Consider the following 72,089-nt stretch of genomic DNA (forward strand, 5'->3'; position numbering starts at 1 on the left):
AGAACTTCTACGGTGGGATCCACTCTGGCTGATAATTATGCGTTCCCTGCTCTTCTGGGCACTAGTTCTGCGTTGTTTCTCCCTTGTCTGCAAACCAAGGTGTCTGATCCTATGGCGCTGCTGCTTACCGTGGGGGTGGGACTTGGGGTGCGTGTGTTGAGGTGCGTTCTATTTCCAGTCGTGTCTTTGTTTTCTAGTCATTTTCATCTGGTTCTGTGGTGAAGAACCAGGTTGTAAGTAATGTTCAGAATTTTAGGTGATTCTTCGTATTGTGTATTTCTTTCGGGAGAGTGTTCCAAGTTTTTGCTGCCAAGTGGGAGAATGAGGATCCTCCAAGTTTATTTCTTGTGTATGGTTTTGGTTCTAGGCGATTGTTGTGTCTTGATCTGAGTACTCTTGTCGGTAGGTACATAGTTGTTTTCTTTTGTAGGACTTCTGCTCCTTGGCCATGCATTGCTCTGTGCAATGTCAATGATGAAGAAAAGGGATGTGAGGGTTATGTAATGGTTTACAAAGGTGGAAGGTGGCAGTAATGTGATACATTTCTAATTGGTTACTAGAATGTATTAGGTTACTGATGGGGTACAGGGTCTGGGAAAATGGAAACAGGTTCATATAATAGATTACTAGTTGTGTGCTGAGATTAGGAAGAGCAAGTCATCAGTAATGTAATGGTGACTCAGATGAGAAAGAGAGAGAAAGGGCTCAGGTAATGGTTTACTAATAGGGTGCCAGTAAGTGGAAGATGGAGGAGGGGGGCATGTAATTTATTACTGATGGGGTACTGTACAAGGAATATGGAGGTGGGGGTAATGTAAAGGATTACAACAGCGGTAGCAGGAGGGGGCAAAAAGTGGCAGATGTAATGTAATGGATTACGACAGGAATGAGAAAGGATGAGGTGAAGGTCATACAATTGATTGCAATTGGGGTACCATGACGAGGAATAATGAAGTGGGGTATTGTAATGGATTACTAATGGAGAAATGGGACGAGGACAAAAGAAATGGGGTAATGTCATGGATTAAGAATGGGTTGCCAGGTTGAGTAAGAGAGAGACTTGGATAATGTAATGGATTTGTAATTGAGTACCAGCACAATAAAGTGGGAGGTGGGGTAAATTGATTACTAATAAGGTACTGGTACAAGTATTAGGTAGGTGGTTATAATATAAAGGAATAATAAGTCAGATTTGGACACGGAATAAGTTGGCAGATAATGTAATGGATTATTATAGAAACTAGAGTGATGCAGGTAGGATAATGGATCACCAAAGGGGGAAATGGGATAAGGAAGAGCTAAGCAAGAGTAGTGTAATACCTTACTAATTGGGAACTGTTACAACAAAGAGGGAGGCAGAGTTTACTTTATTCATTATTAATGTAGTATGTGGAGGAGGAAGAGGGAGGTGGGAGTATTGCAATAGATTACTAATGCTTTACCAGGGCAAGGAAGAGGTAGGTTGGGGTGATGCAAAGGATTATTGATGAAGGACTGGGATAAGAACGAGCAGGCAGGGATAAGTAATAGATTACTAAGAAAGTATCAGTATGCTTTAAAGGGAAGAGGTAATGTCATGGATTACAAATAGGGTTCTGAGTTGAAGAAGAGTGAGCCATGAGAAACTAAATGGAGTGACTACATGGGCACAGATGGATTATTACAGGGATGGGGAAGAGGGAGGTTACATTAATGTAATGGATTACTAATGGTGTACCATGACAAGGAAGATAGGTGGGCATTTAATGTAATGGATGGTTTCTGGAGAAATTGGATGAGAATTAGTATGATGCATGCTTTAATGGAGTACACATGGGCTACAGGGATAAGGAAGAAGGAGTTGTGGGTAATGTAATGTATTTGTAATTGAGTACCTGAAAGAGGAGGTAGAAGTTGGGGGCAAATTAACAGATTACTAAAGGGAAACCAGGACGAGGAAGATGGACCCTATGGTAATGTAAGGAATACTAATGAGGTACCAGGATCAGGAAGAAGGCTGTGGGGTAAAGTAATGGATACTTTTTGGGTTCCAGGATGAGGAAAGGGGAGGTGAGAGCATTGGAATAGATTACTAATGGGGAACTACGACGAAGAGGGTGGAGCTGGAGGTAATGTTATTGATTATTAATGGCTTACGAAGACAAGGAAGGGGGGGTGAAAGGGTGATGTAATGAACTACTAATGAAGTAGCCTTTTGGTTGACCATTATGTAATGTATTCATAAGCAAGTACCATGATGATAAAAAGGGAGGTGGTAAATCAATTAATTACTAATAAGGCACCATGATAAGAAAGGGGGCGGGGGTATTGATCGCATAGAGGTGGGAGAAATGAAATGGACATCCAAAGGGGTAGAGATATGAGGATGAGAGAGGAGTGACTAATGGGATAGTGGGAAGAGGTAACGGGAGGTGGTGGGAATGTCATAGATTTCCAATTACGTACAAAGATGAGGAAAAAAGAGTCATCTGTAATGCAATCGATTGCCAATAGGTTACCAGGACTAGGAAGAGGGAAGTGAGAATAAAGTAATAGGTTACTAGTTGTGTACTGAGATTAGGAACGGCAAGGCATTAGTAATGCAGTGCATCACTAAAGGGGTTCTGGAATGAGGAAGAGTGCAACATGATTAATAAAATGAATTACTAATGGCGTACTGGGACATGGAAGCTGGAGGTAAGGAAAATGTAATATTATAAATAATGGGGTGTTGGGACGAGGAAGAAGGCAGAAGGCATGATATACTGATTTACTTCAAGGATGAGGAAGAGAGAGGTGAAGGTTATATATATATATATATTCAGTGAAAAAACTTTGTTTAAGGGACGTTATGGTTCCAAGTAAAACCGAAAAACCTCTGAAATTCGACAGTTATGGTAAGTTAAGCAACCATAACTTGCGCCACCACCGTGCACTGCTAAGACTAACACCCATGACATCAAAGATGACATCACAAATGTCATTGATGACATCACTGATGACATCACATATGCATTTACTTTTCATGAAATGTCTGTACAAGGGATTCATATTATAATGTTGAGAAAAAAAGTGTCAAAGATCATTGGAAGAAATATCAAGAGCTAATTATGATATGATATGATGTGATATGGCATTTGTAATGCGCCTATACACAAGTGTTTCAAGGCGCGACGAGGCGGGGGGAACAAGGGGAGACAGACAACGATCCTACTAGGTCAGGTGTCATTCAGATCGCGCAACTGCAAGGGTAGGGGGACTGGGAAAAAGTGCAGGGGAAGGGGAGAGGGGAAAGTGCAGTACATAGTTAGTAGAATACAAGATGAAATAATAGGGCCAGCTGGTGCAAGTGCAAGGAGAGTGCAGTACATGGTTAGTAGAATACAAGATAAATAATAGGGCCAGCTGGTGGCAAGTGCAAGGTAAGTGCCGGGAGAAGGGGCTGTAAGATACAGAGACAGTCCCTTAGTGCAGGTAGGCTGGGCCAAGGACTGAGATCGGTGAGTGGCCCAGTTGCAGATTCAGTGCAGGTTCAGTGATTTTGTGCATTAAGCAATGCATTGATATAAATAGCATTCTATTATGAAGTTCTATGCAGTATACTAAGCTACTCATGCAGAAACATAGGCATTGTGTGCAGCATATATAATAAAAGTATAATATTCGTAATGTTGATATGTTGAATAATGAAATGATAATTGTTTTCTTATTAGAATTTTCTGTACTGTGAAATATGTAATAAATAGCTAATACAACCCATGTATTATATAATTGTATTACTACGAACAAAACACAAAGAGACAAGAACACATACAAATATGGGTATATACAGGGAAAGTGATGTTAGTAAAAAAGCCGAAGTAGTAGCAGAAATAATTCATAACCTAACTGATTATTTTCATGCAAATAAATGATTGCTCTATTTCAAAGCTGCTATTTACAATATGTATATGTTTCACATGATGTGATTGGACCCTAAGGAAAGTAGTGTGAGTACAATGTATACAACTATGACCATATACAGGGAAAGAGAAAAAAACAACAGGACTATCAGAAAGTGCTGATAACTCTATTGATTATCTTTATGCACAAGAATGATTGCTGTCTTTCACGTTTGTGTCTTCCCCTATGTATATGTTTCATATGATGAGACTGGACTCTAAGAGAATTACTGTAAGAACCTACTTGAAGGATACGTCTACAAATAAAATACAATTTTTAGTTTCTGACTGTTTCTGAAGAAAACTGTGTGCCCTAGATTTGTCAGTAAAGGAAAAAAGAGTGAGCCAGACATGTGATGTCATCAGTGATGTCATCAATGACATATGTGATGTCATCTTTGATGTCGTGGGTATTAGTCTTAGCAGTGCACGGTGGTGGCACGAGTTATGGTTGCTTAGCTTACCATAACTGTTGAATTTCTGGGGTTTGTCAGTTTTACTTGGAACCATAACGTCCCTTTAACAACATTTTTTCACTGAATTTCATAGGTTTTTAGTAGCGCAACTTAATCATAACGTCCCTTATCAAAGTTTTTTCACTGAATTTCATAGGTTTTTAGTAGTGCAACTTAACCATAACGTCCCTTTAACAATGTTTTTTTACTGAATTTCATAGGTTTTATTAGTGCAACTTTACCATAACGTCCCTTTAACAAAGTTTTTTCATTGAATTTCATAGGTTTTTACTAGCGCAACTTAACCAAAACGTGCCTTTAACAAAGTTTTTTTCACTAAATTTCATAGGTTTTTAGTAGCACAATTTAATAATAATAACTCTGATTTTATGTACATGTAAGATTGAACATACTGAACCTTCTCTACTGAGTTTGATGTCCGCGAACTCGTTTAATGTCCGCGGACATGTTCGGACAATAGCATCACTACCTAAAAACTCTGGGGGGGTATGTTTAATTGGTATATCATAACATATGAAAATTTTACAAATTCACAAACCAGCACACATACCCATTATATGTAGTAATGCATAAGAAGTGTAAGCCATATATATAACACATTAACCATTCATTTAAATACAATATGTTCTAAAATGGAATATACCAAAAGAAGATATATAGGCTTCCAACATAATTACCTCACAGACACTCCACAACCAAGAACAACAGCAGATCTATTGAACACTCAGAACACACCTTACCTGAAATAGTAAGTTTACTGCATTTTACTCATATATTTGTAAACTTTCTGTATTAGATTAAAAAAAATATTATGTTTTTTTACATTTCACAGAAATGTCTAGTACTCTGGAGTGGCTAAAGGAGCATTTCCCATATGAGGAAATGTCAGAAGATAGTGAATCAAATGGTAGACACTTTACAATATAACCATTTAATTATTATTTTATATATATTTAACATATATTTTTTTTTGTACAGAGCATACCAATGTAGAAAGTACTACAGAAAAAGCTGTTATGGATAAGACTCTTCACAGCACACAAGAAAAAATTGATCTATTGTTGGCTGATTTTAATAATTTAAAAATCTTTGTGGAAGATCATTTTAAACAGAAAACCACGTACCATTTTCCCACATGTACCTGTTCCCCCTCACCATATCCAAGTCAATTATCCCCAAACCCTCTCCATGAACTAAAACGTTTTGATGAGACTTCCATCCCTTCTTCACCTCATACAAATCCTGTTGAAACCCCTAATTCTCCTGTTTTTGTTTCAGTTTCTGCCTCAACTTCTCTGTCATAAATTAATCATACATGTTAAATAAAGTTACATTTTTATATTGTCTTCTAATTCATTTCATGGTTTTTTTTAAAAAAGCAATTTAGGTGTCCGCAGACAGCACGGGTGTCCGGAATGTCCGTAAAGAAACGAAAATGGAGGTGTCATGAATAACACTATACCTGTCCGTATTGTTCGCTAGCAAGTTGAAACTGTTCTAAGAACACACGTCGTGTCCTGAAATGTTCTTAAATAAACAAAATAGGGGTGTCCTGAAGAACACTATATCTGTCCGTATTGTTCGTTCGTAAGTTGAAACTGTTCTAAGAACACAAGCTGTCTCCTGAAATTTTGGTCAATGGACGAAATTGGGGTTTCCTGATGACGCTGTCCGTATTGTTCGTCGACAAAATGAAAGTGTTCTTGGAACATATTATGTATCCTGAAATGTTCGTAAATATACAAAATAGGGCTGTCCTGAGGACGCTAGGCCTGTCCGTATTGTTCGCAACCAAATTGAAACTATTCTAAGAACACATGTTGTGTCCTAAAATCTTCATAACTAAACAAAATGGGGGTGTCCGGAGGATGCCATGTCTGTCCGTATTGTTCGCAAGCAAGTTGAAACTGTTCTAAGAACAAACGCCTGTCCGTAACTGTTCGTTTGACGTGTGACGCACTTTTAATTTCTTCAGGACATGAGCAGTGTCCGTAGAACATCAAAGCGCATGCGCAAACCATTGTCGGTGCATTTGGTGTTCTGCGGATAGCCGCTCTCTTCGCGGACATGTTCGCGAAGCAATCATGTGACCGCACCCACGCTGATTGTGTGTTCTGAATGCGGACACTGTTCGTGTCCCCGAACAATTTAAAAGTACATTTTCAAGTAATTCACAATATTTTTCCAGAAAAACTCACCATGGCACAAGTCCCACATAGTAATCCTGAGTTTCTACATACTTTTTGAAATTTTTTGTTTGAACCCTTTTTTGTGTTTGATCTGTCCGCGGACAGCTCGCATGTCTGCGAACCGCGTACAAGCACCCCTATAAAAGACTATGCTCTAGAGGTTATTCTCATTGTGTTTCTGGCTATTTTACAGAGCACAGCAATTTTTCATGCCAACTACAGATTTCCATCAAGAACCTGATGGCATCCATGTCTGCACTGCTGCCACCTGGTGCTGCATCTGCATCAGCACCACCCCCACCCCCTCCACCACCACCACCTTCCCAAGGGCCTGAAGAGGGGAACAGGAGTGAGGATGCAGAGGAGGAAGAAGAGGATGACGAGGATGAGGTAGTTGAACTCCCTACTACCTGCACTCAGCGTGAGTCTTGGGTGTGGTGGTTATTTACCATTAGTGGGAATGGTCCTAAGGCTCATGCCAACCAAGTCACCTTCAACAAGTGCAAAATGGTACTCATTCACGGAAGGCCTGGTTCGTACAGTTTTGGGACCACTACCATGAAGCAACACCTGAAGTATTTCCACACTGGGGCCGTTCACAAGGTTGTACAATGCGAGGACAGTAGCAGGTTGACTTCCTCTACTACATCCTCCATTTCTGATCCTGTCACCACAAGGAACACTCCTGTGGGACAGCGTATTCCTCAAGCTGCCTCACAGGCCATACATAATGCTGATGACCCTTACCTTTGGAGGGTCACAGTTGTGTGTATGTACTGCGACACAGTACTCTGCAGGGTGGAGCAACTATTGTCTCAAAGCACGAGAAGATCTGCTCACTACCCAAATAAAACTCACTCTACATCTTCCTCTCTCAGCTCACCCTTTCTTATCCCCGTGGTTGGTGTCCCCCCTTTACCCTCCTTTCCCCTCCAATCCTAGTGTGTCTTGTATAAAAAACCAAAAAAAACATAAAACAACAAAAATCAAAAAAATAAGGCTCTTTTCAGAGTTGCCTTTCACAGTTAAAAAAATAGAAGGGAAAATAAATGAAGCAGGGCCCTGGGTATTTTTTAGAAGCTGCCCCGTCACAACCATTGCAATTTTATCTGGGAGGAAGTGGTGGCTCTGAAAAGACCCTTTTGGTGGTGGTTGTGTTTGAAAATTTAGAAATTATCAACACCCACTACAAAATGGATGCTGTAATTCTAAAAAAGGTTGCAATGCATTTTGTACATTTCTCTGAAAAATCGGATTGCCAGCATAAGTAAGACAGACTCCATCTCTGCGAAAAAATGTATGTACTACGAAAAATAATATTTTCATTGAGGACATGCCAAAATCTCTTAGAAAAGCACAAACAACCTTATTGACATTGTGCCTTGCTTTCTCCATTTGTGGACCAAATGAAGAAGAACAAAGCCACATGCGCAATCCGTGAAAACATTACTTGAGAATTTGGAAACATGTACATGACCTTCCGAAGTGTTTCTTTCATTGCAAATTGCAAAGAAATTCCAGACACATGTCCTAAACTGTTCCCTCCACAATGAATTATAATTATATCTGGATGTTGCTCTGTCTCCAAAGTAGCACAAAGAGGTAGCAAGTCGAACTACTTCACTCCACATACTCCATGCCAGTGTACTTCCACGTGTGGAAATCCAAGATCTAGAGCTACTCCACAGGTTTCTGCATGCACATTCAACCAATGTATCCACGAGTCTCCCAAAATCCAAACAATTTGTTTTCTGAAACACACAGTCATAGCTATCTGTTCTTCTGTCAGCAAAAAAAGTATCTGAGAAACTCTCTACTGGCACAACACACCCACTACACTTTCCTTACCAATACCTTTGTATGCCCATTATCATTTGCATGGCTTCCCAACCCAAAAATCCCCGGATGTAACACCCGATGTCCGCGAACTACCACCATGTCCGCGGACATATCGTAACATGGACAGCCCTTCTACCATTTCCACTTCACTCTCTGTGCCATTACTTCATTGGATGTAGCTAAGAAGTCACATGACCATCCACCAATCACATAGAACACCTCTACATCTAACTGCATCATCATAGATCAGCACTGCCAGTGTACTGTTGATCTCTCTGAGTGCGAGTGTCATTTCATTGGAAAGTACCTTCTACAAGAAATTCTATACAAGTCTCCAAGATTTCTACTTGCAGCTCCATGCATATCCATATGCATGAACACAAACTACAGGTATGCATATTTTCTGTAAAGTACATGTACAAATCTTCTAGTTTCATATAAACAGATTAACTGACTTTTAGCTTGTACAATCTGTAAAATGAATTTACTGTCTTTTTTTCCCATCTCCTAAAATCAACTATCACTTACAAACCTTTATACTATTTAATTTCTTTTTACACACACATATTCAAATCATGTTGAACTAACATTTTTTAAATAAAATATATAGTCTAACAAAATTGCAAACACACACTATGTTAAAATATTAAACAACAATACTTGTACAATAACATAAACATGTATTGATTTATTTATTTACTTACTTGTATTTATATAGCGAAAGCAGTCCATGACATTGAAGCGCATTGAAGCTTAGTTACAGGATAGTGGTATTCAGTGGTACATTATGAATTTCACAAGGCATAGTAAAGATATTTTTTTGCTACAGTTAGTCATTGCAATACAGTTTAGTCATTAAGAACATATGATATGTATTCAACTGGTGCGACGTATCTTATGTGAATAAGATAGTTTTAATGGTTTTGAGGAAGGCGCTGAGGATGTTAATTAAAAAAATCAATGTCTAAATTAAAAACAGTGTTATATACAAACAAAATTACTAATTGGTTTCTTTTACTATTGGAGTGAAGACCATTCTCCTGAAAAGCAGCAGCCGAATTTGAAGTACAAAGAACAACTAAGAAGTAACCTGCTCATTTCAGAAAAAAAGTAAGTTGAATACCACCATAATATTTGTATTATTACTCAAACACACTGTAAGGTTAATTCATGCTATTTCTGTGCCTAAAAATAGAGATCATGCACCATTCTGTCAAAAAATCCCCATTTCTTAAACAACGATTTACAGCCAGAATGTCCCACAAATTCCTATTTTTAGACACACAAATTACGCAACCCAGCCACTAGAATTTTGATGTTATTGAACAAACAACTGTTTTAATTGTATAGCATTAGATTTACTATGTGTACTTCTCCACACCAATAGCTTACTTTTTTCTGTCATCTGAACCCCAGTTTAGTAGCACATTAATTCAAGAATACCCATCCCTACTAGTTGTAGTTGCCCAATGCACAATCACACACCATTACATACATATTTATCATCTTACTCAAACACTCATGCACACAGCACACATACATTGCAGAACACCTCAACCCACACCTTCTTTATTTTTTTCAACAGACCATGAAGAATGCCAACCAAAAATCAAGTCTGTAGAAAGTAATGAAGAAGTAGAGCAAATGAAAATAAAAGTGTCCAACATAAGCATCCATCTCTAGCAGAATTTGTAAAAAAAAAGTTGAAACAGCTAATACAGTCATTTAGTGAAACAAAAGAAGTTTCAAGTACAAAAACTTTGCCTTCTCTATCAAAATGTAAAACAAACTAGAAAACAATTAACAAAAAATCAGCTATCACTACAGATAAAACTGCTTCTATAAATCTTGATATAGTGCAAAGTAAGCATACCAAAAAAAGTATTTTAGCCAAAATGTTCCATTAAAGATTCTTTCAAAATCTTATTAAAAAAAACAGGAGAGAAACCAGGTTCAACCCTTAAAACCTAGCGTAGGAAATTAATCTTAGAAGCATTGATAGACAGTGCAATTCTTCTCAAAGGAAAGTTATTTATTTTAGTGTTAAACAAAATGAAACCACTAACAAAACTAATGACTAAATTACAAAAAAGACTTCTCATTAAACAAAATGTCAACAGAAAGAACTTCTTAAATATCTGCGGAGGTGAATGAAGTCACACTACAAGCACAGAACCATACTTTAATGAAGAAGCATACAAACAAAAGCAAACAAATACAATTGCCATACATAGCAGTGGTCGGGGTTATGAAAAAGTTAATAATGACATAATGGAACAAGAAGTACTGCTTACAAAAATATGCCCTGAAAGTTTAGAATTACCTCTCCATTCAACTGAATCAGAACGTCTAGTGTACAAATGGCCATGCACGTCAATGGGTAACATTCCCCAAAAAATGTTCAAGTCTTTACGCCAATTCCTCAATCAATATGTGAAAGGCAAAGACAAAATCAAAATTAAACTACTGCAAAATATGGCTACCTGTCCAGTGCGCAAGTACACAGGACTACAAGGACATTCATTGGCCTGCATTACAAGACCTACTTGCAAAACCACCTTCCATGATATCAAAAGGATATCAACACATCATTCAACTACAACAAATCTAGTGTATAAACTGTACTATGCTAAAAGTCCTGCTTTAGCACTAGCCAATTTAAATAACATTCTTCTACATGCTACAACAAAAGACCTACTTGAGGAAATCGACTATAAAGTGAAAGCCACTTACAGAATGAAATAGCTTTAAACCCAATTAGCAACAATTCTACGCATGGCAACCTTTTACTACAGACATACAAAAAAGAAATACTAAAATTTAAAAGTACATCAGCTGAAGTACAAAACCATGTGTGTGTATGTTGCCGCAGAACTTTTTATAAAATTAACACAAAAACTGTAGACCTATCATACAAAATAGAAGACAATGAAGATTCTAAATGGTTTGAATTAGCTCTCTACCTTATAGCAGAAAACAAACACGAAATAACTGACCCCTTAATACTTTGCAGTTACTGCACTACAAAAGTTGACAACAACCAAACTCCTTCACGTGCTATCACAAATAATTTGGAATTATATCCACTACCAAAACCCCTACAACAACTTAATTTATATGAGAGCATCATAATTCAAACAGTGCACCCATTTCAAGCAATAATACGCCTTCAACCAAAAACAGCAAAATTACCTCCTATGAATTAGTGAAAGGTATTTGTGGAAAAGTAGTGCATTTACCATTAGATCTAAACGAAAATGTGCACACTCTAGGAGTGCAACTTCCAATGCAGCAATCTTTAATTATCTTAGTAAATGGAGTACCTACAAAAGACAAAAAAAATATGACAACAGCTGGTAGATTTACATAAGGTTAGACAAGCCTTGCAATATCTTAAAGAGAATAATGAATACTACAAAGAAATTAATATTGAAAAAAACTTGAAGGATACAACTGAAATAATTCAAGAGACACAAGAAGCTGGTCAATTTGAGCTCCTAGATCCTGTTACAATATCAAATACTTTAGACCATTATACAATTCATCCATTGAACTCTAATGACACCATAGAAGATGCACTAGAAACGTACCAAATGCGACACACAAAAGGATCACCAATCAGCATATGGGCAAAAAGTATAGAAGCATGTCCTTTTCCTCTACTCTTTCCTACTGGCAAAGGAGGAAGGTACGATGATAGACCTATTCAAATATAGCATCAGAATACCGCTCATTACAGACGTTTTCTGAAGATCCCAGATTTAGACAAAATGTGGAATACATATTCCACCTACTCTTTGATAGTGTACTAGCAACTTTATGTTACGGAGTTGCACACACATTAAAATCAGGAGGATCTCACTTTCAAAATATGTCAGCTACACAATTATTACAAAAAGTGCAACAAAAGGATGAGGTTTTACAATCAAATATTACAAATCTATAGCATATATGCGTGGTACTAAAGAGTACTGGTTTCAACGTCATGGAGACGTACGTTGTATGATCAGAAACCTTGGCCCACCCACTTGGTTTGTTACATTAAGTTGTGCGGAATATGCACGGGAAGACATGCATGATTTCCTACGCATATCAAACAAAAACAAAACAAACATAGATATACTAACACCTGGAGAACTTTGTTATTTGGATCCTGTTAATGTTTCAAGATATTTTCACCATTGCTTCATTGCTATGCTACATTTTATTTGTAATACAACTGTTCCTCCCCTTGGAGAAGTGCATCACTTCTTTTGGAGAAAAGAATAACAAGCAAGAGGAGCACCACATATCCACATGCTTTTATGTATTAAAGATGCTCCTAAATTTGGTCAATACAGTGATGCCACTGTTTTACAGTTTATTGAAAAATATGTCACTTGTGAAATTCCATCAGGAGCCACAAATAGTGATCTTCATGCACAAATTGTACAATTTCAAAGACACAAATGTGTCACGATGCCCGCTCCTGGGGAGCCGGCTCAGGCCCTGCGTCCCCGAAAGCAGACATCAAGTCCCCGGGGAAGGTCCCAGCAACCCGTTATAGGGGCCCTTTGGACAGTGTCCTGGAGCCTATGGCGCCAGGCTCATAGAAAACGTCAGTCCTGGCGCCATAGGCGCCAGGCTCATTATGAAAGTGTTTGGGTGCACTTACCTGATGCAGACCATGCTGCAGAACCCCGGCCTCTTTGAGGCCTGAAAGGAACTACTTTACCTGTGGGACTCATTTACCACCCGGGTGTGGTCGGGGAAGGATACATACCTGATTGGAGGAAGGACACATTCTAGGAACTTCTTCCAAGGCTATTTAAACCACACCCGATCAGCCACACATGCTTCGCGTTGTTCTGCATCTAGCAGCTGGACGCTCACCGTGTCTGCTCCTGCATCCTGACTTCTGCCACGCCTGCCAGCATCCTGAATCACCTGCAAAGGAAGGGAACAAGAGAACAGAACAGAAGAAGGAAAAGGCATTTCGCCGACGATCCTGAAAAGGAAGACATTTTTTTTTAAAAGCACATCACATCGATCGCTGCAGCGCCTCATTCTACTCATTTTACAGGGCGCTTCCATGTTCTGCAGCGACCATCCGGATTCACAGTCGCGCCCCAGCGCCTAGGGAGAAAAAGACAATAACGAAGGTGAGAGAAAGAAGGGAAAAGGGAAGCTAAATCTCCATGTTAAGACTTACCTGCTGGGTCATTCCCTTTTCGTTTCGGGTCCACGCCGCATCCAGGCATTTTCAGACCCCAGCCCCTAAGGGGGAAAAGACATCAGCGTTAATGAGCAAATGAAAAGACATCACCACGACACTCATTAAAGACTTACCTGATTTCCACAAGGATTTCACCTCTCATCTCGGGTCGGTGCCTGTTCCCCGGCCTTCCGTACCCCGGCGCCTATTGGGAAAAAGACACTAGCATTAGAACATTAATTCATGGACACAAGGGGAACCACTTTTCAAAAACTTACCTGGAAGCCAAGCAAGTTTGGTTCTCACCAATCCGAAAATCCAGTGAAGTAACTGGATACCAACGCGTCCCTGCATCAGAAGCAGGATGGAGAGCTCGTCCTTCCAGACCCTAAGGTGAGACGCTACGGGGAAGCACAGAAGGGTTTTGAGGAGGGTGAGAGGGGTAAGTGGGAGGCCGATTGCATTACCCCGCAGACAGTTAACCCCCTATTTTCACCTACAGAAGAATACTTCTGCGAGTCAGACAAGCCAGATTTGGGGCCCGGTCCAGTCCGTCTCCCGACCCCTGCGCATCACCTTAGACGAGGTCACAACAGCGCGAACCAGGCCAGCGCCTCTGTGGGAGTCAGGTGAGCGTTACAGAACGCGAAGCCTTCCTACAAATTCCCACCCAGGCGCTATGGAAACTTCTGAGACTGATCAGTTGGCCCAATTACTGGGGGAATTACGGGCCGAAGTACATGCCGCTCGTCAAGAGACTAATGCCCTCAAGAGGGAATTAATAATATCAAAGGAAAGAACGGATGACCTGGCCAGACAGCTTTTGCAAAGTCAAGCTGGACAAACTCCTCTACCCGGTTCCGGAGGGAACCCCGCTCCTGTGGTTCCCAGTAACCCTGTGCATATTAATCTACCTGGAAACATGCCGCTGGCCCCACACGAACGCTTTGCTGGGGACCCCAAACGATTTGCCGTATTCATGAATCAGTGTCGTTTGCACTTACTATGCAGGCCTGGGGTCTTCCCTAATGATCAGACCAAAGTAGCCTTTGCATTGTCATATCTAAGCAGCTGCGCTGCCGATTGGTCAGTTCCACTGGTTACTCTGGATGATCCGATTCTCCATGATTTTCAAGGATTTCAAGCAAGCATGGAAAGGTTATTTGCTCGACACTCTCAGGGGCAGGCTCTGGATGATGAACTTCTATCCCTGCAACAGGGCAATCAGGATCTCTTATCCTACATTGCAACTTTTAATAGACTAATTGTAGAAACTGGGTGGCCAGAGGATATGAGAATCACGTTATTTTATCGAGGTTTACGTGGAGAACTTAAAGATGTCCTGGCCCAAGTTGTAAATCCGCCACGAGAATGCACAGAATATATAGACTTAGTGGTCCAATTGGATCACAGACTCCAGAACAGAAAAGCAGATCGGTCCAGGTTTGAGACCCGGGTGTTGGTCAAGACCCACGCTAACCCCAAGGGAGTTGATGTCTCAGAGCCTATGCAAATTGGTGGGGTTAAAGGACCTTTAACTCAAAAGGAACGTGAAAGGAGGTGGCAAATAAAGTTATGTCTTTATTGTGGGAACTCTGGACACTTTCTACGAGATTGCCTGGCAAAACCGCCCCGAAAGGCGGTAGGGGCTGCTGATAAAAACCTTGAAGACTCTGTTCCGGGAAACGACTCAGCGCGACAAGCGTAGGGGTCCGCTTGCCGAGCTTGAAAACTAACTCTCAGACCTCGCATTTCATAGTGCCAATGGTTCTCATAGATCCAGAACAGCCTAAGCAGTTGCATGCAATAAAGGCATACATCGATAGCGGGGCTATTGGAAATTATGTGGACCGTGAGTTGGTCTCCAGGATTAACCTCCCTCTCCGTCCTAAAACCAGCAAAGGTGTCATCACCACAGTAGATGGAACTGAAATTGCCTCTGGACCGGTAACGCATTCCACTACTGAGGTGACTCTTATTGGTCCCGACAGCCATCGGGAGGCAGTTGTGTTTGATGTAATCAAGGCCCCACAGTTTCAGGTTATTCTTGGAATTCCTTGGTTAGAGACACATAATCCTCAAATTGATTGGCGAGCTAAGAGAATAACCTTCCCGGATTGTGCACAAACCTGTTATCCAGAAAACCTGAAGATTAATCTAGCATCTGTAACCTCTGCCTCCATGCAATTGCCTCCGGAATACGAAGACTTTCAGGACGTCTTCCAAAAGGATCAGGCCAACACGTTACCTCCTCATCGATCGTACGATTGCCAAATCGATCTGGTGCCCGGTGCACAACCCCCTTGTAGCAGGAGTTATGCCCTTACCGAACCTGAGAACCTGCATCTGAGACAATATTTGGATCAATACCTCGCCAATGGTTTTATTCGCCCGTCAAAGTCCCCGGCATCCTCGGCTTTGTTCTTCGTGCCTAAAAAGGAAGGCGACCTCAGAACTTGTATTGAAGTACCGCGCATTGAATCAGATAACGATTAAAAACCGTTATCCTCTGCCTCTGATCCCTGAACTCCTTAACCAGGTAAAGGACGCTTGCATATACACCAAGTTAGACCTCCGGGGGGCATATCATCTGGTGCGAGTAAAAGAAGGCGACGAATGGAAAACGGCCTTCCGTACTAAGTATGGATTATTCGAATACCAGGTAATGCCCTTCGGGTTGTGCAATGCGCCTGCTGCCTTCCAATTCTTCATGAATTATGTCCTTCGGGAACTCATCGATGTTTGTGTTGTTGTCTATATCGATGAAATTCTAGTGTACTCTTCTTCGGAATCTGATCACAGAAAACACGTTAGGGCAGTTCTGGAAAAACTGCGCCAACACAAACTATTTGCTAAACTGGAGAAATGTGTTTTCCATACCACAGAAGTTGAGTTTCTCGGTTTCATCCCGACACCCAAAGGAGTCCGAATGGACTCAAGAAAAGTGGATGCCATCCTCAAATGGCCATCACCTAGCTCTGTAAAAGGGGTTCAAAGCATGCTCGGCTTTGCCAATTTCTATCGCAGGTTTATCCCGGAATGTTCACGCATAGTACAACCCATTACTGCACTCTTGAGGAAAAATAAACGTTTTGAATGGTCTGAAGAAGCCGAGCAGGCCTTCCAGGATTTAAAAGCTAAGTTTACCTCCGCACCTATATTGAAACACCCACGTCCAGATCTCCCGTATGTCGTCGAAACTGACGCATCCAGCCTAGCCATGGGAGCAGTTCTGTCTCAAAGAGATCCCGAAACCAACCAACTGCATCCCGTAGCATTTTGGTCCAGAAAATTCTCGGCACCAGAGATTAATTATGCAATCACTGACAAAGAACTTTTAGCCATAAAGTCCGCTTTTAAAGCCTGGCGGCATTACCTGCTTGGCGCTCGACATACCATCACAGTGATCACTGATCACCGGAATTTACAGTATTTGAAAACTGCCAAGGCTCAGTCATTACGGCAGCTCCGATGGGCTTTGTTTTTCGCTGAATTTGATTTCGTGATTACCTATCGACCTGGCTGCAAGAACGGCAAAGCAGACGCCTTATCCCGAATTGGAATGGGAGAACCTGATAAAAACTCAGAACCAGTACCAATAATTACCGAACAGAGAATTCTAGGCATGACTTCGTTACAGACGCTTGAAGACATTCAAGTCAGAGTGAAACAACTCCTGGACCCTACAGTCCTACAAGATTGGATACAAAAGGGATCAGACTTTACCATAGATAATTGTTTACCTTATTACCAAGGACGCTTATTCCTGCCACACAAGGATTTACACGAACTAGTTATTTCCGGTTATCATGATACATTAATAGAGGGACACCCCGGTATTGCCAAGACAATGGAAAAGGTGAAACGACAATTCTGGTGGTCCTCTTGGCGAAAAGATGTTAAATCTTTTGTGATGTCCTGTGGTGTTTGTGCCCAAAATAAAGGTCAAAAGAAAAGACCAGCCGGTATCCTCCAACCTCTAGACGTACCGCCAGCACCTTGGCACACCCTATCAATGGATTTTATTACGGGCCTGCCTCCTTGTTCGGGATACAATACCATTCTGGTAATTGTGGATTTGTTTTCCAAAATGGCCCACTTCATTCCTTTGAAAGGTTTACCTTCAGCTTCTGTCCTAGCCAAAGAATTCCTCGAAAATATTGGTCGGCTACATGGATTCCCATCTATACTAATCTCTGACCGGGGAAGCCAATTCATTTCCCACTTCTGGCGCAAATGTTGTCAAATGGCACAAATCGACGTAAGATTATCGACCAGTCACCACCCTCAGTCCGATGGTCAGACTGAGAGGACAAATCAGACCCTTGAGCAGTACTTACGGTGTATGTTACAGCAATCTGAAAGCAACTGGAAAGACATTCTTTGGATAGCCGAATACGCATATAATAATTCGGCACACTCTGGAACTGGCCATAGTCCTTTTTATACCTTGTTTGGACATCACCCTCGAACCTCAAACCTCGACTCACCTCAGAACCACGGAGTGCCCGCAGTAGAACATCTGCATTCTACCATTACCCGAGCCTTCAAAGAGGCAACCACGCATTTACAACAAGCCAAGAGAAAATACAAGGAGAATGCTGACCTACATCGGAGTGAAGCACCTCCGTATCAGATTGGGGATCAAGTGTGGTTAGCTACCAGACATTTACCGCTCAAAGGGCCCCGAACTTTTAACCCAAAATATCTGGGACCTTATTCTATTAGGGCAATAATTAACCCAGTAGCGGTTAAACTTGATTTACCAGCTAATTTGCGAATTCACCCTGTTTTTCATGTGTCACTTCTGAAACCAGTGGTACCCGGAACCCGACTACTCAAACCTCCAGAACCTATTCACATAGATGGGGAACCCGAATTCGAAGTGAGGAACATTTTAGATTCAAAAATGTTTAGGTCAAAGCTTTTCTACCTAATTGATTGGAAGGGGTACAGATCTCAGGAGAGGTCGTGGGAACCCAGTGACCATGTGCATGCACCTCGATTAGTCAGGAAATTCCACCGACTCTTCCCAGACAAACCAAAACCCCCGGAGGGAACAAACTTGGGAGGGGCCTTGGGGGGGAGTGCTGTCACGATGCTCACTCCTGGGGAGCCGGCTCAGGCCCTGCGTCCCCAAAAGCGGACATGAAGTCCCCGGGGAAGGTCCCAGCAGCCCCTTATAGGGCCCTTTGGACAGTGTCCTGGCGCCTATGGCGCCAGGCTCATAGAAAACGTCAGTCCTGGCGCCATAGGCGCCAGGCTCATTATGAAAGTGTTTGGCTGCACTTACCTGATGCAGACCATGCTGAAGAACCCCGGCCTCCTTGAGGCCTGAAAGGAACTACTTTACCTGTGGGACTCATTTACCACCCGGGCGTGGTCAGGGAAGGATACATACCTGATTGGAGGAAGGACACATTCTAGGAACTTCTTCCAAGGCTATTTGAACCACACCCGATCAGCCACACGTGCTTCGCGTTGTTCTGCATCTAGCAGCTGGATGCTCACCGTGTCTGCTCCTGCATCCTGACTTCTGCCACGCCTGCCAGCATCCTGAATCACCTGCAAAGGAAGGGAACAAGAGAACAGAAGAAGGAAAAGGCCTTACCTGCTAAATCTGCATCCCAGAGACATTTCGCCGACGATCCTGAAAAGGAAGACATTTATTTTTAAAAGCACATCACATCGATCGCTGCAGCGCCTCATTCTATTCATCTTACAGGGCGCTTCCATGTTCTGCAGCGACCATCCGGATTCACAGTCGCGCCCCAGCGCCTAGGGAGAAAAAGACAATAACGAAGGTGAGAGAAAGAAGGGAAAAGGGAAGCTAAATCTCCATGTTAAGACTTACCTGCTGGGTCATTCCCTTTTCGTTTCGGGTCCGCGCCGCATCCAGGCATTTTCGGACCCCGGCCCCTAAGGGGAAAAAGACATCAGCGTTAATGAGCGAATGAAAAGACATTACCAAGACACTCATTAAAGACTTACCTGATTTCCACAAGGATTTCACCTCTCATCTCGGGTCGGTGCCTGTTCCCCGGCATTCCCTACCCCGGCCCCTATGGGGAAAAAGACACTAGCATTAGAACATTAATGCATGGACACAAGGGGAACCACTTATCAAAAACTTACCTGGAAGCCAAGCAAGTTTGGTTCTCACCAATCCGAAAATCCAGTGAAGTAACTGGATACCAATGCGCCCCTGCATCAGAAGCAGGATGGAGAGCTTGTCCTTCCAGACCCTAAGGTGAGACGCTACGGGGAAGCACAGAAGGGTTTTGAGGAGGGTGAGAGGGGTAAGTGGGAGGCCGATTGCATTACCCCGCAGACAGTTAACCCCCTATTTTCACCTACAGAAGGATACTTCTGCGAGTCAGGCAAGCCAGATTTGGGGCCCGGTCCAGTCCGTCTCCCGACCCCTGCGCATCACCTTAGACGAGGTCACAACAGCGCGAACCAGGCCAGCGCCTCCGTGGCAGTCAGGTGAGCGTTACAAAATGTGGCAAAAATTGTTGTAGCAGCTACAAAAACAAAGGGAAATACTATACCAAATGCTGCTTTCTTTTCCCTAGACCGGTTACAAATACAGGTCAAGTGAACAACCTCATGTCTTCAGTTAGACATAGTGTTAAAGGTAAGTCACCTAAAAATACATATTACATAAAAAGAACAGAAGAAGAAAAATATATCAATGATTACAATGCAATCATTGCCCACTTATGGAATGCAAACATAGATGTGCATTACATTGCAGACAATTCCACTGCAGTTGCACGATATGTTACAGCATACTTAACCAAAGCAGAAAAAACAGAGCTCCAAGACTTCTGGAATGACCTGTCATCAGATAAAACAGTGTCTCAGTAATAATTCAGCTTGGGCATAAAAATGCTCTCCCATAGAGAATGTGGCTCCTATGAAGCAGCAGATCGTTTAACTGGTACTGCATTGTATGGTAAATCTGAAAATATAGTATGGCTAAGTCTTGGTCCTGCTAAATCTAGAAAAAGAGTTCTAAAATCATACGAAGATATAGAAACAATAGCCAAACATGATCCCAACAGCCAAGACATTTTAAAAAACAATTTATTGGACACATACTACCCAACCAGAAGTAATACTTTGGAAACCATGTGTCTATACCACATAGCCCAAAATTTCAAATACAAAAATAATATAAAACCCAATGAAAAAAAGGTAAATACAGAGTGGCAAACTGTGAAGGCAGCTTAGTAAAACTCACCAAACCAAATATAATTAATCATATCAAATTGTCATTAAACATAAAGAACTATATTACATGTCCCTGCTACGACTCTTTAAACCATGGAGAAAAGAAGAAATGCTAGATAACTATGACTCATATGAAGATGCATTCAAAGCAAATGAAAGCACTATAACTGATGTAAACTTTACACAGTACAAAACAATGTTGCACAATGAACAGCAAAACGTAGAAGAACTCCAGGCCCAACTAGATAAGGACACTCCTTACAGTAGTCAACCTTCCATAACAAGAAGCCAAGAACCACTGGGAGAACCACTAATAACAAATGAGGCAGAATTAGCTATGACAGAAGTAGAAAACACCATGAGTCAGTATGAAGATAAAGAAGACTTAACTATACTACAATCAAAACTAAACAATCAACAACATAGCATTTTTCAAGAAGTAACAAAAGAAATTACACATGGTCTACAACATGAAAACAAAGAATGCACCTGCCAAAATTACAAACCTATACTACTGTACGTCACTGGTGAAGCTGGTTCTGGCAAAACATTCCTAATCAAAATCATCAGTAAGTTCCTTCAACAATTGACAAACAACAAACTGTCAGCTGTTGTCATTGCCCCCACAGGTTTAGCTGCCTACTACATAGGCGGTGTCACTTTACACCGATACTACTCCTGCCAGTAGAACACCAAAACAAATTAGACTATTACAAACTTTCTACAGAAGCTGAAATGGAACTACGCAGAGTATTAAAACAAATGAAAATGCTACTAATAGATGAAGTGCGCATGGTGTCCAAACTAATGTTGGCTTTGATTCACCTCAGATTACAAGAAGTACTCAAAACAAACTACGAAGATCTCTTTGCAGATAAACACATTATTGTTTTCAGAGATCTTCTTCAATTGACACCAGTAAAAGGTGAGCCTATTTTTAAAACATTAGGACACAAACTCTGCCATAAAACTGTTGGCAGCAATGGAAATGTCAAGCTTTGGCAACATTTCCAATACAGAGAATTAACAGAAAACATGCAGCAACCTGCAGATTTAACTAATGCCAACATTTTAAAAAATATTAGAGTTGGTATACTATCTAAAGAAGCACAAGGAATATTGAAAACCCAGCACATTCATGCACTTTATGGCATTAAGGCCATAAATGTAGCAATGAATATTGTATTTCAATTGCCACCAATTGTTGACAACATTTACTTACACAGTGCAGACCAATTCTGTTTGCAAATGTTAGTACTTCACAGAAATGCAACAAACAATCCTGATAACACATATAGTGTTTATGGAATAAGACAGCAATTGGACTACTGTGCTGGAATGGTGAAATTCACTATAAACTCACAGGAAGATCCACAAGAATTTCTAATGTACTTACTACAAGTACTGGAAAATAAAAACATACCTATGAATGAAATCTTCCAGATTTCATACATGTAGAAACATACATGCACTCTCTGCAACAATGTGACACAAGAACAAATCCCCAATGAATGCTTAATATATATCAATACCTAACTGTGAATCAATTCCATTTCAGCAACTTGTACAAAATGCAAACCATGGTAGATTATGTACTACCTGAAATTCGGATAATAGCACCACCTTACTAATACAGACACATAGTAAATACATAATACTAATGCTTCTACGTTACAATGCAGATGGTACCAAAACAACTGCAAGCTGACTGGATTCACACATGGTCAAGTATCACTTGGTAAGAAAACCTTCACAACAATACGTATAATCTACCACGCAGGAGCCACAACCAATTCAGGTCAGTACACTGCATATATAAAAAAGAAATGTGGATGGTTTGAATGTAATGATAGTACCATTACTCTTCAACATAGATTACCAGCAAATCTTTCAAACGCTTATTTAATGTTCTTAAAACCAAAATTGATTAACTAAACTGTACTTAAACCTTAGCTAAACTTGTAGTAAAAAATATAAACTGTTAAAATATTCCAACAGGTATCTAACTGCCCAAAGATTCTACAACAACTAATTAGATAAATGAATACCACTAAATTAGAGCAAAAAATAGATAGTTAGTCTACACCAACTGGTATCTAACTAACCCAAAATTTTACAATATCCAAACTGATAAATCAATACCACTAAATTATATTAAAATAAATAGACAGTTATAATATGCCAAATGGTATCTAACTGCCCCAAACCTTTACAATATCCAAACAGATAAATCAATACCACTAAAATATATAAAAAAATAGACAGTTAGAATACGCCAACTGGTATCTAACTCCTCCAAAATTTTGCAATATCCAAACAAATAAATGATATGCAACTGCTCCAAAAATCTGCAACAAGCCAATATATAGAGCATTAGCCAGAAACAACAAGTGAACACTGAAAACAAACAAACACATAGACTGTAGCATGACAAAAAAGGTTTTATTTTTAATCCAACTTGGATTGTTTTTTCTCCCACAGACCCAATGATTTTAGCAACAAACACAGAAACTGGGAAAATTGCACAGTACACTGGTTTGTAATGTACTAAATATGAGGGTCAAAAAAATAAAAAGTTGATTATTCAATGTTATAACTCATTACAAAATACCAATACTAAAATGAGTGTTTCTTTTATCTCAGAAACGAACAAGAAATACATGTACTCCAGTTACTTAACCAAACAGTAAGTATATTATAATAACTACAACCATCGCAGCATATCACACCCATATTGGTTTATAACTTTGTTCCTTATAAATTTGTTTTTGGATCCCAAAGTTATAAGCCACTATGAGTGTGATATGCTGCAGTGGTTTTGGCCAGGGCATAGAGTCTTGTGTGCATGTGGCCATGCACCCAAGACTCTATGCCCTGGCCACAAACACCGTAGCATATCACACCCATAGAGTCAAACATTTTAAATATGCCTTGTGGGAAATTCTAATGTCCGCGGACATAATGAGTGTTCTTAGAACACATTCAACTTGCCAGCGAACAATACGGACAGCGTCCTCAGGACATCTCCATTTTGTTTATTTACGAACATTTCAGGACACCGCGAGAGTTCTTAGAATACTTTCAACTTGTCAGCGAACAATACGGACAGCGTCCTCAGGACACTCCCATTTTGTTTATTTACGAACATTTATGAACACCGCAAGTGTTCTTAGAACACTTTCAACTTGCCAGCGAACAAAACGGACAGCGTTCTCAGGACACCCCCATTTTGTTCATATACAAACATATCAGGACACCGCAAGTGTTCTCAGAACACTTTCAACTTGCCAGCGAACACTACGGACAGCGTCCTCAGGACACCCCCTTTTTGTTTATTTACGAACATATCACGACACCGCGAGAGTTCTTAGAAAACTTTCAACAAGCCAGTGAACAATACGGACAGTATCCTCAGGACACCCCCATTTTGTTTATTTAAGAACATATCAGGACGCCGCAAGTGTTCTTAGAACACTTTCAACTTGCCAGCGAACAATACGGACAGCGTCCTCAGGACACCCCCATTTTGTTTATTTACGAACATATCAGGACACCGCAAGTGTTCTTAGAACACTTTCAACTTGCCAGCGAACAATACGGACAGCGTCCTCAGGACACCCCCATTTTGTTTATTTACGAACATTTCAAGACACCGCGAGTGTTCTTAGAACACTTTCAACTTGCCAGTGAAAAATACGGACATCGTCCTCAGGACACCCCCATTTTGTTTATTTACGAACATATAAGGACACCGCGAGTGTTCTTAGAACACTTTCAACTTGCCAGCGAACACTACAGACAGTGTTCTCAGGACCCCCCGATTTTATTTATTTACGAACATCCCAGGACACTGCGAGAGGTCTTAGAACACTTTCAACTTGCCAGCGAACAAAACGGACAGCGTTCTCAGGACACCCCCATTTTGTTCATATACAAACATATCAGGACACCGCAAGTGTTCTCAGAACACTTTCAACTTGCCAGCGAACAATACGGACAGTGTTCTCAGGACCCCCCGATTTTATTTATTTACGAACATCCCAGGACACTGCGAGAGGTCTTAGAACACTTTCAACTTGCCAGCGAACAAAACGGACAGCGTTCTCAGGACACCCCCATTTTGTTCATATACAAACATATCAGGACACCGCAAGTGTTCTCAGAACACTTTCAACTTGCCAGCGAACACTACGGACAGCGTCCTCAGGACACCCCCTTTTTGTTTATTTACGAACATATCACGACACCGCGAGAGTTCTTAGAACACTTTCAACAAGCCAGTGAACAATACAAACAGTATCCTCAGGACACCCCCATTTTGTTTATTTAAAAACATATCAGGACGCCGCAAGTGTTCTTAGAACACTTTCAACTTGCCAGCGAACAATACGGACAGCGTCCTCAGGACACCCCCATTTTGTTTATTTACAAACATATCAGGACACCGCAAGTGTTCTTAGAACACTTTCAACTTGCCAGCGAACAATACGGACAGCGTCCTCAGGACACCCCCATTTTGTTTATTTATGAACATTTCAAGACACTGCGAGTGTTCTCAGAACACTTTCAACTTGCCAGCGAACAATACGGACAGTGTTCTCAGGACCCCCCGATTTTATTTATTTACGAACATCCCAGGACACTGCGAGAGGTCTTAGAACACTTTCAACTTGCCAGCGAACAAAACGGACAGCGTTCTCAGGACACCCCCATTTTGTTCATATACAAACATATCAGGACACCGCAAGTATTCTCAGAACACTTTCAACTTGCCAGCGAACACTACGGACAGCGTCCTCAGGACACCCCCTTTTTGTTTATTTACAAACATATCACGACACCGCGAGAGTTCTTAGAACACTTTCAACAAGCCAGTGAACAATACAAACAGTATCCTCAGGACACCCCCATTTTGTTTATTTAAAAACATATCAGGACGCCGCAAGTGTTCTTAGAACACTTTCAACTTGCCAGCGAACAATACGGACAGCGTCCTCAGGACACCCCCATTTTGTTTATTTACAAACATATCAGGACACCGCAAGTGTTCTTAGAACACTTTCAACTTGCCAGCGAACAATACGGACAGCGTCCTCAGGACACCCCCATTTTGTTTATTTATGAACATTTCAAGACACTGCGAGTGTTCTTAGAACACTTTCAACTTGCCAGCGAACAATACGGACAGCGTCCTCAGGACACCCCCATTTTGTTTATTTACGAACATATCAGGACACCGCAAGTGTTCTTAGAACACTTTCAACTTGCCAGCGAACAATACGGACAGCGTCCTCAGGACACCCCCATTTTGTTTATTTACGAACATTTCAAGACACTGCGAGTGTTCTTAGAACACTTTCAACTTGCCAGTGAAAAATACGGACATCGTCCTCAGGACACCCCCATTTTGTTTATTTACGAACATATAAGGACACTGCGAGTGTTCTTAGAACACTTTCAACTTGCCAGTGAACACTACAGACAGCGTCCTCAGGACACCCCCATTTTGTTTATTTACGAACATTTCTGGACACCGCAAGTGTTCTTAGAACACTTTCAACTTGCCAGCGAACAATACGGACAATGTTCTCAGGACACCCCGATTTTATTTATTTACGAACATTTCAGGACACCGCGAGTGTTCTTAGAACAATTTCAATTTACCAACAAACAATACGGACAACGCCCTCAGGATACCCCCAACTTGTTTACTTAAGATGATTTCAGGATACTGCATTTTCTTAGAACAGTTTCAGCTTGCTTGCGAACAACGCGGACACATATTGCGTCCTCAGAACACCCCCATTTAATTTATTTAGAACATTTCAGAACAGCCGTGTTGTCCGCAGACAAATCAAACACAAGAGAGTCTACCACATAAAAAAATACAACATTTAACCTATCTCATACTCTCCCACCCCCCCAAACACTCTTACACACCAACACAATCTACTAAATACAATTTTTAGACCAAGTTTCACCGCGCTGTCCGTGGACGTCCGCAAATCCAAGATGGTGGGCGCTACCGAAAATCTGACGCGCTTCACACTCTACGCCATCCAATCAGCGAACACGTTGCATGTCCGCAGACATGACGTAAGCCGATTGGCCAATCAGGACACTGTCCGCGGAGCGAACAGGGAAGTGTGTCCGTGGACCGAACACAGATATCACTACATTTTTTTGACCTACTTTTTGGTCATTTAAAAAAAAACTACTGGACGGATGTTCACCGAATTTGCAAAAGCACGCTTTCGGGACCAAGCCGTTACTCCTGGTCCAAATTTGGTAACAATCCGTCCAGCGGTTTGGGCTGTAGGCGCAAGGAAAGTTTTTTCCCCATTCAGCTGCCCAAAAAGTGCTCTTCCTATGGAAACAGCAACTTAACCATCACTACATGGCACTACCACGGTAGTGGCCATGTAGTGATGGTTAAATTGCTGTTTCCATAGGATGAACACTTTTTGGGCGGCTTATAACTTCGCTCCCCTTGGACGAATCCTCACCAAACTTTGCAAAAAAAGTATATGGACCACTCTCAAAGTTTGGTGAGGTTTGGTCTAGGGGGGGCAAAGTTATACGGGGTCCCAATTTTTTTTTTCCCATAGACCTAATGGGCAAAAACTTTGCTCACACCTACAGCCCAAACTGCTGGACGGATTTACACCAAATGTGGCTTGGTCCCGAAAGCGTGCTTTTTTTTATTTGGTGTAAATCCGTCCAGTAGTTTTTAAAAAAATGACAAAAATGTAAGTGAACAAAATTAGTGATATATGTGACTACTTCGCGTACACACTTCCCTGTTCGCTCCACGGAGAGGACAGGGATTGGGCAAGTGGCTTGCGTGATGTCCGTGGACATCAGACGTGCTCTCCCATTGGCTGCAGTGAAGCGTGCAGTGCGTCGTATTTTCAGAGACGCCCACCATCTTAGTTTATCATTCGTATATTGGCATCTGTGGCAAGCACTGCGGTGACTTCGCAAGTGATTATCACAACAGAACAAGCGAAAGTGAAATTGTGTCATTCCGATGCAATAAGATCAGAGGACAGCGGGGCCTCCAATGGGGCTGTGTGAGGCTCATGTGGATTACACTTCCTGAACGTCCCAGGCTGCTGCAGACTTGCAGGAGACACACCATCGCCACACGGTGGCCTGCGGAGGACCGAGGAGCGGATATCCCATTCCCCCCACCCCCGCCCATTACCTGTGTCTCCCTCTTGTTCCCCCCAAGCCCCCGCTCAATACCCGTGTCTCCCTCCTGTGCCCCCTGACCCCCCACTCATTACCCATGTCTATCTCCTGTACCCCCCACCCCCGCTCATGCCCCGTGTCTTTCTCTTGTTCCCCCCACCCACCGCTCATGCCCAGTGTCTCCCCTGTTCCCCCACTCCTTGCTCATTCCCTGTGTCTCCTATGTTCCCCCCACCTCCCGCTCATGCCCTGTGTCTCCCTCCTGTCCCCCCACACCCCACTCATGCCCCGTGTCTACCTCTTGTTCCCCACCCCCCCTCACGGGCCGTGTCTCCCCTGTTCCCCCACTCCCGCCCCGTGTCTCCTCTGTTCCCCCCACCCACCGCTCATGCCCCGTGTCTCTCTCTTGTTCCCCCCATCCCCGCTCATGCCCCGTGTCTCCCCTGTTCCCCCCACCCCCTGCTCATGCCCCGTGTCTACTCTGTTGTCCCCCACCCACCGCTCATGCCCCATTCTCTCCCTCCTGTCCCCCGCCCCCCACTCATTACCTGTGTCTCCCTCCTGTACCACCCCACCCCCCGCTCATTACCCATGTCTCCCTCCTGTACCCCTCCCACCCCCCACTCATGCCTCATTCTCCCCTGTTCCCCCCACACCCCGCTCATGCCTCGTGTCTCCCCTGTTCCCCCAAACCCCCGCTCATGTACCGTTTCTCCTCTGTTCCCCCACCCCTGCTCATGCCCTGTGTCTCCCTCCTCACCCCCCAATCCCCTGCTCATGCCCTGTGTCTCCCCTGTTCCCCCCACCCCTGCTCATGCCCCGTGTCTCCCTCTTGTTGCCCCCAACCCCCGCTCATGCCCTGTGTCTCCTCTGTTCCCCCCACCCCCGCTCATGCCCTGTGTCTCCTCCCTCCTGCCCCCTACCCCTGTTCCCACCCACCCCCCGCGCAAGCCCCGTGTCTCCCTACTGTTCCCCCCACCCCCGCTCATGCCCCGTGTCTCCCTCCTGTTTCCCCCACCGCCCGCTCATGCCATGTGTCTCCTCTGTTCCCCCCACCCCCTCTCATGCCCTGTGTCTCCCTCCTGCCCCCTACCCCTGCTCATGCCCCGTGTCTCCCTTTTGTTGCCCCCACCCCCGATCATGCCCTGTGTCTCCCTCCTGTCCCCCACCCGCTGCTCATGCCCTGTGTCTCCCTCCTGTCCCCCCACCCACCGCTCATGCCCTGTGTCTCCCTCCTGTTGTCCCTACCCCCCTGCTCATGCCATGAATCTCCCTTTTGTCCCCCACCCCCTGCTCATGCCCTGTGTCTCCCCTGTTCCCACCCACCCCCCGCGCATGCCCCGTGTCTCCCTACTGTTTCCCCCCACCCCCGCTCATGCCCCGTGTCTCTCTCCTGTTACCCCGATGCCCCGCTTATGCCCCGTGTCTCCTTCTTGTTGCCCCCCTACCCCCGCTCATGCCCTGTGCCTCCCTCATGTTCGCCCCACCCCCTGCTCATGCCCCGTGTCATCTGCTTGTTGCCCCCCAACCCCCGCTCATGCCCCGTGTCTCCCTCGTGTTCCCCCACCCCCACTCATGCACCGTGTCTCCCCTGCTCCGCCCACCCTGCTCATGCCCCGTGTCTCCCTACTGTTGTCCCCCACCCCCCCGCTCATGCCATGAGTCTCCCCTGTTGTCCCCCACCCCCTGCTCATGCCCTGTGTCTCCCCTGTTCCCACCCACCCCCCGCGCATGCCCCGTGTCTCCCTACTGTTGCCCCCCACCCCCGTTCATGCCCTATGTCTCCCTCCTGTTCCCCCCACCGCCCGCTCATGCCATGTGTCTCCTCTGTTCCCCCCACCCCCGCTCATACCCTATGTCTCCCTCCTGCCCCCTACCCCTGCTCATGCCCCGTGTCTCCCTTCTGTTGCCCCCACCCCCGATCATGCCCTGTGTCTCCCTCCTGTCCCCCACCCGCCGCTCATACCCTGTGTCTCCCTCCTGTTGTCCCCCACCCCCCCGCTCATGCCATGAGTCTCCCCTGTTGTCCCCCACCCCCTGCTCATGCCCTGTGTCTCCCCTGTTCCCACCCACCCCCCGCGCATGCCCCGTGTCTCCCTACTGTTGCCCCCCACCCCCGCTCATGCCCCGTGTCTCTCTCCTGTTACCCCCACGCCCCGCTCATGCCCTGTGTCTCCATCTTGTTGCCCCCTACCCCTGCTCATGCCCTGTGCCTCCCTCATGTTTGCCCCACCCCCCGCTCATGCCCTGTGTCATCCGCTTGTTGCCCCCCAACCCCCACTCATGCCCCGTGTCTCCCTCCTGTTGCCCCCCACCCCCCGCTCATGCCCCATGTCTCCCCTGTTCCCCTGCTCATGCCCCGTGTCTCCTCTGTACCCCCCCACCACCGCTCATGACCTTTTTCTCCCTCCTGTCCCCCCCACCCCCCGCTAATGCCCGGTGTCTACCTCTTGTTCCCCCACCCCCATCCATGCCCCTTGTCTCCCCTGTTCCCCCAACCCCAGCTCATGACCTGTGTCTCCCCTGTTCCCCCCACCCCCCGTTGAGACCTGTGTCTCCATTGTTCCCCTCCAACCACCACTCATGCCCCGTGTCTCCCTCCTGTTGACACCCACCCGCCACTCATGTTATGTTTCTCTCTCCTGTTACCCCCAACCCCCCGCTAATGCCCTGTGTCTCCCTCTTGTTGCCACTCATGCCCCGCTCATGCCCTGTGTGTCCCCTGTTCCCCCCACCACCTGCTCATGCCCCATGTCTCCCCTGTTCCCCCCACCCCTGCTTGTGCCCCCTGTCTCCTCTGTTCCCCCTTACGCCCCGCTCATGCCGTGTGTCTCCCCTGTTCCCCCACACCCCTGCTCATGTCCCGTGTCTCCCCTATTCCGCCCCACCCCCGCTCATGCCCCGTGTCTCCCTCCTGTTGCCCCCCACACCCGCTCATGCCCTGTGTCTCTCTCCTGTTCCCCTACCCCCGCTCATGCCCTGTGCCTCCCTCATGTTCGCCCCACCCCCCGCTCATGCCCCGTGTCTCCCTCGTGTTCCCCCACCCCCACTCATGCACCGTGTCTCCCCTGCTCCGCCCACCCTGCTCATGCCCCGTGTCTCCCTACTGTTGTCCCCCACCCCCCCGCTCATGCCATGAGTCTCCCCTGTTGTCCCCCACCCCCTGCTCATGCCCTGTGTCTCCCCTGTTCCCACCCACCCCCGCACATGCCCCGTGTCTCCCTACTGTTGCCCCCCACCCCCGCTCATGCCCCATGTCTCCCTCCTGTTCCCCCCACCGCCCGCTCATGCCATGTGTCTCCTCTGTTCCCCCCACCCCCGCTCATACCCTATGTCTCCCTCCTGCCCCCTACCCCTGCTCATGCCCCGTGTCTCCCTTCTGTTGCCCCCCATCCCCGATCATGCCCTGTGTCTCCCTCCTGTCCCCCACCCGCCGCTCATACCCTGTGTCTCCCTCCTGTTGTCCCCCACCCCCCCGCTCATGCCATGAGTCTCCCCTGTTGTCCCCCACCCCCTGCTCATGCCCTGTGTCTCCCCTGTTCCCACCCATCCCCCGCGCATGCCCCGTGTCTCCCTACTGTTGCCCCCCACCCCCGCTCATGCCCCGTGTCTCTCTCCTGTTACCCCCACGCCCCGCTCATGCCCCGTGTCTCCTTCTTGTTGCCCCCTACCCCTGCTCATGCCCTGTGCCTCTCTCATGTTTGCCCCACCCCCCGCTCATGCCCCGTGTCATCCGCTTGTTGCCCCCCAACCCCCGCTCATGCCCCGTGTCTCCCTCCTGTTGCCCCCCACCCCCCGCTCATGCCCCGTGTCTCCCCTCTTCCCCTGCTCATGCCCCGTGTCTCCTCTGTACCCCCCCACCACCGCTCATGACCTTTTTCTCCCTCCTGTCCCCCCCACCCCCCGCTAATGCCCGGTGTCTACCTCTTGTTCCCCCACCCCCATCCATGCCCCTTGTCTCCCCTGTTCCCCCAACCCCAGCTCATGACCTGTGTCTCCCCTGTTCGCCCCACCCCCCGTTGAGACCTGTGTCTCCATTGTTCCCCCCCAACCACAACTCATGCCCCGTGTCTCCCTCCTGTTGACACCCACCCGCCACTCATGTTATGTTTCTCTCTCCTGTTACCCCCAACCCCCCGCTAATGCCCTGTGTCTCCCTCTGGTTGCCACTCATGCCCCGCTCATGCCCTGTGTCTCCCCTGTTCCCCCCACCACCTGCTCATGCCCCATGTCTCCCCTGTTCCCCCCACCCCTGCTCGTGCCCCCTGTCTCCTCTGTTCCCCCTTACGCCCCGCTCATGCCGTGTGTCTCCCCTGTTCCCCCACACCCCCGCTCATGTCCCGTGTCTCCCCTGTTCCGCCCCACCCCCGCTCATGCCCCGTGTCTCCCTCCTGTTGCCCCCCACACCCGCTCATGCCCTGTGTCTCTCTCCTGTTCCCCCACCCCCGTTCATGCACTGTGTCTCCCTCGTGTTCCCCCACCCCCACTCATGCCCCGTGTCTCCCCTGCTCCCCCCACCCTGCTCATGCCCCGTGTCTCTCTCCTGTTGCACCCCCACCCCCGCTCATGCCCAGTGTCTCACTCCTGTTGCCCACCACCCCCCGCTCATGCCCTATGTCTCCTCTGTTCCCTCCCACCCCCGCTCATGCCATGTGTCTCCCTCCTGTCCCCCCACCCCATGCTCATGCCCCGTTTCTCCCTGCCGTTCCCCCCACCCCCACTCATGCCCAATGTCTCCCCTGTTCCCCCCACCCCCTGCTCATGCCCCATGTCTCCCATGTTCCCCCCACCCCCGCTCATGTCCTGTGTCTCCCTCTGGTTGCTACCCACCCCCGCTCATGCCCTGTGTCTCCCTCCTGTTCCCCCACCCCCTGCTCTTGCCCTGTGTCTCCCTCGTGTTCCCCCCACCCCCTGCTCATACCCCATGTCTTCCCTGTTCCTCCACCCCCTGTTCATGCCCATTGTCTCCCTCATGTTGCTCCCACCCCCCGCTCATGCCCGGTGTCTCCCTTCTGTTGCCCCCACCCCCACTCATGCCCTGTGTATCCTCTGTTCCCCCATCCCCTGCTCATGCCCCGTGTCTCTCTCCTGTTGCCCCTACACCCTGCTCATGCACCGTGTCTCCCTCGTGTTCCCCCCACTCCCCCTGCTCATGCACCGCGTCTCTCTCCAGTTCTCCCCACCCCCCGCGCATGCCCCGTGTCACACTCCTGTTCCCCCCACCCCCCGCTCATGCCCCATGTCTCTGTCCTGTTGCCCCCCACCCCCGCTCATGCCCTGTGTCTCTCTCCTGTTGCCCTCCACCCCCTGCTCATGCCCCGTGTCTCTCTCCTGTTACCCCCCGCTCCTGCCCATGTCTCCCTCCTGTTCCCCCCACCCCCTGCTCATGCCCCGTGTCTCCCTCGTGTTCCCCCACCCCCCGCTCATGCCCTGTGTCTCCCCGGTTCCCCTCCACCGCCGTTCATGTCCCGTGTCTCCCTCGTGTTGCCTCCCACACCCTGCTCATGCCCCGTGTCTCCCTTGTGTTGCTCCCACCCCCGCTCATGCCCCGTGTCTCTATCCTGTTCCCCCCAGCCCCCGCGCTTTCCCCGTGTCTCCCTCCTGTTGCCCCCACGCCCTGCTCATGCCCCATGTCTCCCCTGTTCCCCCCACCCCTGCTCATGCCCCGTGTCTCCCTCGTGTTGCCCCCCACCCCCCGCTCATGCCCCATGTCTCCCTCCTGTGCCCCCCAACCCTGCTCCCACCCCCCGCTCATGCCCCATGTCTCTCTCCTGTTACACCCCACCCCCGATCATGCCCTGTGTCTCCCTCCTGTTCCCCTGAACTCCCGCTCATGCCCTGTGTCTCCCTTGTGTTCCCCCACCCCCCACTCATGCCCCATGTCTCCCCTGTTCCGCTCACCCCCGTTCATGCTGCATGTCTCCCTTGTGTTACCCCCACCCCTCGCTCATGTCCTGTGTCTCCTTCATGCTGCCCCCCACCCCCAGCTCATGCCCCGTGTCTCCCTCCTGTTGCCCTCCACCCCCTGCTCATGCCCCGTGTCTCCCGTGTTCCTCCCTACCCCCGCTCATGCCCTGTGTCTTCCTTGTGCTGCCCCCACCCCCTGCTCATGCACCGTGTCTCTCTCCTGTTGCCCCCCACCCCCCGCTCATGTCCCGTGTCTCCTTCCTGTTGCTCCCCACGCTCATGCCCTGTGTCTCTCTCCTGTTCCCTCCACCCCCTGCTCATGCCCCATGTCTCCCCTGTTCCTCCCTACCCCCGCTCATGCCCTGTGTCCTCCTCGTGTTGCCCCCCACCCCCCGCTCATGCCCTGTGTCTCTCTCCTGTTGCCCTCACCCCCGCTCATGCCTCGTGTCTCCCTGCTGTTGCTCCCCACGCTCATGCCCTGTGTCTCTCTCCTGTTCCCCCACCCCTGTTCATGCCCCATGTCTCCCTCCTCTTCCCCCCACCCCCGCTCATTTCCTGTGTCTCTCTCCTGTTGCCCCACCCCCTTCTCATGCCCTGTGTCTCATTCCTGTTACCCCCCACCCCCGTTCATGCACAGTGTCTCCCTCCTGTTCCTCCCACCCCCCGCTCATGCCCTGTGTCTCTCCTGTTGCCCCCAGCCCCTGCTCATGCCCTGTGTCTTTCTCCTGTTTCCCCCCACCCCCCGCTCATGCCCCGTGTCTCTCTCCTGGTCCACCCCACCCCCTGCCGATGCCCTGTTTTTTTCTCTTTATACACTCCGCCTTCCCTTTCCAAGGTGTCCATCTTGGTAAAAGATTTTCCTTCCTACACCGGGACTACACCGGGACGCGCCCCAGCGCCCCTATAAAAGGCCACACCCCAGAGCTGATCCTCATTCTCCTTTTGAATTTCCAAGATTTACAACAGGACAATTGAGCAAGTTGCTGTTCTTGGTTTCTAGTTCCTAGTTCATGATTATTAACCTTCCAGATGGCATCCCGAATTGCTACTGCTGCTACTGTCTCTGAATCAGCATCCCCACCCCCTCCACCACGTCACCAAGGGCCTACAGAGGGTAACAGGTGTGAGGATGCAGAGGAGACAGATGAAGAGGATGAAGAAGGTGAGTTAGGGGAAGTCCCTACTACTAGCACTCATCGTGAGCCTTGGGTGTGGCAGTTATTTACCACCATTGATGGAAAGTCAAAAGCTCATGCGAAGAAGGTGATCTGCACTCAGCGCTGCATGGTGCTGAGTCGTGGCATGCCTGGTTCGTATAGCATTGGTACTACATCAATGAAGCGACACCTAAAGTCGTTCCACGATGGGGCTATTCGTAAGGTTGTGCCTTGCGATAAATGTAGTAGGTTGAGTTCCTCTACAGCATCCTCCGTTTCTGCACTCATGTGGGACAGCACATCCATCCTGCTGCCTCAAAGGCCATTCATGTTGCTGTTGACCATTACCTTTTGAGGGTCACAATATTGTGCATGTACTGCGATGCAGTACTCTGCAGGGGGAGTCATTTCAGATTGCTTTCGAAACTGCAGTCAAGGAGCACCAGAAGAACTGCTACCTACCTAAGTAAGGCCCACCCTACATCTTCCTCTCTCTACCTGTACTTTCTTATCCCCGAGGTTGGTGTCCCTTCCTTTCCCTCCTTTCCCCTCCTTTCCTTCTGTGTTGTGTTTAAAAACCCCAAATAAATATAAAACAACACAAAAAATAAAAACAAAGGCTCTTTTCAGAGCCGCCTCTCACAGTTTAAAAATAGAAGTGGCAAATAAATAGTGCAAGGCCATGTGCATTTTTAGATGTCCACGGACAGTCCATGGACATCTAAAAGCTGTGCAGTGCTGCCCTGTCACAACCATTGCACTTTTCTCTTGGAGCAAGTGGTAGCTCTGAAAAGAGCCTATTCGGAGTGTTTTTTTGTGTTATGAAAACTTCAAATGGTCAACACCTACTGCAAAATGGATTGCTCTAATTCCAAAAAAGGTTGCAATGCATTTTGTATATTTCGCTGATTGCCGGTATAAGTAAGATGTACTCCATCTCTGTGAAAAATGTGTGTGATACAAAACATAATGTTTTCATTCTGAAAAGAGGACATACCAACATCTCTCAAAAAGGCACAAACAGCCTTTTTAACATTGCGCCTTGCTTTCTTCATTTGTGGACCAAATGAAAAAGAACGCAGCCACATTTGTCTCTGCGCAATACAGGAAAAAATGACTCTGCAGTTTGGATACATGTCCATGACATTCCCAAGTCCTTCTTTCATTGCAAATTGCAAAGAGATTCCAGACACATGTCCTAAACTGTTCCCTCCATAATGAATAATAATAATGACTGGATGACGCCGTGTCACCAAAGAAGCACAGAGAGGTACCAAATCCACCCACTTCATTCCACACACTCCATGCCAGTGCACTTCCACATGAGAGAATCCAAGATGTGCAGCCACTCCACAGCTATCTGCATGCACCTCCAACCAATTTATCTATGAATCTCCCAAAATCCAAACAATCTGCTTACTGAAACACACAGCCATAGCTATCTGCTCTTCTATCAGGAAAAGACCTACTGACAAACTCTCTCCTTACACAACACACCCAGTAAACCTTATTGACCAATCCCTTGCCCTGCTCAGTTTCATTTGCATGACACTCAACCCCAAAATCCCTGTATGTAATACGCGCTGTTCTCGGACAACCGCGCTGTCCGCGGATAAATCAAAAAATCAGAGCGTAGGAGATGAAAAATTTCCCCTTTGAGGTTGGCTCTGAAAAGAGCCTTTTTTTGTTTGTTTTCTTTCAGATGCTTCAGAAACATCTTTTATTTTCTGTTTTATTTCTTATTTTCCTCCAACAATCTTCACATTAGCTTCTCCAAAGCAACCCTTACGTTCCAAAACAGCATGACATTTCCCATAATAGATAAAGAAATGCCATCTTCCTTAAAGTAATCAACATTACCAGAGTCAATGTTGTCATTGTTGCTAAACAACATGGCAATCTAGTCATAAAACCAAACATGCCTCGGTTGACTAAGCACTTACCAACATTTTGCTGAGGACAAAAAACAGAACGATTGTCCCATATTGCCCTAGGTGTCAACCCAGAAAAAATAACCTTGGCATTTTGAAGGACTTTCATGATTGCCTGAACCAAATTTTGTAAATCTTGAACAAAGTAGGGCCACTAACATAGCCCAAATGCACAGCACCACAGTGTAGGACAACTACATGTGGACTATGAAACCTAGCCACATCCTGACAAACTACTATAATTGCCTGCAAATTCAAATCAGGCACAGTACTCCACACCACATCCACTCCTTTTGTATCAAAATGGTTAGCAACATTCCTAGGCTTTGCATACTGCTCCAAACCATTCACAAACATATCTCCAACCTCCAACACCCTGACTTTCTGCACCTCTGCCATCTTTACTACACACAGCCTCTCTGAATACGAAGCCGAACCTCAACACCTGATTGGCTAATCCTCAAAATACACTCCAACTTCATGCTCGGTAACCCCGGATGTAGCATGTCCTATCTCGGAACAGCTGCGCTGTCCACGGAGTGCTTAAGTAACACTGAGGGCAGCACTTCTACCCTTTCCACTGCACTCTCTGCACCATTTCCTCATTGGCTACTGTTAAGCAGTCACACATCATCCACAAATCACATCCAAGAACTCTACATCTAACTTTGTCATCACAGTTCAGCACTTTAGATGTACTATTGATCACTCTCAGTACAATTTGGCTGTCACTGCAAAGGACCTACAGCAACAACTACTATAAAACTTCCCAAGATTTCCACTTACAGATTGATGCACATCCATATGCATGAACACAGACTACAGGTATGAATATTTTGTACACAGTACATGTACACCTCTTCTAGAAATACTATACATCCCTGGAGCATAGCTCAGTGGCAATGTGCGCACCTTGAAAGCAAGACACAAAGCAACACAGATTCGATCCCAGGTCTGCGCTTAGAAACCTCTGGGTGTTTAAGTGCGTTATAAATACGCAACAAAGACAAAATAATGATGCAACTAAAAAACAAACAATTCCTGTATCAGTGCCTCAATGCCCAGAGGCTGTGTAAGCGCTTTATAAATGGAAAACAAAATAAATAAAAATATGGACAGAGTAAATGCCACTGAACCTACTGTCATTTCTCCAATCTGCCATGATGAAGTGTCACTTGCAAAGCTTTCAGCTCTCCAAATTTTTGTTTATACACACACACCTATCTAAAAAAATATTGATTCATATTATAATATGTGAAAAATAACAGTATAATTTTGAAAAAGACTGTCCAGTTTGTTGTAAAATTACATGCAGCCAGGATGAGTACACGCATCTTCATTCAAGCACACACACACAGACAATATCATTAGAAAGGCTCCCAGATCAAACAACACCACTTCTTCTATATCAAATCCTTCTGCTTTATTACCCACACCTTCACAAAGGTATACTTTGAATGCTTTCATGTACAATATCTGCCATTTACCCTGTAAAACAGCACAAAATGCATATGATTATTTCTTCTATCTCTTAACAAACAAATATATGAACCCTTTACCATTAGATGTAGTATTAGTGCTTCTCCTTGCCAGCTACATACTTTATATTGTCATCTGAAGCCCAGTATAGTAACACATAAATACAAGAAAAGACTCCCAACTTGATGTACCTGCCCATTGCACAATCACACACCTCCACAATCATACTTACCATCATACTCAGACACCCATGCACAAAGCACCCATACACTGCACAACAGCCCAACCCACACTTACTTTTTTTTCCAACAGAACCCAAAGAATGCCTACCAAAAAGCAACATCTGTAGAAAGCAACGCAGAAGATCAGATCAAAATAAAAGTGTCCAAAATAAGCATCGATCTAAAGCAGATTTTGTACAAAAACAAAACAGCTAATACAGTCATTAAGCGAAACAAAACAAGCTTCCTGTACAGAAACTTTCCCTCCTCTATCAAAATGTAAAACCAAACAGAAAGTGATTAATAAGACTTAAGCTACCACTATTGCTAACACTGGACCTTGAAATCTTGATGTAGTGGCAAGTAAGCATACCAAAAAAAACATTTTTACTAAAAATGTTCCGCCACAGAGTCCTTCAGAACCTTTTAAAATCAGGAGAGCAATCATTCACAACCCTTAAAAGCTACCGTAGAAAAGGTATCCTAGAAGCTCTCGTAGACAGTGCAATCCTTCTCAAAAGGAAGTTATTCATTTTAGTTTTAAACAGGATGAAACCACTAACAAAACTAACTACTAAACTACAAAAAAGACTTATCAATAAACAGAATATCACCAAAAATAGTATCCTAAACATCTGTGGAGGTGAATGGAGTCACACCATGACCACAGACCATATTTTAATGAAGAAGCATATAAAGAAAAGTAAACAAACCCAATTGCCATACATAGCAGTGGACGAGGGTATGACAAACTTAATAACACCATTATGAAACAAGAAACTCTGCTCAGAAATATATCCCCAAAAAACTCAGTATCACCTCCCCAACATACTGAACCAAAACGTCCAGTCTACAAATGGCCAAAAAATCTTTCAAATCTTTACGCCAGTTCCTCAATCAGTATGTAAAAAGCAAAGACAAATTCAAAATGAACCTACTACAAAATATGGATGCCTGTTCAGTGTGCAAATACCAGGGCTATAAGGACATTCATTAGCCTGCATTTCAAAACCTATTTGCAAAAGCATGTTTCATCATATCAAAATGATATCAACACATCATTCAACTATACAAAATCTTGTCCAAAAACTCTACACTGCTAAAGGTCCTGCTTTAGCACTAGCCAACTTAAATAACAATCTTCTACATGGTACAGCCAAACAACCACTCAAAGAAATAGACCATATCCAGAGAAAATATTTTGGAATTGAAAACCACTTACAAAATGAAATAGATGTACAACAAACTAGCAACTACTGTACAAATAGCAACCTTCTATTAAACAAATACAAAAAAGAAATACTAAATTTTAAAAGTACCTCTGCTGAAGTACCAAATCATGTGTGCGTGTGTTGCCGCAGGACTTCTTATAAAAGTACCACAAAAACTATAGACATAACGTACAAATAGAAGACAATGAAGATTCGAAATGGGTCCAATTAGCTTTCTACCTTATAGCAGAAAACAAATACGACATTGCTGACCCCTTAATACTTTGCAATTACTGCACTGCAAAACTTGACAATAACCAAACGCCTTCACGTGCTATCACAAATAACTTGGAATTATTCCCACTACCAAAACCGCTGCAACAGCTACATTTATATTAGAACATCATAATTCAATCAGTGGACCCATTTCAAGCAATAATACGCCTCCAACCAAAAACAGCAACATTACCTCCCTCTAAATTAGTCAAAGGCATTTGTGGCAAAGTAGTTTATTTACCATTAGATCTCACAGAAAATGTACACCGTCTAGGAGTGCCACGGCCAATAGATCAATCTTTGATTGCCTTAGTAAATGGCGTACCTACAAAAGAGAAAACAAATTGGCAACAACTCGTGGACTTACATAAAGTTAGACAAGCGCTGCAATATCAAAAAACAACGATGAATACTACAAAGAAATTAATATTGAAGAAAACCTGAGAGAAACCATTTAAATAATTCAAGAGTCACCAGAAACTGGTCAATTTGAACTTCTAAGTCCTTCTACAGAAACCAATATTTTAGACCATTATAAAATTCATCCTTTACACTCTCAAGACACTATAGATGATGCACTTGAAACCTACCAAATGCGACAAACCAAAGAATCTCCAATCAGCATATGGTGAAAAAGTATAGAAGCACAGGCCTTTCTGCTACTCTTTCCTACTGGATGATAGACCCACACAGATAACTGCATCAGAATATTGCTCTCTACGATTGTATTCTGACGACCCCGGATTCAGACAAAACATGGAATGCATATTCCACTTTCTCTTTGAAAGTGATCTAGCAACTCTATGCTACATAGTTGCACACACATTAAAATCAGGTACCCATTTTCAAAATAGGTCAGCTTTGCAATTATTACAAAAAGGGCAAGAAAAAGATGTGGTTTTACAGTCAAGTATTACAAATCTTTTAGCAAACATGCGTGGTGCAAAATAATACTGGTTCCGACGTCACAGAGATGTACGCTGTATGATAAGAAACCTTGGCCCACCCACTTGTTTTGTAACATTAAGTTGTGCAGAATATGCATGGGAAGATTTACACGATTTCCCTTGCATAGCAAACAAAAATAAAACAAACATACATATAAAAACACCAGGAGAACTCTGCTCTCTAGATCCTGTAAATGTATCAAGATATTTCCATCATCACTTCATTGCTATGCTACACTTTATTTGTAATAAGACTGTTCCTCCCCTCAGAGAAGTCAAACACTTCTTTTGGAGAAAAGAACACCAAGCCAGAGGAGCACCACACATCCACATGCTATAATGGATTAAAGATGCTCTAAAATTTGGTCAGGACAGCGATGCCACTGTTTTGCAGTTCATCCAAAAATATGTCACTTGTGAAATCCCTTCACCAACAACACATGGTGACCTTCATGCATACATTTTACAATTTCAAAGACACAAATGTGGGAAATATTGTTGTCGCAAATATTTAAAAAAATGGAAATACTACACCAAATGCCGCTTTGGTTTCCCTAGACCAGTTTCAACAACAGGTCAAGTAAACAACTTCATGTCTTCAGTCAGATATAGTGTCAAAGGTAAATCACCTAAGAACACACATTACATTAAAAGAACAGAAGAATCAAAATACATCAATGATTGCAATGCAATTATTGCCCTCCTATGGAATTCAATCATAGATGTGCAGTAAATTGTCGACAATTCCACTGCAGTTGCACGATATGTCACAGCCTACTTAACCAAAGCAGAGAAAACAGAGCTGCAGGACCTCTGGGATGACATGCCATCTGACAAAGCACTATCACAGTAATTGTACATTTTAGGCATAAAAATGCTCTCTCATAGAGAATGTGGCTGCTATGAAAATGCAGACTGTTTAACCGGTACTGCCTTGTATGGAAAATCTGACAATATAGTATGGCTGAGTCTTGGTCCTGCTAAATCTAGAAAAAAAGTTCTTAAATTATATGAGGACATAGAAATAATAGCCAAACATGTTCCCAACAGCCAAGAGATTTTGAAAAACAATTTAGTAGACACATACTACCCAAACAGGAGTACCACTTTGGAAACCATGTGTCTCTACCACATAGCCCAAAACTTCACATACAAAAAAAATGTTAAACCAGATGAAAAGAAAGGTAGATACAGAGTGGTAAATTGTGAAGGCAGCTTAGTGAAACTTACCAAATGCAAATTAATTAATCATATCAAATTGTTATTAAAAACTCTTCAACATAAAGAACTGTATTACATGTCCCTGCTACAACTTTTTAAACCATGTAGAAAAGAAGAAGAGTTACTGGATACATATGACTCCTATGAAGACGCTTTCCCTTTTTTTATTATTTTATTTTGTTGACAGAGGCATACAACATGCACGAACATCGGGCCAATCAATTGCATTCAAATAACATATGAAATAATACACTAACTGCAAGAACATCATTAAGAATGATAAGGGGCCGAAGCGAAAGAGAATCATGGTGCACCACCACACACAGACACTGCATTATGAGCCCAGTGAGGTGCCACTCTCAGACGTGCCCCCCTCCTGGCTGTTAAGACAACTGTTAAATGCAGTCCATATGTTCTTGGGGCGTGATTGAGTAGGAAGCATATCCAGGTGTTATTCCTTAAAATTCCAGGAACAGATAAGTAAGTTCATCCATTTTTGAAATGTGGGAGTAGAGGGTTTCTTTGTACTTTGAAGTATGCATTTCTCGGCCACCATACAGCTTACATTAAAACATGTAGCCATATGCTTAGTGTCCTCGGCCCCCCACTCCCCAAACAGTACCCCCAGTGGGTCCGGATCAATAGTGCTTTCAATGATCTCTGATAATGTCCCTAGGATTCTATTCCAGAATACCCCCAGTTTGTGGCATGTCCAAAACATGTGTAGGTGATCCACCCTCTCGGATTTACATCGAGGACAATGGTGCAAGCCGGTATGAGCAAATTTGGAGATCCTGAAAGGGGTGTAATACAGCCTATGTTACAGTTTGTACTGGATGGCGTGGTAACGAAAGTTGAGGGGGACTACCCCATAAGTGGTCAGAGACCTCAAGGTCAAACTCCTCAACCCATTCGTCACGTGCCCTGGAGGGCTGAGTTGGGACACTCGCCAATAGTAACTTGTTAAGTGAGGAGACAACGCCACAGGCACCTACCGAATTGACAATGTATGCAATCCCTGGGGAGTAGGGGGGGCTCATTAGGGAAGTCAGGCCATGTGGAGCCGAAGGCAGAGCAGAGCCTGTAGTATTGCAGGAGTTCCAGCGCCGACCCAGAGTGGCCCGGCCTCCATGTCTGTGGATTTATGAACTGCCCATCGGGGTAGAAGTCAGTTAGTGCCTGGTAGCCCAGGGCACTCCAGTGCTATGACAGGGCTGTATCGTGTGTAGGCTCCAACTCAGGAAACCCCCACACGGCGAGCCACTTGTAATACGGGTGCAGTTCTGCTGTTATTCTGAACAACCGTCCCCAGGCAGTCACAGTGGCGCCGACTGGGTCAATGGGTGAGTCTGGTATGTACTGTCTCTGTAATATGAGTGTCATTACGTTAACACCGGAGGCTGCTAGGGTCTCCAGCTTGAGGTGCGGGTGGGGAGGTGCCTGGGTACCAATGAGAAGCATATTGAGTTTGAATCCCCCTCTCTCGTATGGGAGGGTCATGGCTGTCCATTTCTTGCTCACCGCGCCAGAGTGCCACAGGAATTGCGCGCATATTTTATGTAATCTCACAAAGTACTCTCCCCCTGGCCAGACGGATACGTTGCAGAATGTGTACAAAACCTGGGTAGAAGAACCATCTTGATGAGGGAAAGTTTCCCAGCGAATGACAATGGGAGAGGGTGCCAGCGCGCCCTTTTTGATTCGACAAGCTGCGCCACAGCCTGGTAGTTGTCCATTAACAAGGTGTCTTTATTGAGGGACACCTGAACCCCCAGGTACCTAATTCCAATGGGCGACCAGCAGAGTGTGTATTCAGTGGCCGGTTCTTGAGTGGAGCTAGTGAGTGGGAAGACCTTGGATTTGGTGTAGTTAATTGTGAATCCCAAGTGAGTGCCAATGTGAGTAATATCACGTAGTATTGTATATAGGTGGATGGAAGGGTCCCTAACATATAAAAACACATCATCAGAATAGATGGATGTGATCTCGGGAGTGTCTTTCAGTCGAATCCCCTTATGGGAATGTTGGGTTCTAATATGGTCTGCCATCGGCTCTATTGCCAGGGCGAAAAGGATTGGCGAGAATGGGCAGCCTTGGCGAGTGCCTCTCAAGAGCAGGATCAGGGTGGTCGTCAAGGAGTTGACCTGCACCCTAGCCACTGGGGAGGTGTACAGAAGTTTGATGTATCTGATTATGTTAGGGCCAATGCCCATCGTTTCCAGTACAAACCACATATACTTCCAAGATACCATGTCAAATGCTTTTTTAGAGTCCAGCGTGACTGCATCCGCATCCGAGCCCTGAGCGATTCGCGCCATGACGTTGAGCATATGTCTGATTTTATGAGAAGTGGATCTCCCAGGTACGAAGCCTGCCTAGTCCTCCTGGACCATGTACGTCATCACTGGGAGGAAACGATTTGCTATTACTTTGGCAAAAATCTTTGTGTCTAGGTTCCTAAGAGAAAGGGGCCTATATGACCCGCATTCAACTCTGGGCTTGCCGGATTTAAGTAACACCATTATGACGGCCTCGCGCAGGGTGGGGGGGAGGATAGAGACCAATCACATCCAAGAACTCTACATCTAACTCTGTCATCACAGATCAGCACTTTAGATGTACTACTGATCACTCTCGGTACAATTTGACTGTCACTGCAAAGGACCTACAGCAACAACTACTACAAAACTTCCCAAGATGTCCACTTACAGATTGATGCACATCCATATGCATGAACACAGACTACAGGTATGAATATTTTGTACACAGTACATGTACACCTCTTCTAGAAATACTATACATCCCTGGAGCATAGCTCAGTGGCAATGTGCGCACCTTGAAAGCAAGACACAAAGCAACACAGATTCGATCCCAGGTCTGCGCTTAGAAACCTCTGGGTGTTTAAGTGCGTTATAAATACGCAACAAAGACAAAATAATTATACAACTAAAACACAAACAATTCCTGTATCAGTGCCTCGATGCCCACGGGCTGTGTAAGCACTTTATAAATATAAAACAAAATAAATAAAAATATGAACAGAGTAAATGCCACTGACACTGTATAAACTGTAAAATGAAATTACTGTCATTTCTCCCATCTGCTATGATGAAGTGTCACCTGCAAAGCTTTCAGCTCTCCAAATTTTTGTTTACACACACACATATCTAAAAAAATATTGTTTCATATTATAATATGTGAAAAATAACAGTATAATTATGAAAAAGACTGTCCAGTTTGTTATAAAATTACACGCAGCCAGGATGAGTACACACATCTTCATTCAAGCACGCACACAGACAATATCATTAGAAAGGCTCCCAGATCAAACAACACCACTGCCTCTATATCAAATCCTTCTGCTTTATTACCCACACCATCACAAAGGTATACTTTGAATGCTTTTATGTACAATCGCTGCCATTTACCCTGTAAAATAGCACAAAATGCATATGGTTATTTCTTCTGTCTCTTAACAAACCAATATATTAACCCTTTACCATTAGATGTAGTATTAGTGCTTCTCCTTGCCAGCTACATACTTTATATTGTCATCTGAAGCCCAGTATAGTAACACATAAATACAAGAATAGCCTCCCAACTTGATGTACCTGCCCATTGCACAATCAAACACCTCCACAATCATACTTACCATCATACTCAGACACTCATGCACAAAGCACTCATACACTGCACAACAGCCCAACCCACACTTTCTTTTTTTTTCTCCAACAGAACCCAAAGAATGCCTACCAAAAAGCAACTCTGTAGAAAGCAACACAGAAGTAGAGCAGATCAAAATAAAAGTGTCCAAAAGAAGCATCCATCTCTAGCACATTTTGTACAAAAAGTTCAAACAAAACAGCTAATACAGTCATTAGGCGAAACAAAACAAGCTTCCAGTACAGAAACTTTCCCTCCTCTATCAAAATGTAAAACCAAACAGAAAGTGATTACTAAGACTTAAGCCACTACTACTGCTAACACTGGATCTATTAATCTTGATGTAGAGGCAAGTAAGCATACCAAATAAAAATGTTTTACTAAAAATGTTCCCCCACAGAGTCCTTCAGAACCTTTTAAAAACAGGAGAGCAATCATGCACAACCCTTAAAAGCTACCGTATAAAATTAATCCTAGATGATCTCATAGACAGTGTAATCCTTCTCAAAAGGAAGTTATTTATTTTAGTTTTAAACAGGATGAAACCACTAACAAAACTAACTACTAAACTACAAAAAAGACTTATCAATAAACAGCATATCACCAAAAATAGCTTCCTAAACATCTGTGGACTTGAATGGAGTCACTCCATGACCACAGACCATATTTTAATGAAGAAGCATATAAAGAAAAGCAAACAAACCCAACTGCCATACATGGCAGTGGACGAGGGTATGAAAAACTTAATAACTCCATTATGGAACAAGAGACTCTGCTCAGAAAAATATCCCAAGAAAACTCAGTATCACCTCCCCAATCTACTGAACCAAAACTTCCAGTCTGCAAATGGCCAAAAAATCTTTCAAATCTTTACGCCAGTTCCTCAATCAGTATGTAAAAAGCAAAGACAAATTCAAAATGAAATAACTACAAAATATGGATGCCTGTTCAGTGCGCAAATACCAGAACTTTAAGGACATTCATTAGCCTGCATTTCAGAACCTATTTGCAAAATCACCTTCCATCATATTAAAATGATATCAACGCATCATTCAACTATACAAAAGTGCATAGCAGTGCACAGTGGTGGCGCGAGTTATGGTTGCTTAGCTTACTATAACTGGCGAATTTCAGGGGTTTTTTGGTTTTACTTGTAACCATAATGTCCCTTTAACAACGTTTTTTCATTGAATTTCATAGCTTTTTATTAGTGCAACTTAACCCTAACATCCTTTAACAAAGTTTTTTCATTGAATTTCATAGATTTGTATGAGTCCAACTTAACCATAACGTCCCTTAAACAAAGCTTTTTCAGTGAATTTCATTGGTTTTTATTAATGCAACTTAACCATAACTTCCCCTTAACAAAGTTTTTTCATTGAATTTCATAGGTTTTTATTAGTGCAACTTAACCATAACGTCCCTTAAACAAAGCTTTTTCAGTGAATTTCATTGGTTTTTATTAATGCAACTTAACCATAACTTCCCCTTAACAAAGTTTTTTCATTGAATTTCATAGGTTTTTATTAGTGCATGTTATTTTCCTACAACTTACTAATATCATACTTACCAAATATAACAATATTTGTGTCCAATTTACAAAGTGTCACCTTAAAACTCTGTCCGTTCCCACCTTCTAGAATAATTTTTAACATTTCTATACACTTTCTTCAACTATTTCAACAAGTTTTGCATCCGTTGATGTCTACGAACATCTGACTTCATTGCAGACCTTCCGGACAGTGCCACATGAGCATACGCTCGCGCGCGGCATGATGGCGTGTCCAAGAACCCGTCCGCACTTCGCAATAAGGTATGTCCTTCACGGACAGTTCTGAACTGCATTTTCTACTGATATAAGAAGTTTCCCTTGCACTTCTCCATCACCTATTCTTACTCATCCATTAACAATCTAGTACACAGTACATACTTTTAGCAACACTGATATTTCTCTTAAAATGGAATCAGCTAATGCCATCCCTCCTCCCCAAGAAAAACCACCACTGCTGTAATCAAGGAGCATGAGAAACACTGCCCCGTACCTTAGAAATAACACACACGCAACATTTTACCCTGTCACCTGCCCCTCCATATTAGTGTTTGGTGCCTCTTCCCTCATTTCCCATCCAAAAACAACAAAAACAAATGTTCCTTTAGGAACCACCTTTCACAGTTAAAAAATAGAACTTCCTCCACCTCATCTTCTTTACCAAATACTGTAACCACACAGCCTGATGTCTGCGGGCATTGGTGCGTTATAAATAAATAAATAAATAAGGAGGGCTACAGACCATTATCGTCCATTGCAGCCCCTGAAATGGGGGATAAAGGCCATAACTACAGCCCAAACCGCTGTACGGATTTACACCGAATTTGCGTCAGGGGCGGCGGCTTGGTCCCGAAAGCGTGCTTTTGATAATTTGGTGTAAATCTGTCCAGTAGTTTTTTTAAAATGACATACAATTTTCAAAAAAATGAGTGATATCTATATCGGCTCCGCGGACACACTTCCCTGTTCGCTCGGTGGACAGGACAGGGATTGGGCAAGCGCTTGCGTCATGTCCGCGGACATGTGACGTGCTCTGTGATTGGCTGGGCTGAAACGTAAGTTGCGTGTATTTTCAGAGACACCCGCAATCTTTGTTTATTGTTCTCATCGAGAGGGGCTTTCATAACAGAGACACTGATTGCTTCCTGGTTTCCTGAGACAATTGCGCCGTGAACCCCATGTCCCAGATATCGGTCTCTGTTTTTTGCAAATGCTCCGCATCTCTCTCCTATTTCCCTCACACCCCGCTCATGCTCTGTGTCTCTCTCCTGTTCCCCCACCCCTGCTAATGTCCCATGTCTTCCTCCTGCTCCCCCAGCCCCCGCTCATGCCCCATGTCTCTCTCCTGTTCCCCCAACCCCCGCTCATGCCCCATGTCTTCCTCCTGTTCCCCCACCCCCTCATGCTCTGTGTCTTCCTCCTGTTCCCCCCACCCTCTGCTCATTCCCTGTGTCTCTCTCCTGTTCCCCCTACCTCCCATTCATGCCCCGTGTCTCTCTCCTGTTCCAATAACTCTCCGCTCATGCCCCGTGTCTCTCTCCTGTTCCTCCCACCCCCCGCTCATACCCCGTGTCTAATTCCTGTTCCCCCCACCCCCGCTCATGCTCTGTGTCTCCCTCCTGTTCCACCCACCCCCCACTAATGCCCCGTGTCTCTCTCCTGTGCCCCCCACCCCCTGATCATGCCCCGTGTTTCTCTCCTGTTCCTCCCACCCCCTCATGCCCCGTGTCTCTTTCCTGTTCTACTACACCCACTCATGCCCCGTGTCTCTCTCCTGGGCCCCACCCCCTGCTCATGCCCCGTGTCTTCCTCCTGTTCCCCCACCCCCTGCAAATGCCCCGTGTCTTCACCTGTTCCCCCATCACCCGCTCATGCCCCGTGTCTTCCTCCTGCTCCCCCCACCGCCTTCTCATGCCCCGTGTCTTCCCCCTGTTCCCCCCACCCCCCGCTCATGCCCGTATCTTCCTCCTGTTCCCCCACCACCCGCTCATGCCCCGTGTCTCCCTCGTGCTCCCTCCCTGCTCATGCACCGTGTCTCTCTCCTGTCCCCCCACCCCCAGCTCATGCCCCGTGTCTCCCTCTGGTTCCCCACACCCGCGGTCATGCCCTGTGTCTTCCTCCTGTTCCCCCCATCCCGTTCATGCTCCGTATCTCTCTCCTGTTCCCCCACCCCCCGCTCATGCCCCATGTCTTCTTCCTAATCCCCCAACCCCCGATCATGACCCGTGTCTCTCTCCTGTTCCCTCCACCCCCGCTCATGCCCAGTGTGTTCCTCCTGTTCCCCCAACCCCCCCTCATGCCCCGTGTCTTCCTCCTGTTCCCCCACCCCTTGCTCATGCCCATGTCTCTCTCCTGTTCCCCCTACCCCGCTCATGCCCCGTGTCTCTCTCCTGTTCCCCCTACCCCCGCTCATGCCCTGTGTCTCTCTCCTGTTCCCCTCACCCCCTACTCATGCCCCATGAATCCCTCCTGTTCCCCCACCCCCTGCTTATGCCCCATGTCTCCCTCCTGTTCCCCCCACCCCCGCTCATGCCATGTGTCTCTCTCCTGTTCCCCCACCCCCTGCTCATGCCCCGTGTCTCTCTCCTGTCCCCCCTCTCATGCTCCGTGTCTCCCTCCTGTTCCACCCACCCCCGCTAATGCCCCCTGTCTCTCTCCTGTTCCTCCCACCCTGTTCATGCCCCGTGTCTCTCTCATGTTCCCCCCACCCCTGCTTATGCCCCGTGTCACCCTCCTGTTCCCCCACCCCCACTCATGTCCCGTGTCTCTCTCCTGTTCCCCCCACCCCCCGCTCATGCCCTGTGTCTTCCTCCTGTTCCCCCACCCCCTGCTCATGCCCGTGTAATCCTCCTGTTCCCTCACCCCCTGCTCATGCCCTGTGTCTTCCACCTGTTCACCCCCACCACCCGCTCATGCCCTGTGTCTTTCGCCTGCTCCCCCACCCCCTGCTTATGCCCCGTGTCTCCCTCCTGTTCCCCCACCCCTGCTCATGCCCCGTGTCTCTCTCCTGTTCCCCCCACCCCCCGCTCATGCCCTGTGTCTTCCTCCTGTTCCCCCACCCCCTGCTCATGCCTGTGTAATCCTCCTGTTCCCTCACCCCCTGCTCATGCCCTGTGTCTTCCACCTGTTCACCCCCACCACCCGCTCATGCCCTGTGTCTTTCTCCTGCCCCCCACCCCCTGCTCCTGCCCCGTGTCTTCCTCCTGTTCCCCCCACCACCCGCTCATGCCCCGTGTCTTCTTCCTGTTCCCCCCACCTCCCGCTCATGCCCTGTGTCTCCCTCCTGTTCCGTCCCTGCTCCTGCCCCATGTCTCTCTCCCGTTCCCCCCACCCCCCGCTCATGCCCCATGTCTCCCTCCTGTCCCCCCACCCCCCATTCATGCTCTGTGTCTTCCTCCTGTTCCCCCACACACGCTCATGCTCTGTGTCTTCCTCCTGTTCCCCCAGCCCCCCACATGCCCTGTGTCTTCCTCCTGTTCCCCCTACCCCCCGCTCATGCCCCACGTCTCTCTCCTGTTCCCCCTATCCCCTACCCCCGCTCATGCCATGTCTCTCTCCTGTTCCCCCGACCCCCCGCTCATGCCCTGTGTCTAACTCCTGTTTCCCTCACCCCCGGCTCATGCTCTGTGTCTCTCTCCTGTTACCCCACCCCTGCTAATGTTCCATGTCTTCCTCCTGCTCCCCCACCCCCCGCTCATGCCCCATGTCTTCCTCCTGTTCCCCCAACCCCCGCTCATGTCCCATGTCTCCCTCCTATTCCTCCACCCCCCGCTCATCCCCCATGTCTCCCTCCGGTTCCCCACACCCCCCAGTCATGCCCCATGTCTTCCTCCTGTTCCCCCACCCCCCGCTCATGCTCCGTGTCTCTCTTCTGTTCGCCCCACCCCCCGATCATGCCCTATGTCTTCCTCCTGTTCCCCCAACCCCCTCTCGTGCCCCATGTCTCTCTCCTGTTCCCTCCACCCCCCCATGCCCTGTGTCTCCCTCCTGTTCCCCCCACCCCCGCTGATGCCCTGTGTCTTCCTCCTGTTCCCCCCACCCCCTGCTCATGCCCATGTCTTCCTCCTGTACCCTTCCACCCCCCGCTCATGCCCCGTGTCTCTCTCCGGTTCCCCCCACCCCCTGCTCATGCCCCGTGTCTTCCTCATGTTGCCCCCCACCCCCCGCTCATGCCCCGTGTCTTCCTCCTGTTCCCCCACCCCCGCTCATGCCCTGTGTCTCTCTCCTGTTCCCCCCACCCCCGCTCATGCCCCGTGTCTCTCTTCTATTCCCCCGGTCATGCCCGTGTCTCTCTCCTGTTCCCCCACCCCCCGCTTATGCCCTGTGTCTCTATCCTGTTCCCCGACCCCCCGCTCATGCCCTGTGTCTCTCTCCTGTTCCCCCCCACCCCCGCTCATGCCCCGTGTCTCTCTCCTGTTCCTCCCCACCCCCCACTCATGCCCCGTGTCTCTCTCCTGTTCCTGCCACGCCCCGCTCATGCCCAGTGTCTCTCTCCTCTTCCCCCACCCCCCAATCATGCCCCATGTCTCTCTCCTGTTCCCCCCACACCCCACTCATGCCCGTGTCTCTCTCCTGTCCCCCCGCTCATGCCCCGTGTCTCTCTCCTGTTCCCCCCACCCCCCGCTCATGCCCTGTGTCTCTCTCCTGTTCCCCTGACCCCCTGCTCATGCCCTGTGTCTCTCTGCTGTTTCCCCCATCCCCCGCTCATGCCCCGTGTCTCTCTCCTGTTCCTCCCCACCCCCTGCTCATGCCCCGTGTCTCTCTCCAGTTCCCGCCACCCCCCGCTCATGCCCTGTGTCTCTCTCCTGTTCCCCCACCCCCCGCTCATGCCCCATGTCTCTCTCATGTTCCCCTCACCCCCGCTCATGCCCCGTGTCTCTCTCCTGTTCCCCCCACCCCCCACTCATGCCCCATGTCTCTCTCCTGTTCCCCCTTACACCCCGCTCATGCCCGTGTCTCTCTCCTGTCCCCCCGCTCATGCCCCGTGTCTCTCTCCTGTTCCCCCCACCCCCCGCTCATGCCCTGTGTCTCGCTCCTGTTCCCCCCACCTCCCGCTCATGCCCCGTGTTTCTCTCATGTTCCCCCCACCCCTCGCTCATGCCTGTGTCTCTCCCCTGTTCCCCCACCCCAGCTCATGCCCCATGTCTCTCTCCTGTTCCCCCCCACACCCCGCTCATGCCCGTGTCTCTCTCCTGTCCCCCCGACCCCCTGCTCATGCCCTGTGTCTTACTCCTGTTCCCCCCACCCCCCGCTCATGCTCCCTGTTTCTCTCCTGTTCCCCCATGCCCCGCTCATGCCCTGTGTCTCCCTCCTGTTCCCCACCACCCCCACTCATGCCCCATGTTTCTCTCCTGTTCCCCCACCCCCCGCTCATGCCCTGTGTCTTACTCCTATTCCCCCCACCCCCTGCTCATACCCTGTGCCTCTCTCCTGTTCCCCCCACACCCCGCTCATGCCCCGTTCCTCCCTCCTGTTCCCTCCACCCCCTGCTCATGCCCCGTGTCTTCCTCCTGTTCCCCCCACACCCACTCATGCCCCGTTTCTTCCTCTTGTCCCCCTCCTATGATGCCCCTTGTTGACCTCTTGTTCCCCCACCCCTCGCTGATGCCCTGTTGTGTTCTCTTTATACACCCTGCCTTCCCTTTCCATGGTGTCCATCTTGGTAAAAGATTTTCCTTCCTACACCGGGACGCCACAGGCGTACCGGTTTGGGAAGAAAACACTTTTTTTACCACCCTGGGTTCCCACTTTGAGAACCTAGGATGCTAGTGGTCTTCAACCATTGAAAAGGATGTTATGGTTACATTCCACTAATAAAAACCTATGAAATTCAGTAAAAAAAAATGTGTTAAAGGGACGTTATGGTTAAATTGCACTAATAGAAACCTATGAAATTCAGTAAAAAAACTTTGTTAAAGTGACGTTATGGTTAAGTGCGCTACTAAAAACCTATGGAAGGTCAGACCTGGCAGGAGTGACACCTCCTGCCTGCAGAACTCCTAATCAGCCAGTCAAGGAAAGAATGGTGGTGGCGGTTTTACCACCACCATTCTTTCTGGACCGGCAGGGTCGTTATGAGGCACATAGTCTTTGAGACCAGCAATTACAATCTCTTTAGCAGAATATAATACTTTAACCCCCACACATAGACCGTTCACCGGTTGGCCAACAATGGGTTGGCGAGATAGAAGGAAAAACAATGCATAACCATCCAAGTCAAATCCAGAAGTGAGCCATGTCTCTTGTAACAGGAATATATCATCCAACATCATAAATTCAAGTGCATCCCTGTTGTTCATAAATGAGAGATGACCTCTTGAGTTCCAAGATATGACATTGACAGAAGCGTTACTGCTAGGAGACAGATTTCAATAAGGGATCCGGGGAGGGACAAACCATGTTGCCACTTTTCTCTCCTCCAAGCGTCCATAGCCAGGACACAATGCTTCGGCTCTGTCCACAGCTCAACAAGGCTTAGCACAGACTTCAGATCCAGGGTTTACGTTTGAAGTCGGGAAAAAAATAAAAATATCAAATACCATATCTGAGAGGGCCATAGAGTGGTTACAAATAGATTCAACCACCAAAGGAGTAGCAAAAGCAGTTAATACCCAATTAGAAACGCTATTGTAACTGGGTAATTCTATGCCCTCAATATCCTTAGTAGTGACTTAGTCTGAAGAAGATATATAGTTCGCCAAATCCGGTGAAGAAGAAAGATTAGTAGGCAGATCCTCGCTAAGCATGTTGCAGAAAGGGCCCAAGTAGTTCCTCTTTAGTTAAAGGCAAAAATTCAGCAAGGATTGCTGTCGATGGTAGCTGAATTTCCAAGACAGTCCTCTTATTCTTTAAGGCCACCGTGTTGAGTGTAATTTTCTATAAGTATTATCTGAGGCACAAAGGTGGGAGGGGTTTCTCAAGAAAACGATTTATTTCTGGCAGCTCTATGAAACTTTGGCTCCTTTTGCCGTTCAGTCCCTGACTCAAAGTCTGGAGAATAGAGTGCTTCCGTTTTTCCACATGGGAGCTGCGTGAATGATTTACTCTAGTAGGTGCAACACTGCGTAACCCATAGCAATTTTTTACACGCAGACATGGCAGTTGCTCAAAGAGGTGGGGGGAAAGCGATGGTATAGGAGCAGGCAGGGTACAAGTGCCTGCGGCAACAAGAGCCTAACAGCACTAAGTCAATAATTTAAGTGGATGGCACCAACTAAATGTAACTCTTCCTGTTTTGCCCTTCGCCGTACCAGACACCCAGCACCCTACCAGAGATGAAGCCTTATTCACAAAGCCCCTCCTCTGACCACCTATCACATAAAGAGTAAAATGTTACAAAAGGTGCAAATGTCAGCCTCACCTCTCATGCTCTCACCCACAAGAATTGACATGCATACAGCCACTGGTGAAGTGTCCAGTTCACAGTTGGGCCCCCCTGTCCCACACCAGGCACGGGGTACCAACCAGATAGAAAATGAGGACCAATCTCACCCAACAGCTCCTGCAGCTGTGAAGAGGCTCCTGCAGACTAACAGTGAGAAAAGATCTCAAGGCACCTGGCTGAGCAGCCGTCAGCACAGCAACAAGCCCCAAGACACAGTCCACAGATCGCGGCTCCAAGCAAGCACTGGCAATCCTTCGCAGGATTATCAATGGAGGCACGTGCTGCACGCTGGTTGCTCCTATCCGCGTCCTGATTCTGGGTTAGGAGTTCTGAGGAAAGGACCCTCGGCCGTGTCAGACCATCTGAAGCCGCACCCCTGTGTGTGACACAACAGCTCAGCAATGCAGCAACGCAGAAATGCAGACTAGACACGCTCAGAGGCCGCTTCCGAAACTCTCCAGCAGTCCAAATAATATTCCAAAGGTAATATAATGGATCACTAATGTGTTACATGTTTAATGTAATAGAATACTCATTGAGAAACTGGATGTAGAGGGATGTTGGGGTATTGTAACAAATTGCAAATTGGATACAAACATGAGGAAGAGTGACACTTGGGGGAAATAATGGATTTTAAATTGGGTGCTTGGATAAGGAAGTGATAGGTGGGTGTAATTTTGTAATGGGATGTGGAAGATGAACACTGGGGTATCGTATTGAACATTACTGCGATACAAGGATGATAAAGACAGAGACAAGGGTAATGTAATATATTACGTCCTGGGACAAGAAAGAGGGAGTTGGTGGTAATGTAATGGATTGCTACTAGGGTACTAGGATGATAAGAGTGAGGCAGCACTAAGGTGATGTATTACTAAAGGGTACACAGTTAAGGAAGAGAAAGGAAGTGTTAATGTAATGGATTAATACAGAGTTGCCCAGAACGATAGTTGGTGGCAGTGGGAATGTGATGGATCAATAATGGATTACTGGGATGATAAATTGGGAGGTGTGGGTTACCAGAACAAGGACACGTTAGTTTATTACATTACTAGAGGATGACAAAGAGTGAGGTGGATGTAATTTAATGGATTACTAATGGGGTTTCATGGCGAGGAAAATGGAGAAATGTGTAACGTTGTGGCTTACTAATTGTATGGAAACAGGAATATTGACATTGGGGTAATGAAATGGCTTTGAAAATGTGATACCGATATGAGGAAGGGGGATCTGGAGTTATGTAAATGATTACAAATGGAGTTCTGGTATGACAGCACGGCTAGTGGTGCAATGTAATTATTAAGAATGGGGTTTCCAGGTTCAGGAAGAAGGAGGCAGGGTTAATGTAATGGATTACTGAATGGGTACTGTGAGGATCTGGGAATGGGAGGTGGACACAGAGGACTCATAGTTTTGGCTATGCACGTTTATTCAAAATCAAAAGGGTTGGGCAAATGCCTTACTGTCCCTATCCTAGGAGGAATTTCCCAACCTCAACCAAAAATTAAGGACTCTATTCATTCTCTATTCATTGTCAAGATACCCAAAGTAAAAATGTGTCATATGTCCGAAATCCTATTCTGGCCGTCACACTCTAAAAATTAACTTTAAGGTTCAAAGGATTTTCTCTGTGGATCTCAAGGTGGACAGATATTCCAAATCAACAAAATGATACAAATTCCAAAGTGCACTATGTTCCCAGTTCCAGGGAATGGCTCCCTTCCCCAGGTTTCCATTACCAAAATGCAAGTTTCTTGTAGCCCAAGAGGATGGCTTCTCCCTCTTCGTGCACACGCAGGTACCTTTTTACAGCTAAGTTCAAAACAAAGAACCATGTTTCAAATAGTTCACGATTCTAGGGTGTGTGACTTCCTAAGGGTTCTGCATTCACTTTACAATTTATATGCAGGTCCCAGGCTTGCAGGTCACTTGGTATACTCCCATGCAAGACTCTTCTTCAATCTTATTTTACTTCAAGGGCATGTATCTTCCGTGAGATTCCCTTGTAACTTAAAGCTGGATTTGGCCTGGTATTTCCTCCCGCCAGGACTTCCATACAATATTTATCTTCATCTGGTGTACTCTCCTGCCAGGACTTTCATGCCATAATGTTATTACAATTCTCTTTTACCCATGAAACAGTAACAATCCAATGTTGGAGTAGCTTTCATTGAATGGTTCTCTCTTTCATATATTTGGCTTTTTCCCCCTCTCTCAAGTTTGTTCACTTTTATTAGCTTTTCTCTCTGTCTTTTTAAAATGTGGGTTTAACGCTGCATTCATTGAATAGCGTATGGATCTATTAGCTTCTTCACATACTTCACTTTACTCACTCGTGGTAGAGATTCTAGATTTATTCGCTTCTTCACATGCTTCACCTTTCCTATGGATAGCTACTTGGAAGCAGTGCACACTTTCAGGCAACTCAGTAACCCTCTCTGCTTCCCTGGGCTTACTGGGTACTCCAAGTGTATATTGCACCTTCTGCTTCTGTTCTCTTTGGATTGTGGGCTTGGTATCTGCTTCCTCTTTACCATACTGGTCTGTACTCTAGATCATCGTCCTGCTTGGCAGATTAGCTGTGGTAGATTTTCCTGCGTGCCTCCCCTCACAAAGTTCTGGACGGTGCTTGTGCAGGTATTTGTGCAGCTCAGCATCTGCAGCTTTCTCTCATTGCTGTTGGCTGTGTTGGTATTAAACCTCCTGGTCTGATTAACAAGTTTCCAAAGACTAATGTGAGAAACCTGAAGGTGTCTCACCCGCTAGTCCCCAGGGATCTGCCATCCAGGTGGCCAGGACATGCCCATCACTTTTGGATCCAGTTCCTGGGGGTGGACCAGTGCGGGAAGATCTCCTGGATGTGGGGTATGCAGGGAGTACAAGTGGGTCACCGGATGATGAGACAGGGCATCCACTTCCTTATAACACCTTTTACCCATCCTACCAAGTAGGATACCTAGGAACTCAACCCCCACCTCTTTTCCTGTCATGAACACTTTTTCATGGACCATGAGACAATGGATTTACACAGTTTATAGTCATAAAGTCGAATGTCATAGTGTCGAAAGTCAAAGGGCCTCATTACGAGTCAGGCGTTAAGGGGTTAACGGCGCCGTAAACGGCACCGACCCTTAACGCCTGATTCCGAGGTCCCTTTGCAACATGGTGAGTTTAACGCCTGCTTTTTGCAGGCGATAAAATCCATGCCGCTAAGGGACCATGGTGCTAATTACGCCACAGTAATTTACGGTGGCGTAATTAGCGCCTTCCCCACTCCCATTATGCCCTATGGGGCAAAAATGGGAATGGGGAAGGGTAAAATGGGAAATGGGGATTTACCGCCCCACTCACCTTGGAATGGGTCAGTAAATCCGCCATCCACCATGGTGTAAACGTAGTTTACCTGTCAGATAAATTAACCAGACTTCTTCCTTACTTAACCTCTTTTTTATATAAACTTTATCATGTCTCAAGGACATCTTTCTAAAGGCTGTCCATTTCAATTCATCACCCTTGTGATCAATTATACAAAATTACCTACCATAGGAGCAGTAAGCATTGTATTCCTGATGCAGCTTTTGTGTTCACATATACAAATGTTCATTTTTAGTTCAGTTGTCCCTATACAAATCTTATTACAGGGAAACCAAATGGCGTAAATCACCCAAGCAGTGTTAGAATTGTTCAGGTGTTGTGGCCAATGGTTTAGTGAGGCCAAGCTCGATCTCAATAGACCTTTCTGTTTGGAGGCAATAGTTACGACTTCCACAAGCGCCTACATCTTATGGGTCTGCCCATGCCCCATTGTTCTGTTAGTAGCAACAGTTTATTTGCCCTGTCCGAAATATCGTTCTGTGTGGTGTGTTCTTTGAGATGTATTCTCCTCTTGTAAGCACATCTTGGTAACTGAATATGGGGGTACCAGGATGAACAAAAATAAAGGGGTGAAGTAACAGATTACTAATGGGGTACCATGCTGATAAAGAGGTAGGGGGGATTGTAATGGATTACTGATGGGGTACTAGGAAGAGGGAGGTGGGGTGATGTATCACTAAAGGAGAATCAGGATGAGGAAAAAGGAGGTGAGTGTAATGTAATGGATTACTAGGGAGGTACTCGGATGAGAAAGAGGGAATAGTACATTACTGGATCACTAAGATGGTACTGGTACAAGGAAGAAAGAAGTGATGGTAATTTATCAGATTTCAAATGCGGTACGGGGATGAAGAAGAAGTATCCAGCGCAGAATTGTAATGGATTATTAAGAGAGTAGCGGGGTGAAGAAAAGGGAGGAGGGTGTACTGTAATGGAGTGCTAAAGGCACACTAGAACGAGGAGACCGGTGTAATGAGATGGAGCACTGATCAGACCCTCCACGATATTGCGGCATGAAATGGAAAATTTTGCGGCACAAAAAAGAAAAAATTGCGGCACACAACTGCATTTTTTGCGGCATTATTTATTGTCGGAAAATACATCATTTAACATCTTTTTTATCCAAAAACAGAGAACTTGAACAGTACAGAGTGTTGCACATTGAAACAGGAATGTTTGAGGTGATGTGGGGAACTTTTAACAAACCTTTGAGCTAACTTTATCGAGCAATAGCATCAAACTGTGAGCCTGAAATGCCCGTCATTGTTTTTTCAAAGCAGTCTTCTGAGTTAATGCGTTCTGCCACTTGATTTATAAACACTATAATGGCACTGATTGCATAGCTTTCTGAGCACCCACGTCCATTCCTGAGCTACATCAGTTTCAGTACTTGGTCTCAATCCCATCTCCCCTAATCACATCAGTCCTGACTTGCAGCTCCTCTTTTATTCTGTGGGTTCCTAAATATATCTCTACCAGTCGACCTCGGTCCTGACTTTCAGCACTCTACGCAACTCCTGCTTTGGTACCTTCATAATGCTGCCCAGCTATAACCCCTGCATTTTCAGTACTGGGATGTAGACACATACAGGCACACACACACACAGCTCTGCTGATCTACCTAAATTCTAAAATGCGCCCCTTCTGCTATCCCCCTACTGAGATCCTCTCACACAGGTGCGTCCAGGCACACCTTAAGTTAACCCTTATGGTCCATTTCTGGAAGCCCATCACTGCTTCACTACCACTTTTTAGTCATGGCATGTGAACCCAATGTGTACGGGCAGTCCTCCGGGGTTAGGTCCACACATTTCAAAACAATGACATTGAAGTGGAGCTAAACACCCTCAAAGCCTAAATTGGCAGATAAGTACCAAAATCGAAAATTTTAAAAGACTGGGGAGTGAAGCGTTGGGTATAGATAGTGGGTGAGTGCAGTGAAGAAAGAGGAAATCCAAAGATGGCATGGGGGTGGTGGGATCCCTATAAAAGTAAATGGAAGGTGTATCTTAATTAAAGATGACAACGTCGATACGATAATCTCAAAAATACTCAGTCTCCCATCCAAATGAGCCATGAGAATCCTCCCTTCAGCGGAGGACAGGAGCATCCTCTGCAGGCCATCTGGCTTGCCTCCGAGGCTGAAGGCACTTCCCTCGCCAGCATTCGTCCCCCAGATCTATACGCCCAGTCCGTTGCTGCGCACTGCTAGAATTGTTTTGCATAAATCAGGGCATTTATGTAATTCCTTTAGCTCTTAGTCTTCACTGTGGGTCACCTGCGTCTGAAAATCACCTCCTTCCCAGTTCCTATTCCAGCTTTCTACCAGATTCACTGCCTGCTCCTCTGGAAGCACTCTCGAAACCGCATAACACTCTGAGGTGCTCCCACAGTCGGTCCATCGCTACTAGTGTTCTGTGAGTTGCTCCCAAAGCCTTAATCCTCCACAGCAACACTGTGTTATTTGGGGAAGGGGTCCCTCAAGATGCTTCTTAAGCTCAAGGGATCCAGTAAGCGCTCTTGCCAGTAATCCTGCCAGGTTTCCTGGCACCTTAAATCCTTTAAGTCATTTAGTGCGGTGGACAGGCCACATCACTGGTGAGGGTCACAGCACAGCTGTGGCAGCAATGCGCTTTAGCGCTTTACAGGAGCTTGCTGCCATGTGAAGAGGATATGGGATACTGCTGTTGCCGAAGCTTGGTCTCGGCAAGCTTGGTGTCAGTGCAGACCCTCCCTAGAATAACTCTGTTACACTTAATCAAGTCCAGTACCTCTCCCATTCAACCTGGTAGCTTGGAAAGCCCCCATTCCCATCCTCCTCAAAATCAGGAGGCAGCCATCTTCCCTGCCCGGCAGCAGGTAAAAACTCCTGTGCTCTCTTCCATTCCATCCTACCCCCAATTTCCACTGCAGTTGCCCACTCCCACACACCCTCTACCCCTGCCCCTCTTACCTGCAGCTGCTTCATAATATGCCAGCACTTGGAACACTTAGTGTAGCCACGCTTCACAGCTTTGGAACTGGCCAACATGGAAAGGGCGAAGTGACTGTGTGTAGTTCCCTTCTCTCTTTTCCATGGTGGCCATCCTGTTTTGAATGTTTTTTTTAAATCTGGGAAACAGCAAACACACTGTATCTGAACTGAAAAATATCACCCTGGTAGAGCATGCCAGGATGCCAACAGCAGTAAACCTCTCCGTGCGGGGGAATTACTGATCAGGTAATGCCCGGCACATCATGGGATTATTGCTTAATAGTTGATGTGCATTACTGTTGATTCCTGTAGACTATGATTTATTATTTTTCTTCCTCAGGGCATTTTTAAAGTCTCTGTTCTTCAGACTGTATATAATGGGGTTACACAGAGGACTGATTGTAGGTCAAAGAGGAGATCTTGTTGTCCCCCATGGCTGATTTTGGGCGAATATATGTAGCAAAGATAGATGCATAGAAAACAACAACCACAGTCAGGTGGGAGGCACAGGTTGAGAAGGCCTTCCATCTCCTTCCCTTTGCTTTGATTTTCAAAATAGAAGAGATAATGTTAACATACGATATGATGATCAAAATAAACGACCCCAGTGTCAATGATGGTCCAAAAGTATAGATGAATATTTCAATCATGTGAGTGCTGGTACATGTGATCTTCATCAATGCTGTCACATCACAGAAGAAGTGATTGATAGTGTGTGAGCCACAGTAGGAAAAACCCGATACGGCTACAGTGAATGGTAAAGCAACCATGAAACCAGCAAGCCAGCTTACCGCAGCCAGCCGTATGCACGCAGCTAGATTCATGATGTATGGGTAATGTAGAGGATTGCAGATGGCCACATATCGATCATAAGCCATCACTGTGAGCAAAACAACCTCTGAAGCTGCCATGGCAAGAAAAGAATTCATCTGGAGGAGGCACTTTGTGAGAGAAACACGAGAGTCATTAAGAAAGAAGTGTGCTAGCATTGCAGGGAGAACAACTGAGGTGTATGTGATGTCAATTAGTGACAACATAGCGACAAAGAAGTACATGGGGGTGTGCAGCTGAGAGTTACAAGAAACTGTTGCCACAATAAGAAGGTTTCCACTCAGAGTAAGCAGGTACAGCACTAAAAACACACTGAAGAGTGGAGCTTGGAGGTGTGGAAGATCTGAAAAGCCAACAATCAGGATATCAGTGGTTGAACTTAGATTTTCGGCTTCCATTCAATGAACAATGAAGCAACGGCTAGGATGGATTTGAAGATGAGCTGAAAATAAATAAACAAGCAATGTCATTATTATTGCTGAAACAGATGATTGGGCTTGGGTGCTTATCTCTACATTTCTCAGGATGTTGTATCAACGGTTGCATCTAGGAACATAAGGAGTGCACACACAAGCAGGGGGTGCAAACTTCAGTGGGAAACAATCATTGGTGATATCTCCTGATATCTCTTTGTAGCCAATATGTGATGTCTCTTCAGGAAATATGACACGTTATAATCTCTCCTGTTGCCTGGGTGCAACCTTTGCCCTGGACATTTGTGATGTCATATTTCATGTCCTGGGGGTTAGTGTTAGCAGTGCACAGTGGTGCGGGCAGTTATGGTTGCTTAACCTACCATAACAGGCGAATTTCAGGGGTTTTTCGGTTTTACTTTGAACCATAATGTCATGTTTATAAAGTTTTTTTTATTGAATTTGACAGGTTTTTAGTAGCGCAACTTAACCATAACGTCCCCTTAACAAAGTTTTTTCAGTGAATTTTACGGGTTTTTAGTAGGGCAACTTAACCATAACTTCCCTTTAACAAAATGTTTTTTACTGAATTTCACAGGTTTTTAGAAGTGCAACTTAATCATAACATCTCGTTAACACAGTTTTTTACTGAATATACACGTTCATCATGTGTATTTGGGAGATATGTACTATAATTTTTTACTTTATAAACATGTATCATAGAACATACTGAACCCCCTCGCTAATGATATTTGAAAGGCACAGACAGAGCGCCTGTCCACGGACGGGCGCGAACAAAATCAACACTACCGAAACAGTCAGAGGGTACCTGAAATTGTACTATTGTGTTATATGAAAAATGCACAAGTTTGAAAAAGAAAACTTAAACACATTATAAGTACTAATAAGTAACCAATTGAACCTACACATCTCAAACATTTGATGACCATGTAGAATGAAATGGATTATACCATAACAAAAAAAAGATATGCCTCCAACGTAATTACCTCACAGAAACTGTGCAGTCAGGAGCGACAGTAGACGCACAGAGTACAATGAAGACAAATTACAAGGAAATAGTAAGTGAACTTCATTTTTCTTATATGTGTGTGTACTTTTTTGTATGAGGGGCAGAAAAAATAATGTATTTCTGTTGTTTTGACACAGAAATGTGCAGTACTTTGGAATGGCTGGAGGAGAATTTTCCAATTGGGGAAATGTCTGAAGAAAGCGATAATAATGGTACACACTTCTCTGCATAAGCAAATTAATGGTCAGTATTTTATGGGCATTTAACATATATATATATATATATATATATATATATATATATATATATATATATATATATATATATATATATATATATATATATATATATATATATATATATATATTTATTTTTAACAGACCAGGTAAAAAAAGAAGAAAGTCCAACAAAGGACAAAGGGCAAGAAGACAGGCTCAAATGGATAGAAGTGAAAATGGACATACTAAATAACAATTTTAACAGTTTAAGGCAATTTGTGGAGGAATACGTGAGAGGAAAAATACAATATCACTGTCCCACCTGTACCTGCCCCCCTTCTCCATTTCCTAGTGAACCTTCCCCAAACCCTCAAGAAGAACATAAACATTTTGACGAAACATCCATCCCTTCATCCCCTCACAATTAATCCCCTCACAACCAGCCCATGTTAAACCCTAATTCCCCTATATTCGTTTCAATATCTGCTTCCCCCTGTAATTCTCTTCATTGATGTATGTGTGTGTATTGAACACATTTTTATGTTAGTTGTAGTGGAATGGTTTGGGTCAAATTTTATTTTTAAAAAGAGTAAAAATGTCTGCGGACAGCGCGCCTTTTCGGACTGGCCGTAATCAATAGAATATGGATGTTCTAAGGGCAATACATCTACCCGTACCAATCGCAACCAAGATGGAACTGATCTTAGAACGCACCAGCTGTTCAAGCTGTCCATAAATTAACAGAATGGTGGTGTCCTAAGGACATTATACCTACCGTACTGGTCACAAACAAGATAAAACATGTTCTTAGAGCACACCGGGTGTCCGGGATGTCTGTAAATTAACAGAATGGGAGTGTCCAAAGGACACTATACCTTTCCATACCCTCCGCAGCCAAGATGGAACTGTCCGCAGAACAGGCACGGTGGCCGGCTTGTCCATAGTCAAACAAATGGAGGTGTCCTAAGGACACTGTACCTGGCCGTACAGTCAGCAGATTATGTACGCACATGCGCACCACACCCATAAGTACTGCGAACATCGTGCCTGTCCGTAACTTTCCGTCTCACTTGTGTCGCACTTTTAATTAGTTTCAGGACCCGAACACTGTCCGTAGAACACCCGCGCGCATGCCCACGTCCATTACTCTGCATTTGGTGTCCAGCAGGCACCCATTTCCTTTGCGGATGTGTTCACAACGTCATCATGTGACCGCACCCATGCTGAGCATGTGGCCTAATTTGGGCAGTTTGCCTGATTCCACAACATTTCAAAAGAACTTATACAGACATTGGAAATAATTTTATCGTATAAAATCAACATTTCACATGTCCCATACAATGGCCCTACCTTTCAATGTATTGTGTAGAATTTATGCGACGCTTTTGAGTGATCGTTATGGTCACAAGGCGCACCCTCCACCCCTATAAAAGGCCAGACCCCCAAGCTCATCTTCATTCTACTTCTGGCTATAGCAGAGTGAGTTTTCCTGCCTTTACTGCTGTAGCGAAGATTAGCCGACCAACCCTAATGGCAACCATGGCTGCTGTTGCTTCATTAGCCTCAGTACCACCCCCAAACCCTCCACCGCCACCACCTCCCCAAGGGCCTGCAGAGGGAAATACGCGTGTGGATGTAGAGAGTGAGGAAGAAGAGGAAGAAGAGAATGAGGTGGAGGAACTCCACACTACAAGCACTCGCTGGGAGTCGTGGGTGTGGCGGTTGTTTACAGTTTTTGGAAACGTACCAAAAGCACGTTCAAACCTGGTCAGGTGTAACCAGTGCAAGTTGGTGCTGAGTCGCGGAGACCTGGTGCGTACAGCTTTGGTACGACAACCATGAAGCGACACCTAACGTCGTTCCACAGTGCGGACATTCGCAAGGTGGTACCATGTGAAGAACATGTTGAGTTCCTCCACAGCATCCTCTGTGACCGATCATCTCACCACAAGAGACACTCCATGTGGGAGAGAGCATCCCTCCAGCTGCCTCACAGGCCATTCACGATGCAGTTGACCCTTACCTCACAAGGGTTAGAATATTGTGTATGTACTGCGATGCAGTACTCTGCAGGGGGGAGAGTCTTCGAAGTGCTTTTGAGACTACGGTCACGGAGCACCAGAAGAACTGCTACCTACGTAAATAAGGCCCACCATACATCTTTCTCTCTCAGCTGCCCTTTCGTATCCCTGTGGTTGGTGTCTCTTCCTTACCATCCTTTACCCTCCTCTCCTAGTGTGTTATGTGTGAAAAAAGAAAAAAAATAGAAAAAAACTAAAATTACAACAAAGGCTCTTTTCAGAGCCGCCTTTCTCAGTTTAACCATGGAACTATCAAGTGACCGCTGTAGGCCCCACGCATTTTTCAAAAAGTCAGCTGACAGTCGTAGGACGCACAAAAATGGAGGGTGCAAGCTGAGTAAAACCAATGCACTTTTTACTGCGAGTAAGTGGTGGCTCTGAAAACAGACGTTTGGTGGTGTTTTGTGTGTTTGAAAAACTGTGGATTCGAAAATACGGAATGCAAAATAGGTGACTAGGAATCCAAAAAAGGTTGCAATGCATTTTGTACATTGCAAAGAAAAATCTGATTGTCAGCATATGTGAGATGGACTTCATCTCTGCGAAAAATGAAAGTGCTGCAAAACAAAATGTTTTCATTGTGGAAAGAGGACATTCCAACATCTCTTAGAAAGGCACAAACAGCCTTATTGACATTGCGCCTCGCTTTCTCCATTTGTGGACCAAATTCAGAAGAACGCAGCCACATTTTTCTTTGTGCAATACGGGAAAAAAGTACTTGACAATTTGGAAACATATCCATGACCTTCGCAAGTCCTTCCTTCATTGCAAATTGCAAAGAAATTCCAGAGACATGCGTCTCCACCCCAGAAATCCTGTTGGTAATACGCGCTGCCTGCAGACTACCACCATGTACGCGGACACATAGAGGATCTGAGCGTGATGACTGTACATTTAAATAGTATTCCCCTTTTCCCCTTTAAGGTGGGCTCTGAAAAAGAGACTTTTTTTTTTTTGGGCAGATGCCTGACAGACACCTGTTATTTTGTATGTTTTTGATTTCTTTTCTTCTTACTTTCAGCCGACAGTCATTACAGAACCTGCTCCAAAGCAAGCCTAACATTCCAAAAGAAAATGGAATTTCCCAAAAAAGATAAGGAAACATCATCTGCTTCAAAATATGCTGCATTACTGGAAACAATGTTCTCGTGGCTACAAAAAAAACATATCAGCGCATAACATGAAAGCACGCATGCTGCAATTGATGGTAACCTCCCAGTGCTTTGATCAGGACAAAAAACAGAACTGTTGTCCCATTTTCCTCTAGGGAGTAAGCCAGAAAAAAATATTTTTGCAGTTGGAAAGATGGTAATGACTTCTTGCACCAACTGTTCCAAATCTTCCAACAAAGTAGGTGAACTCACGTAGCCCAAATGGCAAGCACCGTAGTGCAAAGCTACCACATGTGGAATGGTCATCCTACGCATGCCTCTGCAATCTTGGAGAATCGCCGCAACATTGCAATCAGTTGCAGTGCTCCACACCTCCTCTACTTCTCTGACATCGAAAATTGTGTGCCACATGCCTACTTTCGGAATAGTGCTGTAAACCGTGGACAAAAATATCTCCAAGCATCAACACCCTGACTGTCTCCACCCCTGCCATCTTCACTACATGCACTGTCTTTCAACACAAATGAACAATGTGAACATCTGATTGGCTGATGCCTACAGTCCCCTTTCCATGCTGGATTTGCTGTAGAACCCCCATATGTGGCACGCCCTACCCGCGGACAAGCGCCTTGGCCGTGGGGCACGGAACTCTTAGCCAGTCCTTCTACCCTTTCCACATCACTTGCGAATCCATTCTTCATTGGACACAATTAAGCAGTCAAACAACCATCCACCAATCACATTCTAGATCTCAACATGTAACTCCGTCATCAGAGTTTTGCACTTCAAATTAACTGTTTATCGCTCTGAATGCAAGTCGCATATCATTGCAAAGCACCTACTTCAAAAATTACTGTGGAAATGTCGCAGATTTCTACTTACAGCTCCATGCATATGCACATGCAAGAGTACAAAGAAAGGGTATGCATGTTTTAGTCACAGAACATGTGCGACCCTTATGATTTTATTTAAACAAATTAATGCCACTAAATGTGCATACCAACGCTTCCCCTTTGAGTACAAGACTACCGATTTATCATTAAAAAAATGCAGTACGTCTTACTGTCTCCCGCATAACCTATACATACGTACCAACCCTCCCGATTTAGGCGGGAAACTTGCTGTGGTGGCATCTCCCTCTGAGGTTCTCTCAATTTTTCGTAGTTATAACATGAAAGTAGTCAAATTTTTCCCATCTACTTAATGACCGACCACTTACAAACCTCTCTGCTATGGACAACACAGCTTAAAAAAACAAGGGAATTTCATGAAGTGAAAATTGTACTCATTTGCAAAGCAGGGTCAAGTAACGTACTGCAAATAACATATAAAGGCTGCACATAGTGAAATGAAATGCACACATGCACTGTATTGAGATATGAAAGGAGAATACTCAGACGAAAGATGCAAAATGAACGTGTACATTAATATCACTGCTTTAAACACACAAAGTTACTAACTTCTTCCTTTTACAATTGCAGTGAAGACTACTCTCCTGAAAATCAACAGCATCTACACTGCAAACAACATATCCAAAGAAACCTGGTCATTCCGGAAAAAAAAGTAAGTACAGTACTACCTTTATATTCTTACTGTTCCTCAAAGAGACTGTGTGGGTTATTTATGAAATGTGCGCACCAAAAAAACATTGATTTCTGAACCATACTACCCACAAATCCCCATGTATTAAACAAAGAATAACAGACAGAATGGCACACAAATCCCTGTGTTTTTGTAACACAAATAACATACAGAAGGCTTAGAATGTTAGTACTACAAAACAAATAGTTGTTTTAATTTTATACCATTACTGCTTTGCCTCACCACTACCTCTACTACTCTCATCTGAAGCACAGTGTAGTAATATGCAAACGGAAAAATAGCCTTCCCAACTCATTGTAACTGCCCAATGCACATTCACACACCACCACAAACAACTTCCCCATCAAACTCATGTACTCATGCACACATCACACATACATTGTAAAACAGACCTGACCATGCCTCCTTTTTTTTCAACAGACCCCAAAGAATGACTACCAAAAAGCAAGTCCATAGAAAGGAACGCAGATAGAGCAAATGAAAATAAAAGTGTCCAAAGTAAGCATCCATCTCTAGCAGAGTTTGTACAGAATGTTGAAACAAAACAGCTAAGACAGTCATTTAGCAAAACAAAGGAAGCTTCAAGTGCCGAAACTTTGGCTCCTCTATCAAAATGTGGCACGAAACAGAAAACACTTTACAAAAAATCGGTTACCAGTACTGCTAACAATGCTCCTATGAATCCTGATATAGTAGCAAGAACCCATAGTAAAAAAAGTATTTTAGCAAAAATGTTTCGCCACAGAGTCCTTCAGAATCTAATAAGAAGAGGAACAAAATCACCCTCGACCTTTAAAACCTACTGTAGAAAATTAATCCTACAAGCTCTCATAGACAGTTCCTTCCTTCTGAAAAGGAAGTTATTTATTTTAGTGTTAAATAGGATGAAACCACTAACAAAACTTAGTAGTAAACTACAAAAGAAGCGTATCAATAAACAGGATGTCAACAAAAATAACTTCTTAAATATTTGTGGAGGTGAATGGAGTCACACAACAACCACAGAACCATATTTTAATGAAGAATCATACAAACAAAATCAAACAAACACAATTGCCATCCATAGCAATGGACGAGGGTATGAACAAATCAATACCATCATGTAACAAGAAATGGAACAAGAAATACTGCTTACAAAAGTATCCCCTGAAAAATCAGAATTACCTCTCCATTCGACTGAACCAGACCGTCCAGTATACAAATGGCCGTGCACGTCAATGTGTAACAAATCTTTCAAATCTTTACGTCAGTTCCTCAATCAGTATGTGAAATATAAAGACAAAATCAAAATGAAAGTGCTGCAAAATATGGATATCGCTCCAGTGCACAAATACACAGGACTAAAAGGACATTCATTAGCCTGCATTCCAGGACCTATTTGCAAAAGCACCTTCCGTGATATCAAAAGATATCAATACTTCATTCAAATGTAAGAAATCTAGTGTATAAACTGTACTATGCTAAAAGTTCAGCTGTAGAATTAGGCAATTTAAACAACACTTTTCTGGATGGTACACCCAAATACCTACAAGAAGAAATCGACCGTATCCAGGGAAAATATTTTGGAAGTGAAAGCCACTTACAAAATGAAATAGTTTTAGAACAGATAACCAACATTTCTGCACATAGCAACCTTCTATTACACACATACAAAAAAGAAATACTAAAATTTAAAAGTACATCGGCTGAAATACCAAACCATGTGTGTGTGTGTTGCCACAGAATGTTTTACAAAAGGAACACAAAAATATGGATGTTTCATACAAAATAGAAGACAATGAAGATTCCAAATGGTGTGAATTAGCTCTCTACCTTTTAGCAGAAAACAAATATCAAATAAGTGAACCCCTAATATGTTACAGTTACTGCACTACAAAACTGGACAACAAGCAAACTCTTTCACGTGCTATCAAAAATAATTTGGAATTATTCCGACTACCAGAATCCCTGCAACAACTCAATTTGTATGAGAGCATCATAATTCAAACAGTTCACCCATTTCAAGCAATAATACGCCTTCAACTAAAACCAGCAAAATTAGATCCCTCTGAATTGGTGAAAGGCATTCGTGGCAAAGTAGTTTATTTGCCATTAGATCTGACAGAAAATGTGCACACTCTAGGAGTGACACGTCCAATAGAGCATTCTTCAATTGTCTTAGTAAATGGTGTACCAATAAAAGACAAAAAAATTTGGCAACAACTGGTGGACTTACATAATGTTAGACAAGCCTTACAATACCAGAAAGCCAATAACAAATACTACAAGGAAATACATATTGAAGAAAGCTTAAGGGAAAAAACTGAAATAATTCAAGAGTCATCAGAAACTGGTCAATATGAACTTCTGGATCCTGCTGCAGTATCCATTCTTTTGGACCATTACACAATTCATCCATTGCACTCTAATGAGAGCATAGATGATGCACTAGAATCTTACCGAATGCGACAAACCAAAGGGTCACCAATGAGCATATGGGAAAAAAGTATAGAAGCACATGCTTTTCCACTGCTATTTCTTACTGGCAAAGGCAGAAGATACGATGATAGACCCACTCAGATTACAGCATCAGAATACCGCTCATTACGAATGTATTCTCAAGATCCCAGATTTAGACAAAATGTGGAATACATATTCCACCTACTCTTTGAAAGTGAACTAGCAACCCGATGTTACGGAGTTGCACACATATTAAAATCTGGAACCCACTTTCAAAATATGTCAGCTACGAAATTAATGGAAGAAGTGCAAGAAAAAGATGAGGTTTTACAGTCAAGTATAACAAATCTGTTTGCAAACATGCATGATACGAAAGAGTACTGGTTTCGACGGCACAGAGATGTACGTTGTCTGATCAGAAACCTTGGACCACCCACTTGGTTTGTTACATTAAGTTGTGCAGAGTATGCATGGGAAGATTTACATGATTTCCTACGCATATCAAACAACAACAAAACCAACATAGATATACTAACACCTGGAGAACTTTGCTCTCTAGATCGTGTTAATGTGTCAAGATATTTCCATCATCGTTTCATTGCTATGCTACACTTTATTTGTAATAAAACTGTTCCTCCCCTCGGAGAAGTACAACACTTCTTTTGGAGAAAAGAATACCAAGCCAGAGGAGCACCACATATTCACATGATTTTATGGATCAAAGGTGCACCTACATTTGGTCAGAACAGTGATGCCACTGTTTTGCAGTTCATCCAAAAATATGTCACTTGTGAAATTCCTTCACAACGGACACATAGTGACCTTCATAGACATATTTTACAATTTCAAAGACACAAATGTGGCAAATATTGTCGTCGCAAATACAAAAGCAAAGGGAAATACTATGCCAAATGCTGCTTTGGTTTCTCTAGACCAGATACAGAAACAGGTGAAGTGAACAACTTCATGTCTTCAGTTTGACATAGTGTTAAAGGTAAATCACCTAAGAACACATATTAC

The sequence above is a fragment of the Ambystoma mexicanum genome, chromosome 3p, assembly GCF_040938575.1.
Source record: "Ambystoma mexicanum isolate Mex_15411 chromosome 3p, UKY_AmexF1_1, whole genome shotgun sequence".
NCBI lineage: Eukaryota > Metazoa > Chordata > Amphibia > Caudata > Ambystomatidae > Ambystoma > Ambystoma mexicanum.